The 71,519-nt window shown below is 32.9% G+C and overlaps 9 protein-coding genes and 1 pseudogene across 16 annotated transcripts; 4 read left to right on the top strand and 6 right to left on the bottom strand.

Moving 5' to 3' along the window:
- Positions 1–5,743: 5,743 nt before the first annotated feature.
- On the bottom strand, positions 5,744–7,478 carry LOC114749582 (replication termination factor 2). Its single transcript, XM_028938094.1, has 2 exons — positions 7,359–7,478; positions 5,744–7,233 (listed from the first exon to the last, which is right to left on the bottom strand). The coding sequence occupies exon 2, from the start codon at positions 7,108–7,110 to the stop codon at positions 5,959–5,961; it is 1,152 nt and encodes a 383-aa protein (XP_028793927.1). The 5' UTR covers positions 7,111–7,233; positions 7,359–7,478; the 3' UTR covers positions 5,744–5,958.
- Positions 7,479–11,028: 3,550 nt separating this feature from the next.
- Positions 11,029–15,430, top strand: LOC114749618 (NADP-dependent glyceraldehyde-3-phosphate dehydrogenase). Its single transcript, XM_028938139.1, has 9 exons — positions 11,029–11,415; positions 11,724–11,917; positions 12,039–12,167; positions 13,059–13,178; positions 13,439–13,575; positions 13,689–13,844; positions 14,245–14,623; positions 14,825–14,941; positions 15,067–15,430. The coding sequence occupies exons 1-9, from the start codon at positions 11,271–11,273 to the stop codon at positions 15,178–15,180; spliced, it is 1,491 nt and encodes a 496-aa protein (XP_028793972.1). The 5' UTR covers positions 11,029–11,270; the 3' UTR covers positions 15,181–15,430.
- A 613-nt stretch (positions 15,431–16,043) lies between these two features.
- LOC114749616 (F-box/kelch-repeat protein At3g23880-like) lies at positions 16,044–17,210 on the bottom strand. Its single transcript, XM_028938138.1, has one exon. It carries the CDS (start codon positions 17,208–17,210, stop codon positions 16,044–16,046), a length of 1,167 nt encoding a protein of 388 aa, XP_028793971.1.
- Positions 17,211–19,153: 1,943 nt separating this feature from the next.
- LOC114749617 (NADP-dependent glyceraldehyde-3-phosphate dehydrogenase-like) lies at positions 19,154–20,932 on the top strand (annotated as a pseudogene).
- Positions 20,933–21,496: 564 nt separating this feature from the next.
- LOC114749615 (F-box/kelch-repeat protein At3g06240-like) lies at positions 21,497–22,612 on the bottom strand. Its single transcript, XM_028938137.1, has one exon. It carries the CDS (start codon positions 22,610–22,612, stop codon positions 21,497–21,499), a length of 1,116 nt encoding a protein of 371 aa, XP_028793970.1.
- A 7,157-nt stretch (positions 22,613–29,769) lies between these two features.
- LOC114749614 (F-box/kelch-repeat protein At3g23880-like) lies at positions 29,770–30,957 on the bottom strand. Its single transcript, XM_028938136.1, has one exon. It carries the CDS (start codon positions 30,955–30,957, stop codon positions 29,770–29,772), a length of 1,188 nt encoding a protein of 395 aa, XP_028793969.1.
- Positions 30,958–33,498: 2,541 nt separating this feature from the next.
- On the bottom strand, positions 33,499–33,834 carry LOC114749613 (putative F-box protein At3g47150). Its single transcript, XM_028938134.1, has one exon. The coding sequence runs from the start codon at positions 33,832–33,834 to the stop codon at positions 33,499–33,501; it is 336 nt and encodes a 111-aa protein (XP_028793967.1).
- Positions 33,835–42,206: 8,372 nt separating this feature from the next.
- LOC114749624 (transcription factor bHLH66-like) lies at positions 42,207–45,388 on the top strand. The gene is made up of 7 exons (XM_028938145.1): positions 42,207–42,829; positions 42,971–43,072; positions 43,190–43,321; positions 43,668–43,733; positions 43,839–43,904; positions 44,003–44,071; positions 44,603–45,388. The coding sequence occupies exons 1-7, from the start codon at positions 42,344–42,346 to the stop codon at positions 44,996–44,998; spliced, it is 1,317 nt and encodes a 438-aa protein (XP_028793978.1). The 5' UTR covers positions 42,207–42,343; the 3' UTR covers positions 44,999–45,388.
- An 11,529-nt stretch (positions 45,389–56,917) lies between these two features.
- On the top strand, positions 56,918–64,900 carry LOC114749640 (AP2/ERF and B3 domain-containing transcription factor At1g50680-like). Of its 8 annotated transcripts, none has more exons than XM_028938178.1 (5): positions 56,918–57,904; positions 58,100–58,129; positions 58,220–58,576; positions 58,753–58,798; positions 63,558–64,900. In XM_028938178.1, the coding sequence occupies exon 5, from the start codon at positions 63,568–63,570 to the stop codon at positions 64,663–64,665; it is 1,098 nt and encodes a 365-aa protein (XP_028794011.1). In that variant the 5' UTR covers positions 56,918–57,904; positions 58,100–58,129; positions 58,220–58,576; positions 58,753–58,798; positions 63,558–63,567; the 3' UTR covers positions 64,666–64,900. The 8 variants fall into 8 exon arrangements, with proteins under 8 accessions (XP_028794011.1, XP_028794014.1, XP_028794012.1 ...); XM_028938181.1 differs by having other exon boundaries at positions 56,918–57,972; positions 58,413–58,576; XM_028938179.1 differs by having other exon boundaries at positions 56,918–57,972.
- Positions 64,901–65,652: 752 nt separating this feature from the next.
- On the bottom strand, positions 65,653–67,619 carry LOC114749639 (CBL-interacting serine/threonine-protein kinase 6). Its single transcript, XM_028938172.1, has one exon. It carries the CDS (start codon positions 67,254–67,256, stop codon positions 65,943–65,945), a length of 1,314 nt encoding a protein of 437 aa, XP_028794005.1. The 5' UTR covers positions 67,257–67,619; the 3' UTR covers positions 65,653–65,942.
- Between the last annotated feature and the right edge of the window lie 3,900 nt (positions 67,620–71,519).

Below are 71,519 nucleotides of genomic sequence, written 5' to 3'. Positions count from 1 at the left end.
CCAAAATACTTGTGTCCTACCCACATATTTTTTAAACAAAAAACTAGTTTTTTTCATTTTTAAAATGATATTTTTTTTTATAATACTACTCGATCCTTAATATAAGAGCCAATTTGACTTTTAATTTAGTCTTAAATATAAACTCGTAATCTACATTATCTCTCATTTTTATCTATTTTTTTCTAAAGTAGTTATTGTAGTAGTTGTATATGTTAAATATTATACGAAATAGTAGTTCTGACTAATATATATTATTAATAAGGATATTATAGGAAATTCAACTCATATTTGTTACAAATAACTAATTTAATAAACTTTTTAATCTATTCAAATTATCAACTAGCTTTTATATTGATAACTGAAAGTAGTAATTTGCTGGATTTCGTACCACTTTTCCATTATTTTTTATTTTGATTTTGTTATTTTGTTGTTTTTTTAATTTTTCTAAAGGAGATTTGAAATAAAATATCATAAAAAGGAGAGCTTCAAAAGATGATTATTGTTAAACTTTCTTCCTTATTAGCATGGCTTTTCTAAAATATATTCCTAACCTGAATATTCTTAATTTCATATGATCATTTGATTTTCTCTGAAGAAGAAAACCTTCTTAAAAATTTGTACAATCATTCAAGCTCATCCATATAAATGGCCAAGGGGGAGACCTTGCAAATACTTTCGTTGACATTAATAGATTGGGTAATTCTTTTTCTCGAGTACACAGATTGAAAGAAGCAAGTCTCTTTTATTCAGCAGTCCTATTGACTTTCTCTTGATTCTATTCAGAAACATAAAAGAGGAAGACATAGAACTACTGAATGAAAAAGACTTGCTTCGTTTCTCTCTCTCTCTCTGGCCATCGTCTCTTTCTATCTTTTGGTTTAAATTTCAACTTCTATCCAGATGGTGAAATTCGATGATCCAAAAACTAAATATGGTGTGATTTGGAGGAATCAAGTTGGTGTTAGGTTTTGAGATTAGCATCTTCCTTATCTTCTAACCAACCAAAAATGGTAATAAGTTATCTTGTTAATTTGGTTTTTGAAATCAGCTCAGTTTCTCTTCGTTCATGGAACGAGACTGGGAAAGGAAGCCATAGCCATGTGGTGTTAGGTTTCATTTATTAATTTCATATCCTCAAAAAAGGTCTTAGGTTGTCTTTACAATTACATTAGCCTATCAGCTTTTGGCCACAGGATATACGCGCAAAAGTACTTTGCTATACTTGTGAACCATTGTGGATGATGAATTGATGATTGAGGGACTTTGTCTAGCATTTCTTATTATTTATTTTGTTTCCTATATATATATATATATATATATATGACTCAGGGACTTTCATAAAATTGAGGTTGGAATATCCTGTAGCAAGGTCTTAGGTTCCCCCCCCCCCCCTATTGTATAGGTTCAGTCAGGTGGTTCGAAGAAACTTTTTAAGTAAAGTGTGTTTCTAATGTGTAACTGTTTTTATGCTGAGGTATGGAGTATAGGCCTCATTAGCTTATATTTTCCTCTTATGTGTTAGTGTTCATGTTGGGCGTTGATGATATATCCTTTTATATTTATTTTGTTTTCTTTCTCCATGTAAAACGTATTTTTACGTTTTATTTAGATAACATATATAATAAGCATTTTTTTATCTTGACATGAGTAGGAACTTCTTTTAATTATTTTTTATCATTGTGAGAAATAGTTTATGATTATTAATTTATTATCAACAGTGAATTACTTTTTTTTTTAATTTTCCTTCGCATCAAATTGTACCCGAATAATAGTTTTTTTAAAAAAATTATTTTAAAGTTTATATTCTTAACAATTAAATGATTTATCAAATATAATGCTCTTTATATCAGAGAACAAGTAAGCGCGAGATAAAAGAGGGAAATTAAAAAAAAAAAGAGTCATTAAAAGAACAAATTGCGATCTGGAAAATACCTTTTGGTTTCAATAATTTGATCACTTGTTTTCATGGAGGAGTGCATGTTTATGCATTAGAACTTAAACCAGACAAAACATATACAAAATTCTCATGTAAGTTTATGAGCTTACAAATCTCTATCATTTCAAAACTTTGATGAGAAATAAATACCAACTCAGTCTACTCCCATTTTTTTAAGATACAAGGGAAAAGCAGAAAACATCAACTATAGTACTTAGAAGCACACTAATAGCTTCAGATCCCAGCAGTTGTAATCTTACGCCACTGTTCAGAGCTTCTTTGGCTAGCACATTAGCTAAGTGTGTTGCCGATCTACTCCCTTATCACAGCATCATCTTCATGCATATTAATGGTGGTGGACGTTCTTGCCAGCATCGCCATATCATTGGAGTCGCATCTTTTCGTAATAGGAGCCTTGTTTCAGTCTACTCCCATTGTTTCTACAAGTGTTCTCAAATCACCTTTAAGCTTAGATTATCACATCATGTGTTTTACATCCTCGTAGTGGGACATATTTAATGTAAGCCAACACATATTTTCATTTAAGACGGTACCAGAGAATGTCAATAATACACTAAATTCAGATTCATCAAACACCTTCGTTGTTATTCTTCTTGAAATTAATATCATTTCTCTTTCAATAGTTCAAATGAATTTAATATCGTCGTCAAATTTCACCTCCGCGCCTATCTTCTTTCTAGGTTTCCTGTTTTTAGAATGAACATTTTCTTCAAACTCTAATACAAATGCTCTCATTTTTCAAACTCCAATAATTTACATTTCATTTTTATTCCCAACTAATCATCCTCAGAATCCGATAGAGGTGAAATAGGCTGTAAAAAAGGTTGATGGTTTAAATAAAGCTTATAAAGGTTTAAAATTTTCATTATATTTATTAAAACACAGTCTCGATTAAAATGTTACAAGTAATGTTCTAAATTTGGGACAAGTTGCGCCACCAATTTATAACAAATGGTGTCATCATTTTTTTGCTCTGGTTTTTAAATTTAATTTTATTCAAGATAATATAGACTTAAATATCACGTGAATTTGATTTAATGCAGTTAATATCAATGTAAAATATAAATTTCATATCGAATTGTTTGTTCTTCTATAATTAGTGATTGTACATATCATTAGTGTATTTACATATGATACAAAAATATGCAAAACAATTAGATGATAGTTTCATTATTTCATATCTTATCCGTTAATTTGATTACTAATAAAATAATATATTTTCAATATATATAGATAAAGCTCTTATATATATATTTACTTATTATCAACGGAAAAAAAATACTGTAACGCAGAAAAAAAGTTATAGTACCTTTCATGCATCGTTTTCTCCCGCATGTTTGTTGAGTTTTTATCAGTGAAATAGTGCATATGGCTATTATGCAAAATTTATATAAGAAAAATTCACATAATTTCAAGTATGGAGTATTTTTAAAAAAGATTGAACCTGTTTATTGTTGAATTATCTTAAAAATACGTTTCTGAGGTTATAAATTAAATATTCAAGGTGTGAACGATACTACCTCCTGTCCTTGTTTGACTTTTATTTTGATTCTAAATATAAGACCCAAATCTGCTTTGTCTCTTATATTTATATTTTTTTTCCAAAGCAGTCCTTCTAATGATGATAGTTCTAGCCAATATACTTGATTAGTAAGGATATTTTGGAAAAGATAACACATATTTATGACAAATAACTAACTCAACTTACTTCTTTAATATCCTCAAATTAGTCAATTAATTCTTATAATTAGAACCAGGTAGTATTACACAAGAACCTTCCTCATCTGCATCTGCACGTAATGGAAAATGTAAAAGCTACAACTTTTTATTGAAAACCTTAAAAATAGATTTTAATTTAATTTTTTACTATGGTATGAGCATTTTTCTTCCCGACAGAAAAGACGGTATCATTTTTACCGAAAGGCGCCTTCGCCACAAGAAAATAATCAGATAAGAATGACTACTAGGAAAACTAAGGACTACTTTGTTTCTTTTTTTTTTTTATTCTCAAAATAATTTTATAAAATTTTCATTTATATTACCTTTTGAAAACAAAAGCAACAAAAATTTGTTTGGATAATGATTATAAAATATTATATTTAAAAAAACACTAAACTTGTTATTTATATTAAAAAAACAAAGTTATTAATCCAAATTAGACGTAAATGTAGAAGGGAAATTTTAATCCAAGTTTACCACTACAAAAAGAAAACGCATGTTATTACTAACATAATTAGCGATCGAACTTAATTTGTGGCAAATCTCATTGCTAAAATTATTGACGAAATGAAGTTGCTAAATTTTTAACGATGAAAAAATATGTATCTAATTTCCATCACAGAACGTTTAGCAGCAGAAACACCCTATTGCTGACCTGTAACAAAATATTTGTGTCCAAGAACATGTAACGAGCAGCGGCTGTCAACAATGGCCGGTGGGAACCCAGGGGTGGCGATGGTGGCTGTCGATGGTGAAGTGACGACATGGCTGTCGAGGGGTGAGTGGCGAAAAGAAAATTTCTCCAATTCTCCAAAATGAAAGATAAAAAATGCAAAAAATAAAAACAAGAAAATATTTTTTAAAAAAATTTTAGTTTATCAAAACATATTACTGTTTCTTTCTAAACACGTAACTAAAAATAAATTACCAAACAAGTTTTTTTTAATTTTTTTTATAAAAAATGTTTTTTACGAGAAACTAAATAGGCCTAAATATTTGATATAAAAGTAATTTTAATCGCATTACTCGGCACTTGTTGAATAATCCCGGTAGCCTGTGGAAATGTTTTGGTGCAATGCATGGTGCAAATTTCAAGCATGCAGTGCTACAGGGAGCGTAAGGGGACAATAACGCAAAAAGATATATCCTCAGGCCCAAATAAAATAAGCAGAAAGAGAAGCCACGATCACTTCAAGAACACGTGTGAAATGGATTTTAGGTAATTTTTCAATTAATTTATGAAATGCTTACTAAGCATACAAAAAAGTTTTACTTCAATTTACTTAAAACATACTTATAAATGTTTATAGTGATTCCAAACGAAACCTAAAACAGCTAATCCATGAGTCTATGCCCCCCCCCCCCCCCCAAAAAAAAAAAAAAAAAACCCATGAGATTGGTTGCCTTCACCTGAGAAGATTTCCCCATTTATACTCTGCACAAGCATCATATTTCTGTTGTGAAGATGCTAATGTTTCACGGAAGCTAGCAGTGAAGATGCTAATGTCATGTTATAGTTATACTCATTATGATAACTGTATCTGTGAATTTATAAATTATTAATCTGCTGTTAAGGTAATTGAAATTTGCACTTCTCATGAATCGCCAAAAGTCCAAAACAAATGAGCTATAGCTAGCAGTTGTTGGCAATATATATTATAAAACCAACAGTTTTGCAAATTAATTAATTATTTTGCATATTCCATGTAATGGGAAATTTGTGAAAACTTCATATGCAAAAATAATACTCCTCTGGTCTCTAAATGTAAGAGATATTTTGTAGTGTAATTTCAGCTAAAAAAAATTAATATCTAAAACACAGCTAATCCATGAGATTGGCTGCCCTGCCTTCATCTAAGAATAGTTTTCCCAGCTATACACAATATTGGCACCATATTCCAAGTACAAACAAGAGTTAAATTTGTCACTCACATTTCACCAACATAGATGGTAAAGAAATCAAGCCCAAAAGAATGTAAGATGAGTATGGGTTTGATGCTATGTTCAGGAAGACATAACAGACTAAACACTACCCTAACAGTGTCCGAATAAGAAAGCATATCCATATTCTAAGAAAGTCAATGCGTCAACAACCAATAAATAATGATGAGAAGAAAAAGTAACAAGATCACAGGTTCGAAGTTAATTCTCTCAGTGAGCCATCATTCCAAAACCACGGCAATCCAATTATAATATGTTGATCAAGAACTTACAGAGCAAGTAACTTCTAAAACCACAGGCGGCTAGGTAGGTAGTACATACTTTCATGCTGCATGCAACAATCAATTTCTACCAAGAGGTAGGGATCTACAACTATATGTTTCTTTGAAATCTGACTTCTTTGAAGAAGTGAATATTGATGCATAAACTTCTTTGTTAGCATTAGGAGGGGCCATATCAGCAGCCTTAAAACGCTTGGTTGCACCATCAGCCACACCATTTAAAGCAGCATTCCCATTCACAACCTTCCCGTTTCCTTTCACTTTAGCAGAAGCTTTATCCACAACCTTAACATCCATACCATGTTTGCTCCCGCTCAGCCTCGGTTGTTCCAAACTCAAGCTGTCCTTCTCCCCATTTATCCTCGATCCATTCTTGCTCTTCTTTGCTTTCTTCTCGTTCAATTTAGCCTTCTCCTCCTCCATTCTCTCCCTCAGCACTGCTACCTCTTCCTCATTCCCATTGATCGGTATCTTATCTGTTTCTGAGAAATCCTGGTGACAAATCAAACAAGATGAGGACTTAACCTCCTTCAAAGCCTTAGCACTCAAAACATGGCCACAGTTCTTCAACGCAAAGAACTTATACTTCCCATTAAATTCAAGCCCCGAAATAGGACACTGGAAACGCGTCTCACCATTTGCAGCCTCCATTCCAGGAATTACAGAAAACTGAACTTTTATCATATCCTTCAAACCCTTAATGTGCCCAAACTCCTTAGGCAGATTCTTCTTCAGCAAAGCCTCCACCAGAGTTTCCTTGTTGAATATATTCCCTAGTTTATCGACCACACAAGGTTCCCTCAACGGCTCATTCGATATGGCACAGTTCAGCCACTTTGATAGCCTCTGTTCATTCGGGTCCACTTTATCGGGCTTCTTTTCAGCGTACATATTGAGGTAACAATCACGGGACTCTGCACCAGTTGCACCGCCATCGCCACCACCGCCACGAGACCTTGATCGCAAAATCAGGGTGGAAAAGGGAGGAATTTGAGAAACCGAAATAGGGGTATGATCGGCAAGAGGCCTGCCATTAAGAGTGAAATAGAACGACGATAGGAGTTGGGAAGAGAGCGATTTGGGGAAGAAAGAGCGTTTGAGGTGGAAAAGTGTTTGATTGGTGATGGGGGAAACAGCTACAGATCGGGAAGGAATTCCTAGTTCCGGCGATTGAACTAGGATTTGGGTGTCCCGGCAACATTTGGGATGCATCGGATCTCTAGGGTTCGTCAACCAGAGACGCAGAGTTGAATTTAGTTCGGTAATCCTGAATGGGAAACTCAGGGTTGATGATCGTCGCAAAATACTAATCCCTCACAACCAAATCAATAAAATCTGCAAACAGAAAATAGCCAGAGGCCAAAAACCAACAATTAACCTAAGAATTCACGAAAGCCTGAAGCGCAAAATCGAATTAAGAAGCTACAGCATATGAAGAATGAATCAAGCGAGATGACTACCTTAAAACAAAAATACAGAGCTTTCAACTTAGCGTCCCGCTCCTGAAGCCGAAAGCTAATGAAAGATAAGCCGATGAGGGAAGTCGCAGATTATGACAACATTGATCCCCGCCAAACTATATATCCAATCCCCGACTCGCTCTCGTGAACTCGTGAATTTTAAAATTTAATAAAAAGCTTTATTTAAAATTTAGTCCACACAAAAAATCCATGAGGAGGCCCAATGAGTAGGGGTAGCCATCGCTCCTTGTGAGCCCATATGCAATGGGCTTCATAAAACCATAAGCATAATGGCCCAGTATGTCAGCCCATACAGAGGGGAGTCAATGTTTCTAGAGTCCAAGGGTCTAAATCATTGTGACGGAAACATTTTAGTGAGAAGTTCAAGTTACTTGTACCAAATGTCCAAATCCTCATTAGAAGAGATGTCCACATTCAGTATCCGATAGTATTTCGAATAAATTACTTATGCTCTAGTGAGAAAAAAAAGAGCAGAAGGTCCAAGTTATATACATTTATGTGTGGTGCATAAAGAATTTGCAAAGCATGTGGTTGAAACTATTTCAATAGATGGCCCGCAAAATTCTTGTGGCTCTTAGTTATAAAGGTGAGACCCTTATATCATGTCACTTTCCTCATCCATCACTCATCACCACCTACCTACTTCATTTCTCTACCCACCCCCTACCCCTCTCTTTCTTCTCCTTTCTTTTCCTGTGTAACTCTGCTTCTGTCTCTATATATTACTTTGATCTTAAATACCATTACATCTGATCCTAATTATAAGATCTTATTTATAAATTACAAAGGAGATTTTATAATTAGAACTGGGATTAGTATAAGATATAATTTACAGTGCAATAATTGGATCTTAAAACCGAAGATACTATATGTCATCGTGTGAATTTGGACTTTATCTTTATTCATTTATTTTCTCTTTATTTCGTCTTTGTTATAGGTGTGAATTGTTCAAATTAAATTTAAAAATATATATTAATTTATAATTTTAAACATCAGCAAATTTAAATCTCAATTTCAATCCAACGGTTCAAACTTGTAATGTACAAATAAGTCACTTATGCATATATACATACATATATTGAGGTAATAATTCTGGTTTTACGTTTACATGAAACTTAGAATAAGTAGTATTGTTCATATTTCATGATAAGTATTGTTTCTTACAATTATAGATGCCGTATTAAACAAGTTATAGGTTTAACCTAGGATAAAGTATATGATTTATAACTTATAAAGATATATCGGGAAAATTATTATAAATTCTATCACATATGAACATATATCATGTTAAATTGATAAAGAATAATATTGATCTGTGAAGGAGCCAATAAGGTGATAAGTTGCGTTTTGCTGGTAAAAAAAAAAAAAAAAAGGTGATAAGTTGCGTTTTGTGTCACATTTTCAACTTAAGTGGGTGGCCTAATAATGATGAAGATGGTGGGATCCTCCATAATTAACATCTAAACTAATTGTGACAAGCAAATGTTTATATTGCCACTTGAAAAAAGACGTAATCTTAATCTGAATCGATAAGTAAATTATTAATTAGTAAAATGCTCTAACTTCTTAATACACACACACAAAGTTCACTTTTTTAGCACAAAATACCTAAACTCACATCGAAGAATTGAGGTTGCATAATTACCTTGCTAGACTCCAAAATCCCCGGATGCCATATTGTTATTTACTACTTTCGGTCCTAATTATAAGAGGTAGTTGACTAGTTTAAAGAGATGAAGGAAAGAAGTTAAGTTAGTTATTTGTAACAAATAAGTATTGTTTGTTCTAAAATATCCTTACTAATCAACTGTATTGGTTAGAACTACTATTATTTGAAGGATTGTTTTGAGAAAAAATACATAAATATGAGAGGTAAAGTAGATTAAAATCTTATATTTATGACCAAAATAAAATCAAATAAGGTCTTATATTAAGAACAGGAGGTAGTATTTATTAAGCTCAATAATTTAATTTTTTTTACTGATAGAGACATGGTGACATCACTCTAGCTTCTAGAAACAAACAAATAAAAAAATTGAAAAAAATTAACAATTTATAAATTGCTACCCATGTGGCATGGAGTCCTTCTGAAATACGTGGACCAAACATATATAAACATGTAATGATGCAATTTTACCTCAAACGTGTTTTTCATACACACAAACATACACATAAAAGGAGGAATTACTAAAAAGTTTCAAGTAAACTTTTAATTATCAAAATTTTAATTATAAAAAAATTCTAATGACAATGATTAATCTAAATCTATTGTTATTGCCTATTCTGAAACTTGTTACTCCCTCCATTCCTTATTATAAGAAACATTTGATGTTTATAGCATGTTTCTATATATAAGAGACACTTAAAAGTTGTCTCTACTTTTTTGTGTTGATTTCTTATTTTACCCATATTTATTATCTCCAACTCACACACTCTCTCCCTCCCACTTCTCTTTCTTTTAATAATTTAATTGTTCTCTCTTATGCTCTCTCTCTCCTTATTAATAAGGGTATTTTTGGAAAAAAATTATACTTTTTACACTTTAATTATTATTAACTAATTTTAATTGTTTTTTTTATCAACGTATTTCGGTTATTTGTCTCTTATAATGAGAAACGGAGGGAGTATTACATATTCTTCACTTACTAACAGACTTTAGGGTAATTAAATCTCTTTCTTCGAACATAATTGTAACTCTCTTTACATAAAATAGTTGATCTGAAACCTAACAGGATGTGAACTTTCATATTTCTGGCATTTATTCAAGGCCCTATCCTTCATCTACATTAGGTACTTGAACAACCGATTAATTTAGATCCAAGAAAACAGAGCACGTCATTTAAAGAGTTGATTTGTTGAACTTGTGTTTTAATCTAGCTAACGTAAGCGGTTTACTTCTGCGCCCAACACTTGTTGATAACTTTGGTGTGTTCTCCACTCTGGACTTTCTTCTTTCCATGGCAATCACTCTTCCTCTACCATCTGTGATGATAACGACTTGTATTTTCAATTTAAATTTCATTAATACATAAATATTAAATATTATGTCAGATAAGCGAGTGCAGATCTCATTGCGGACCAAAACTTGTCCAAATTTATGAGAACCACACAACGAATTAATCTACTTTTATCAGTACAATTTTGTGTCCACTTCACCACATATATCTTTAAAAACTATTCCCCTCGCATCCCTCACAATTCACATACCAATTTAATATAGAGAGAATTATAATCAAGTTTTATGAAAGGAAAAAAAATTACAAAACAAATTCTAGAAGTTATTATTTTTTACTATAAGATTTGTCATTTTAGACTGCTCAAATTGTTATTAAAACTTCTCAGTAATTATTTTTTCATGGGACTTAACTGTAATTCTGTTTTTTTAATATATGGGTGAAGAAAGAGAAGGCAATGTCTTGAAATATTCTTTTAACCGTTTTCGTCAATGAAAGGTGCCAAATGAGCTTCACTTGGACAGTTCAGCAACAGAAAAATCAACTCTTGTAGGAGGAAGACGAAAGTAATTAATTAAACATTGAACTGAGAACGTGAGATAATCAAGTTTTCAAGTGGCAATCTTTGAACCACCTAATCAGTTCTGGAGAAGACAAAACCAAACCAACGCGTGGCTCAACTTACTTTTAAACCAAACTTCCCTTCACTCTCTTCACTTACTCACCAAACCGCCACCCACAAAACCCCAAACCGTATTATACCAGACAATCCTCCTAACGTTCATCTAGTTTTTTTCTGCTTCTCACTCTTCCTCTGCATTTATATATAAATACGAGTCTAGAACTTGTTGGTGGGAGGGGAAAAAGGAGGAAAAGGGCGAAACTCTGTTCCTTTTTTTCTGGGGATCTCATTTGTGTATTTGGGTATCTCTTAAAAATGGCTGGGACTGGAGTTTTTGCAGAGATTTTTGATGGAGAAGTTTACAAGTACTATGCTGATGGAGTATGGAAGAAGTCATCTTCTGGGAAAAGCGTTCCTATTGTTAATCCCAATACCAGAAAGACTCAGTACAAAGTTCAGGGTAATTAATTTTTATCATCTTCTCTCTTCTTAACTTGATGATTTTGCCAGTGGATGTTGCTGTTACCAAATTTGTCACGTTAATAGTAAATTAGCGATATCACTGTGCTGGGTTGAAGGTTTTTACATTTTTGCCTTTTGAATTTTTGGATGAAATGGTTCTCGGAGCTGAAAATTGGCAGGATTCTACGTATAAACAATGTTTTTAAAGCTGGGATTTGTGGTATTCTGTAGCAGAGATAGTGAAAGGAAGCTTGTAAGGTTACATGAGAAAATGTCTTGTTGAATCTTTTTATGATATTGTTGTAGCTTGTACACAAGAAGAGGTCAATAAAGTGATGGATATAGCAAAATCTGCACAGAAGTCATGGGCAAAGACCCCACTATGGAAGAGAGCTGAACTTCTTCACAAGGCAGCTGCAATTCTTAAAGAACACAAAGCTCCAATTGCAGAGTGTCTTGTGAAAGAAATAGCAAAACCAGCTAAAGATTCAGTCACAGAGGTGCATATTCTTTTCTGTTTCTGGGTTGTATGCCAAAAATATATGATTGTTTAAGACTGGGAAATTGAACTGGAAGATAGCTGGTTACTGTTTACTTATTTATTTATTTTTTTTTTGGAAGGTTGTGAGATCTGGGGATCTGGTTTCTTACTGTGCTGAAGAAGGGGTGAGGATTTTGGGAGAGGGGAAGTTCTTGGTATCTGATAGTTTTCCTGGAAATGAAAGGACCAAGTATTGCCTAACATCCAAGGTATATATTTTCAGCACATTCTTTTCACTGTATGCTTTGCACTTTTAATTTCCATATATGAACCAATTGTTACAAGGGGACTGGACGGTGCTGCTAATAAGTCCCTATTTTAACCTAAATGGAAGAAGATAAAAATGGAAAAGACTATAAGTTTATATTTTTTAAAGAAAAATAGGATAGTAACTCCAAATTCTATTAATAAACCCTCATTTATGGAGGAGGAATACTATTGGTTACCCAATAAAAAAAATAAGTTGATCAACACTTACACGCGCACACGCACCTATGCAAGCATGTGTGTGTGTGTGAGACCATCCTTTTTGTTGATTTGAATCTTTTTCATTGCAGCTTATAATCAAATGTTTCTCTCCGCCATGAACCATGCTTTATAATATTCTCCATAATTAGAAAACTGAAAAAGGTCCTGTTCTTCTGATGCAGCCACGCACGATTTTATCTTGCTAATAATAGAATAATTACCTAAATGCAATAATATGATGACTGAGTGGACAATAGAATAATTACCTAAATGCAATAATTTGATGACTGAGTGGACAATAGGATCAATCTTAGTTGTAAGTTATTTTCAAGGTAAATTTCCAACATCTGGAGCCAAAGCACTTCAGACAATATGCATGTTCAGAAGTAGAACTATCTTTGCCATAAAGTACCGGAGTAAAAAATAATCTGGGATAATTTGAGGGTATTTTCTAATCACTTTTTTACCACATTATAGACACTATAACTTGAAAGTACATTCTTATGTTAGTTACTGATAGTTACAATAAATATAATTACTACCTTGCTCTGTCAACTAGTCATTTGATGTCCTTCTTTCATGTTGATATTTGTACATGATGCGAATCTAAGCAATCTCCAACTTATTTTCAGATTCCATTGGGAGTAGTTTTAGCTATTCCACCATTTAATTATCCGGTAAATCTTGCTGTCTCAAAAATTGCCCCTGCGCTGATTGCTGGAAACTCCCTTGTGCTCAAGCCTCCTACTCAGGTAACTCTTATCTAAAAATAATTCAAATTTCTTATTATCAAAATAATTTCTAAAACACGTTAAAGGAATTATGGATAAAAGGGTCCGTTATTAAGTAAATAGTATCTGCACCGACAGTTCTCACCCTGTGAAACTGGTTATATGCCTCTTCCCAATTCCATTTACATGGGAATCTCAATACAACTAATTTGAAGAGTGAAATTAACGTGGAAATTGCAAGGAAGCTGGTTTTTCTTATTCTCCTATGTTCTGCCTCTCAGGGAGCTGTTTCTTGTCTGCATATGGTGCACTGCTTTCACTTGGCTGGTTTTCCCAAAGGCTTAATCAGCTGTGTCACTGGCAAAGGCTCTGAGATTGGTGATTTCCTTACAATGCACCCAGGAGTGAACTGTATAAGGTAACAGCTTTTTCCTTTATATCTGGAGCTTTAATGGCAAATCATGTTCGCCACTTGTGTGAGATGGACCTAAGTTTTTCCATTTCTGGCTTTTTCATCCTTCTGTATTTCAGCTTCACTGGTGGAGATACCGGCATTTCAATTTCAAAGAAGGCAGGCATGATCCCTCTGCAAATGGAGTTGGGAGGAAAAGATGCCTGCATTGTACTTGAAGATGCTGACCTTGATTTAGTAGCTTCAAACATTATAAAAGGAGGCTTCTCATACAGGTAAAATGCCTTTTCACAGCCAGGCCTTTTCCAAAGACACTAAAATGCTTCTCTTAAGCTATAAAATATCTTGCTCTGGGCTACCAAGTGCACACGGTTACAGTTTCTATAATATGTTTACAAATTATATTCATCTTTCTGCCCTTTTAGATGCTTTTTTTTTTCCCCTGAAATAACTGACTAGTAAAGCGGATAATAATTTATGAGAAAACAACATTCTAAACCCAGTTTTGTATTAGATTTTAGGGAGATTAGGTATATATTAGGTTTGTCTTTCTATCTGAATAGCTTAAACCAATTTGGTAGGAATTGCCTTAAGACTATATACCTTTAATTAATCTTCTAATTAGTTCATGTGGGATTCAATACATTCTAATAATTTGATGTGATGCAATAACAGTGGTCAGAGGTGCACTGCTGTCAAGGTTGTCCTAGTGATGGAATCTGTTGCTGATGCTTTGGTGGAGAAAGTTAAGGCAAAGGTAGCAAAACTGACTGTGGGGCCACCCGAAAATAACTGTGATATCACTCCGGTGGTGACAGAGTCATCCGCGAACTACATCGAAGGTCTTGTCATGGATGCTAAAGAGAAAGGAGCAACATTCTGCCAAGAGTACAGGAGAGAAGGAAACCTTATTTGGCCTTTGCTTCTAGACAATGTCAGGCCTGACATGAGAATTGCTTGGGAGGAGCCGTTTGGACCAGTCTTGCCTGTCATTAGAATCAATTCTGTTGAAGAAGGAATCCACCATTGCAATGCTAGCAATTTTGGACTTCAGGTATAGTTAGTTAGATTTTATGATTAAAAAAAAAAAATTCTCTCATCAATTTTAAGCTCCCCAGTTAAAATGACCCTTGAGATGACCAAGAAAAGATGAGAGGTCACACTAATCACTTTCAGATGTGAAGACATTAATAAATGTTTCCTGAATATGTTTCTGTAAAGCATGAAAATAACTTGGATCCGTAAACCTGTGCAGGGTTGTGTGTTCACAAAGGATGTGAACAAAGCAATTCTGATCAGTGATGCAATGGAGACAGGAACAGTTCAGATAAACTCAGCCCCGGCCCGAGGACCCGACCATTTCCCCTTCCAGGTGAACCAATCAAATTCTCTGCAACTTCTGAACATTTCACCTGTTGTAAAAATCAAAGGTTTGACTCCTTTTGAGCAAGGAAATCAAATGAATCCAACACTGAGAATGCTTTGCTTTGCTTGCAGGGTATCAAGGACAGTGGAATTGGATCCCAAGGGATTACAAACAGCATAAACATGATGACCAAGGTCAAGACCACTGTGATTAACTTGCCCACCCCTTCTTATACCATGGGCTAGTTTATTATTATTGGTGTTGAAATAAAATATTTAAGAGGGAAAAGAATTTTATTCAGAGATTGTTTGATAGGACTTAGTTGCAAAAACTGCAGATGAGTTTAGTACTGAGTTTGGAAGCTGAGATTCAAACCAATATAAATAATGACTGTGATACTGTGTCTAGTTATTGTACTGAGATTTAGCGACAAATGCATCTCAACTATCTTGTGCCCTGTTAATATTTTAAGGAATATGAATCTTGTTCCTGTTATATTTGTTCATTATATTATATCAACAGTTCTCCATTTGAATTTTTAAACTTGGTTCTACCAAGATTTTTTATTACTTCAGGTTTAATGTGGAACGCATAGAATCTACTTCCAAGTGATGTCAAGCATCTCTCCAAGTTTTTTAGTCCTAATACAGTAGGCTATTTTGCATATTAATTGGGTAGAATTGGTGACTAGGCAAAAAAAAAAAATTGCAAGGAATATTCTATACTATAGTTCATAAGATGATTTGGATTTAAAATCTTCTTAGGGTATAAACAAAATAAGGTATTTTTAAAAATTAGAAGAGCTGAGTTTAATATTAATTAGATCCGATATTGTTAACCGAGGATAATTAAACTTTAAATGATATAAATTTAACAACATCATCAAATACCGGTATTAGTAATGTAAGACAAGGTCTGTTTAAAATTTCAAATAAGAGAAGGAAAATCCAACACCAACAAAATGCTTAAGCCTTATGATTTCTATTCAAAATAAATTGTCTGCATCCATCGTCAAAACAAAACAAAACAAAAACCATTCAATGAATTAATAAAAAAATCACAAAAAAAATTAGGAAGAGTATGAAAAAAAAATACGCATACATCTTCATCATATTTTGTTGTATATCCTCCTCCCCGCCAAAGGAACCAAACTATCCACATAGTCAAAACCATAGGCCTCTGCCATCAAAGGAACCACACTATCATGGCCAAGACCACAATTCGTTTTTGGAGCATGCATGTGTTGATTTTGAAGATTATAAGAAATTACTTCACCATCAAAGTTTTCAATAAGAATTTCATTATCCCCCCAAGATCCTAAGACGGATCTCAACTCATGAAATCGTCCAATCTCAAACTTATCAGTCCAGCTACTTTCAACACCATACTCATTCATCACCCAAATCTTAAATTCTCGGGTTCTGAAACTATGTTGAACAAAAGCAAGACTTCGATCAAGTACAAAAATATTGCCTGGTCCACGTAAAGAATCAACTGCAGGTGGCAATTGGATCATCCCAAACACCTCGTTGCTAAAATCGAAACTCAAAATAAACTCTCTTTTGATCCCATGCAAGTCATCAAAAACTAACCAATGATAAGCTCCATTCAAATAAAACGTACAATTATCATAACATAATCCAAAATCTGGGACAACAACATCTAATACCCTCCAAGAATTAGTACTAAGATTATATACTTCGACCAGACGTTTATTCTCGAAAAGAGGAAGTAAAAGTTGAACAACCTTGTAATCTTTTGTAATGGGATCAAACCCCAATCCAAACATGACAGAAGCTATGCCTTTGGGTAGAAGGCGCTGAGACGCCGCAATAAGTTTATCCTCTTTTGTTGTTGGGTTCCAAAGGATTAGGTTGCTCTTATCCAGCAGATAATTATCTCCTCCTTTTGTTGGGTACAAATAGTTGAGCAACTTATTCTCATTTTCATCTTCTTCAGTGACACTGATCACGTACAGACAGAAAATCCCATCACAGTGACCATGAAACCCCCGATACTCCTTCCGAGGGAGAGGTTCCATGTGGTGGGGCACACAATAAGGTTGGTCTTTAGAAATCAAGGATATGTAGGGCACCCGAGTGAAACTTTCCAATTGGAAGATAAGCTTCAGGCGGGGAATCTTGCTGGTAGATCTGGACCGTTCAAGATGTCTGGCAATAAAAGAAGGGTCAGCGATGAGGGCGCGCCAGGATTTGGCTACACATTTGAACCGAAGCAAGGATTTTACAGGCAGACTCACAAAAATCTCCTCCATGATATCTTTAGGGGGGTTGTGGCTCAGCATCTTCTTTTCCAGGAAAATACGTGGGGAATTAAAAGCAGGGACCTAAGCCTCAGTCCTTATCTAGAACTCAAATCTAGAAATTGAGGATCTTTTTTTTTTAATAAGCAATTGAGGATCAATTTGCTAAGTGATATTTTTGTTTTCGGTGATACAAGTGACAGATTTTATTAGGTGAGATGATTGAAAATCTATGAGATGACTTTTACGAGTTTGAATAATTAAATTTTAATTTTAAGTTAAAAGTATTTCAACGTCGATAACAGAAATACCCTATATCATTAGATAACATTAACTATTTTAAAAAAACAAAGGAAAGAAAAAGAAAAGAAAATAGTTATCAGAATATAATTTCAGGAAAACTAACCTGTCAGTTCTTAATTTCTTATAGTTTCATCGACCTTTGAATTAGGTCTTTATAGTTTTTATTATTATTATTATTAAATCCTTATTATTTACTCTGTTAATTATACCAGTCCTTCTGTTACCAAATCTGTTAGTTTGGCATCTAAGCAGACCGTCTTCCTAAATCAGCTATTGTTACCTCCCTCAGCTTCTATTTCACTCTATCCTTCTCTCAGTCTCCTTCGAAGTAAACGCGATCATCTATCTCTCACCGATCATGTTCTACTTTTTTGGGCCATAGTTTTCCGCCTCTTATTCTGCAACATCACATAAGAATCATAAAAAGAAGAAAAGGAAGCAGAGGGGCAAGAAACAAAGGTGCGATGGGCAAGGTGTCATCTGGAGCATCAACGTGAGGCATATCTGGAATCTTGAGAGAGGGAGGAGTAGGAGATTGTAATCGGTCTTCTTTGTCATCTGCTATTGAATTTTGACGTGATAGCTTTTTGTCTTGTAATGATATTTTGGCTGAAGGGACTGCTACTATGTATACTCACATTAATAGACTTTGACTCGTTCTATTGCCATCCTTTGATAAATTCCTGCTGATTCATATATGTGTGCTCGGATATGACAATCTGAGGGTAAAGTTATTTATTTCTTTTTCCCCCGAAAAGTTGTTCGACAATTATAATTGCTTCATCCTAAAGGATTTTTTCTGTGGATCAAAATTTGTTTTTTGCCACTTTCTGTAGATGAAAAATTAAACTCTTAAAAGTTTCTTCCCCTTTGCATTTCCCTTTGTTTCTTAGACAATTGCATTTACTTTGAACTGAGAGGAGAGACAGAGACAAAAGCTGAGGGAGGTGGTGGTAGCTGACTCAAGAAGACAGTCTACTCATATGCCAAACTAACGGATTTGGTAACGGAAGGACTGATATAATTAACAGAACAAATAATAAGGATGTAATAAAAAAGAAAAAAAAACTATAAAGACCTAATTTAAAATTAGACAAAACTATAAGAACTATTAGATTAGTTTTTTTTTATAATTTTATTAAAAAAAAATTTGATAGTCAATGAGCTTGTTGCCAGTGGTATATAGCCCAAAAAAATTTGCCTAGCACATGAAAGTGGGGTGTACGCCAAATAGTACTATCACCTAATGACATAAAAATTCTCATAAAAGTGAGAGCACATAGTTTTTTTTATACTTTTTTATTATTATTTATATCATAAAAATGGTTTTCTCACTTATTATATTTATAAAGGGTCAAGTTCGTAACATTTTATTCTGCTTCTAATTTTAAAAAGTTATGTATCTATCTGGTCCAAAAAAAGTTTATGTATCTACCTCTAAATTTATGTTATTAATATACATTTGTCTAACTGAAAAAAAATTGCAACAGTAAAAAAAAAGAAGCTATTCATACTCCCATGTTTATCTCATCAAGGGAGCAATATGCTTCCAACGATGATCCAACCCCTACCAAATACCAACATGGATAGACATATCCCTGACCTGGTGACGGGTCCTTAATAATAATTTAAAAAAAAAAAAAAGACATTTCGATTTCAAAGAAGGCAGACATGATCCCTGTGCAAATGGAGTTGGGAGGAAAAGATGCCTGCATTGTACCTGAAGATGCTTACCTTGATTTGGTAGCTTCAAACATTATAAAAGGAGGCTTCTCATGCAGGTAAAATGCCTTTTCATACCCAGGCCTTTTCCAAAGACACTAAAATGCTTCTCTTAAGCTATAAAATATCTTGCTCTGGGCCATCAAGGGCACAAGGTTACAGTTTCTATAAATATTTGCAAATTATATTCATCTTTCTGCCCTTTTAGATGCATGTTTTTTTTTCCTCAAATAACTAAAGCAGATAATAATTTATGAGAAAACAGCATGCTAAACCCATTTTTGTATTAGATTAGGTATATGTTGGGTTTGTCTTTCTATCTAAATAGCTTAAACCAATTTGGTAGGAATTGCCTTAAGACTATATACCTTCATTCTGGGGTGACGGCGGATCGTACCATTCGAGCCTTTTTTTCATGCTTTTTCCAGGGGTCTGGAGAAAATTGCAATCTTCTAATTAGTTGATGTGGGATTCAATATATTCTAATAAGTTGATGTGATGCAACAACAGTGATCAGAGGTGCACTGCTGTCAAGGTTGTCCCGGTGATGGAATCTGTTGCCGATGGTTGGGTGGAGAAAGTTAAGGCCAAGGTGGCAAAACTGACTGTGGGGCCACCCGAAAATAACTGTGATGTCACTCCGGTGGTGACAGAGTCATCGGCGAACTCCATCGAGGTCTAGTAATGAATGCTAAGGAGAAAGGAGCAACGTTCTGCCAAGAGTACAAGAGAGAAGGAAATCTTATTTGGCCTTTGCTTCTAGACAATGTCAGGCCTGATATGAGAATTGCCTGGGAGGAGCCCTTTGGGCCACTCTTGCCTGTCATCAAAATCAATTCTGTTGAAGAAGGAATCCACCATTGCAATGCTAGCAATTTTGGACTTCAGGTATAGTTAGTTAGATTTTATGATAAAAACTAATTCTCTCCTCAATTTTAAGCTCCTCAATTAAAATGACCCTTGACTTGACCAAAAAGAAGATCAGAAGTAACACTAATAAATGTCTCCTGAATATGTTTCTGTAAAGCATGAAAATAACTTGGATCCATAAACCTGGGCAGGGTTGTGTCTTCTCAAAGGATGTGAACAAAGCAATTCTGATCAGTGATGCAATGGAGACAGGAAAGATTCAGATAAACTCAGCCCCAGCCCGGGGACCCGACCATTTCCCCTTCCAAGTGAACCAATCAAATTCTCTGAAACTTCTGAACATATCACTGTTGGTAAAAAAAAAAAAAAAAAAATCAAAGGTTTTACTGTTTTGAGCAAGGAAATCAAATGAATCCAATACTGAGAAGAAATGCTTTGCTTTGCTTGCAGGGTATCAAGGACAGTGGAATTGGATCACAGGGGACTACAAACAGCATAAACATGATGACCAAGGTCAAGACCACTGTGATTAACTTGCCCACCCCTTCTTATACCATGGGCTAATTTATTGTTATTATTATTAGTGTTGAAATAAAATATTTAAGGGGGCAAAAAAAATATTCAGAGATTGTTTGATAGGGTCTTAGTTGGCAAAAACTGCAGATGAGTTTAGTGCTGAGTTTGGAAGCTGAGGTTCAAACCAATATAAATAATGATTGTAATAGTGTGTCTACTTATTTTACTGAGATTTAATGACAAAGGCATCTCAAATATCTTGTGCCCTTTTAATATTTTAAGGAATATGAATCTTGTTCCTGTTATATATGTTCATTATATTATATCAACTATTCTCCATTTGAATTTTAATTTTTAAACTTGGTTCCTATTTTGCATATTAATTGGGTAGAATAGTGACTAGGCAAAAAAAAAAAATGCAAGGAATAATCTGTACTATAGTTTATAAGATGATTTGGATTTAAAATCTGCTTAAGGTATAAACAGAATAAGATATTGTTAAACATTAGAAGATCTGAATTTAACATTAATTAGATCCAATATTATTAACCAAGGATAATTAAACTTTAAATGATATAAATTTAACAGCATCATCAAATACCAATGTTAATAATGTAATGCAAGGTCTGTTCAAAATTTCAAGTAAGAAAAGAAAAGGTCAACACCAATGAAATGCTTAAGCCTTACGACTTCTGTTCAAAATAAATAATTGTCTGCATCCATTGGCAACACAAAAACAATACAGTCAATGAATTAATTAAAAAAATAGAAAAAATTAGGGAGATTATGAAAATAAAATATATATCTTCATCATATTTTGTTGTGTTTCCTCCTCCCCACCAAAGGAACCAAACTATCCACATAGTCAAAACCAAAGATCTCTTCTATCAAACGAACCAAACTATCCACATAGCAAAACCGTAACTCATCTTTGGAGCATGTATATATATGTGTTGATTTTGAAGATTATAAGAAATCACTTGACCATCAAATGTGTCAATAAGAATTTCATTATCCCTCCAAGATCCTAAGATGGATCCAAACTCATCAAGTGGTCCGATCTCAAACTTTTCAGTCCAACTACTTTCAACACCATGCTCATTCATGACCCAAACCTTAGATTTTCGAGTTGCACAACTATGTATAGCAAAAGCAAGACTTTGATCAAGAACAAAAACATCGATTGGTCCATGTAAAGAATCAATCGCGGGGGGCAATTGCATCATCCTAAACACCTCTTTGCCAAAATCGAAACTCAAAATAGAGCTCCTTGTGATCCCATTCAAGCCAAAAACTAACCAATAATAAACTCCATTCAAATAAGACGTACAACCTCCAAAACATATTTCAAAATCTGGGACAAAAACATCTAGTACCCTCCAAGAATCAGTACTAAGATTATATACTTCAACTAGATGTTCTCCTCCTTCCAAAGGCCAATCTGAAACTTGAACAATCTTGTAATCTTTTGTAATGGGATCAAACCCAAATCCAAACATGTCAGAATCTATGCCTTTAGGTAGAAGGCACTGAGACACCGGAATAAGCTTATCCTCTTTAGTTGCTGGGTTCCAAAGGATTAAGTTGCCTTTATCCGGACTAGATCCCTTTTTTTTTGGGTCCCAAAATTTGCGCTTATGCTCATTATCACCTTCTTCATTGATATTGATCACGTGCAGACAAAAAATCCCATCACATTGACCATAAAAGCCCCAATACTCCTTATGAGGGAGAGGTTCTATATCATGCAGCACATAAGGTTGGTCTTTAGAAATCAAGGATATGTAGGGCACCCGAGTGAACCTATCCAATTGGAAGATAAGCTTCAGGCGGCGACTCTTGCTGATAGATCTAGACCGTTCAAGATGTTCGGCAATAAAACAAGAGTCAGTGATGAGAGCGTACCAGGATTTGGCTACACATTTAAACCGAAGCAAGGATTTTACAGGCAGCCTCACGATGATCTCGTTCATGAGATCTTCAGGAAGTTCGTGGCTTAGCATTTTCTTTTCCGGGAAAATACGTGGGGAATGAAAAGAAGGGACCTAAGCCTCAGTCCTTCAAGTTCAAAGTCTAGAAATTAAAAGAAGACCTTTGCTTTAAATGCTTTTCAATGGGAAGTAAAATGCAACAATATGTTGTGAATAAAACGAGATTATAGATGGCTTACCAAAGATGGTTCAGGCGGATCATGATTGTTAGCGATATAATTAACTCCCCCGGTCAATGTTGATAATGATTTAGGAGTATTTGAATAAAACCAAACTATAATTTTAAAAGTAATTTTATAATATTTAAAATAAATATGAGATAACATGAAAATACTTTCTTTAAGTGCTTTTTGGGCAAACTAAACACCCTGTTTAATTCCTTCTTTTGTATCGGGAAAAAATGATTTAATTTGAATAGATAAACATGAATATGAGGATTGATGAGGATCCATTTATTCGGTGAGATTATTGAAAATCACACGATAAAAATAGCTTATTTATTTCATTTTTCCAAATTTAAAAACTTAAATTGAAGGATTAATTATTCATCATTAGTTATTGATAGATTTAAATTTGATGAGACAATTCAAAACCTATCAGATAATATAAATTGATTCAAGTAATTAAATTCTTTTTTGAATTTCCTTAACTGCATCCTTTTATTTTCTTTTGTATCTTTTTACCAAATCCCTTAACCGATGGAGATAAAAATAAAATCCCGTGAATTGTGCCGAACAAATGTCAAGAATCAAGAGATCTTAATTAAGGATCAGCTTGCGGATTGATAGATTTTATTAATTGGTGAGATAATTGAAAGATGACTCTTACGATTTTAAATAACTCAATTTTAGTTTAAACTAAATTTATTTAAATGTGGTTCACAAAAAAATTATTTAAATAAGTGGATAACAGAATTAAATTTGGTCTTTTAAATTTAAAAAATATAATTTTAGTTCTTTATTCCTAAAATTATTAATAAAAAATGATGACATTGACATCTTAAATGTTGATAAATGATTGAAAAACCATATTGGAGATATATCTACCTTGTCTCAATTTTTAATTCAGTATTTATGTATTTTTCTCTTAATTAAATTATTTAATTTTATTTTGTAACTTTGTTTTATTAGCTATTTTAGACTCTATACAAGGATTAACGATATTAATAAAATAAAATTAAATATATAATTAAGAGAAAAAACACGTAGATACCAAATTAAAAATTAAGAAAAAAAAAAATATAGTTACCTCCAATATAGTTTTCCCAAGCATTCTAATATAGTTTTCCAAAACATTCTCAAATATTATCATATTAAATTTAATTTTTAAAAAAATTATGATTTTTACCCAAAAAAAAATCATCATTTAAGCCTAACAATCTTAGGGTTAAAAGACTAAAAATATAATTTTTAACATTAAGAGACCAAATTAAAGTCTAGTATAAAATTAAAAAACTAAATTATACTTTAACTAATAATTAAATTTTGGTTTGAACTAAATCAGTGAGAATTCCTAATATAAGTTATATGAAAATCACACGATAAAATAGCTTGAAATTGAATATTATATTTTAAATAACTCAATATGGATTTGAATTTTTAAGTTACTTGCACGATGTCGCATGTGTGGCATTATTTATAATTACTTTAAATAAAAAGTTTAAATAAAAAATAATTTGTGTGCTAATAATGTTAAAGCAAGAAAATGTAGACTTTGAGATTATGAAATAGTAAGTAATGAAATGTGAAACTTAATAATCTAATTTGACATTATTTCTGTAGGAAATAAATTTAATTTCATTTTATTTAAAATTCTGGTATTAAAAAAAAAATACAACTCCGATTTTGTCGCCGAAGTTAAAACTGAGAGCTCATGGCTCATGGCTTAAAGGTGAAAGTGTCTTGCGTTTACTCTTAAGCCACCAGTTCGAACATGGCAGTATCACATATAATGTGCTTCTAATTTTATATTACCCAATTCTTAATATAAGGACCAATTCAAAATTAAATTTAATTCTAGATATAAGATTTTAATATACTTCTATCATATAAGGACCTTTTTTCCACAAAAAGATTCAATTGCAGAGGGCAATATGATCATCCCAAACACCTCTTTGCTAAAATCGAAGATAAGCTTCAGCCGGCGAATCTTGCTGGTACATCTGGACCGTTCAAGATGTCTGGCGATAAAAGAAGGGTCAGTGATGAGGGCGTACCAGGATTTGGCTACACATTTGAACCGAAACAAGGATTTTACAGGCAGCCTCACAAAAATCTCCTTCATGAGATCTTTTGGAAGCCTGTGGCTCAGCATCTTCTTTTCCAGGAAAATATGTGGGGAATTAACAGAAGGGACCTAAGCCTCAGTCCTTATATAGAACTCAAATCCAGAAATTTAGGATCATTTTTTTCATGAGCAATTGAGAATCAATTTGCTAAGTCATAGATTTTCGTCTTCGGTGATATTAGTGACAGATTTTATTAGGTGAGATGATTGAAAATCTATGAGATGACTTTTACGATTTTAAGTAATTAAATTTTAATTAAAGTTAAATGTATTTAAACGTGGGTCACAGAAATATCCTATATCATTAGATAACATTAACTATTTAAAAAAAAACAAAAGAAAGAAAAGAAAAGAAAATAGGTATTGGAGATAAATAAGGTTATATATATAATTTCATTAAAAAATATGATAACTTATAGAAATGAAATGAAAATATGTACAGCTTTTAATTTGGACTGCGCTCTTGATTATTAAAAAGGATATAAGTTAAGAAAACTGAAACAACAACAACAACAAAAAGAGGAGATTTGCTGCCAAGACCATCCAATGTGCAATATTCGAAAATTTTGACGGCTAATGAACTTACTGCCAAGGATATATATGCCAAAAATAATAATAATAATGAAATGTACGCCAAATGTATTTTCACCGAATGACATAAAAATTCTCATAAAAGTGCACATATTTTGCTTTTTTTTTTATTATCTATCTCAAAAAAAAGGTTTACAAACTTATTATAGTTATAAAGGGCTGAGGTTATAACATTTTAGTCTGCTTCTAATTTTAGACAGTTATGTATCTACCTCTAAACTCATGTCATCATTATACGCTTTTTTAACTAAAAAAAGTCTTTTTATACAAAACAATTAGTTTTCTTATAGATATACTTGTAGATTGCCTACTAACAAAATCCTCACATTAGCAACAAGATTTGAACTCATGATCATATAAGTTATGAACCGACTCCTTACTAATTGGATTAACTCTTATTGGCAACTTTGTAATGGTAAAAAAAACTATCCACGCTCCTTTATTTATTTTATCAAGGGACCAACACACTTCCAATGATGACCCAACCCATACCAACTACTAGCATGGGTACACAAATCCTCAACCTAGTGAAGGGTCTTTAATCCAAAAAAGACACTAGATGCAAAGAGACAGGCTAATCTAACCCAGCTTGGCGTGACATCCTTATCTTGTGTACTTCACTCTTTCAAAGAGTTTATGTAGACTACCACCAATGTTGCTATGAAGTCTCATAAAGGTCTTCATGTTGTAATATTAATATATAGAAAAATAGTCTTTTAAAACCTTCAAGAACTCCTCCTCCATCTTTGGAAGACGCTCTCAGAGTAGCTTTACTAGGGATACACAGTCATAACTCATAAGGGCCTTGAAATGCTATGTACATACCTTCTTATTGGATAAAATGTGACAATGCTCTAGATATTCAGTGAATTTAAAAGACCTACACCTTCCATGCTATTTCTGGAAAAGTCCATGCTGTTGGCTTTAAAGAGATCAATCGTGGCAGTAACATGCAAATCTGTTAACAAGTCAAAACCTTTGAAATTTCATTGATATGACCTATATTTGGGGGATTTTTAAAGGATGGGAGATGGCCATTTTTATATGTCACTATGATCCCCAACTGGATAAGCTTCACGCTATTTACATTTAACTTAAACCCTACATTTGTACAGCTGTCTCCATAGTATGCCCTTGAAAATTCAGTATCCAGGGCCATGTAGGGAAAGTGAGGTGGCGATTTCAAAGGTAAGATTAGCATCCCAGACATCTACTATCTCCATGTTGTTTATGGAGAGAATTGACATCGCAGTAACTCAATTTGTATGTAATTGATTTCATTACATGTCACATATAAATTAATGTTAATGTCTTAGAAAAAAGTGATTAGAAAATACCTTCTTCATCTTTTATTATAACATTTAAATAATCAATCAAATTGTGTTCTGATACCAAGAATTTTTCTTTTTGTAGGATCTTCACATCTTCTTTAGCACTGGAAGAAATCAGATTCTTAGATCTCAAACCCATCACTTGATTTCGTTTTCCTTTTCAAACTATCCTCATTTTCATATATGGAAGTTGGAAGTATCATAACTTTCATAAATTATGTTGTTTTCCCTAATATCAAACTTAGTTTGAATCAAGAAAATTTTAAAGGCATGTTTCTCTTGTAAATAAAAACAATACATATGTAACTACTACCAAGAGGTCTATTTTCATCCCCGATTTTTAAAAACCAGAAGAAAAAGGGCCTTAGGACAAAACAAACAAGTAGAGAGCTTAGACTCATCTATTACACAAAACAAACTAATATGAGCTTTGATGCTCGTCTCTTTCTTGTAACAGACGAGTATGGCTCATACTCTATTTTAATCTTTTTGGACTTAGGAATTATTCTTCCTCTATAATATGTACATCTAAGTGCTTTTTGAGTAAGAAATCTGAATTTGAAATTGATGAGTAAAGAAAAATTGGATTATTTGAATAAATTATGCTACCTCTAGTTCTGACATGGCAGTTAAATAACTAAGTTGTAGAAAATGAAAAAAAAAAAAATAGTTTAATTAATTATATGTTAAAAATTGACCAAAAAAAAGTTAAATTATCAAATAGGATATTGATTTTAATTTTTTAAGATTGCTCTTGCAATTTCATTTTTTAAAATTTTTTTTAAAGATGTAAATCATGATTTTAAATATGAGTAAATTTAATTTTTTAATTTTTAAATAAAATTTAATGATTTAATCACCTTTCTTTAATTCTATTTGAGATTCCTCTTATTAGAGACAATTTTATTCGAAACATTGTCGAGCACTAAATTTAAGCACATCTCCTAATGGGGATTCAAATATTGATTTGTTATGTTATAAGAGATTAACTCCTCTTACTAGACCCAACATTCATTGGTAGTAACTGTAACATGATTTACTGTTAATAGTTCAATGGGCAACCAACCAATATGTTGTTGATTGAGATGGTGAGCAGTTTCATTCTCTAAGGAGGAAAACATAAGTTCAAATCTTAAAAGGGTTTTAACCTTAATGTTTTTGACTGGATATAAATTAGTTTCAAATCCAAAATAACTTAAGGATACTCTGACTTATAAACAAACAAGTTTCATGGGTGTGAGTGCACTTTGTACTCTACAAGGTAGGTTACTAGGTCCTTCGAGTGCTTCATTTGCTAGAGAGCTTCGTTCTAAGCATCCCAACAATTCCTTTGTGCTGCATAACTCAATCACAATTTTTGTTACTAACAATAACACTATAACGAATGACAATTTTTTTTAAAAACAAAAACAACAACAACAAAGTCACTTACACTTGTTGCTCATCAAATATTTCATGTACACTGTCATTTCTTTTGCATGCTATATACACATGCCTGCTTTTCTCATTATACTGAAATAGGTTTGCAAGTTCCACATCATCAACAAGACCTAGTAGGGTCTTCTCATCAAAAGTCACAATATATTTTATCTCGCCATTATTACTATCAATGCCGCTAATCCATGATGTTATCATTACTCTCATTTCTTCAAGTGTCATCCCCTCTCTTATGGCGTTTAATCTTACTCTTCCTCCATTATATTGAATTTAACCTTCAACATTCTTCACAAATTACCCATCTACATGAAAAAAACAAAATAGTTCTTTTGCAACTGTTGATCTAGAAAGAGACGTTATTTTTAATACCAACCTGCAATGAATAAATTAATTTAATTAGTATTTTGATTAGATTTAATTGAAATTTTTTTAAAACTAATATGATTAACACATGACTAAAAATGGTTGATAGGTTAACTAAAAACTAATGGATAAAGAATATGAATATGTATATGATTATTCAACAATTTCCACATACAGCGTTTTATATTGTTGAATGTGAGAGTATATCAAAAAGATATAGAACATTGCTCAACGAATCTCTTTTGAATCATGTAATCAACACAAACATATTGATAATCTAATTAGATTTGAAGTTGGTCATGAAGAAAAGCTTCTATTAGGTTTGGAGATTCACGATAGTTTACACAAACGTAGATGATCATATGCTATTATATATTATCTCAAGGATTATTATGCTTTCAACTTTAAATCAAAACAATGGCACAAACTGAAACATGAATAAGATATTGGTTCATACTATAGGAATGGCATATCAAAGATGATTCTTCTTTTGCTTGTTGTGCCAATTCTCCTTCCACTAGAAGTATCACTGGCAACCCTCTTCTCAAGAAAAAAAAAGAAAAGAATGAATTGATCAATCGTTACATGATTTGAGAAATCATAAATTTAATATTAATAGATATGGAAGAATTCTATAAATCTTTAATTCATTATCATGTATTTTTTATCTTGATTTTTAATTGTTTTTCATTAAAAAAATTTTAATTAAATCTGAAATCAGGCCTACACCTACATTCAATTTTCCTTTTTTTATTACAAAGGGACATTCTGGTCTTTTAGTAACATTTGAAAATCCCTAATTAGGCTTCTTAACCTAATTAGGAATTTGTTAAAAGTATCGACCTAAATTGGAATTGTATTATTTCAAATGGATTTAATTGGGATTTTCCCTATTATTAACCAAGGATAATTAAACTTTAAATGATATAAATTTAACAGCATCATCAAATACCAATGTTAATAATGTAATGCAAGGTCTGTTCAAAATTTCAAGTAAGAAAAGAAAAGGTCAACACCAATGAAATTCTTAAGCCTTACGATTTCTGTTCAAAATAAATAATTGTCTGCATCCATTGGCAACACAAAAACAATACAGTCAATGAATTAATTAAAAAAATAGAACAAATTAGGGAGATTATGAAAATAAAATATATATCTTCATCATATTTTGTTGTGTTTCCTCCCCCCCACCAAAGGAACCAAACTATCCACATAGTCAAAACCAAAGATCTCTTCTATCAAAGGAACCAAACTATCCACATGGCCAAAATCATAACTCATTTTTGGAGCATTTATGTGTTGATTTTGAAGATTATAGGAAATCATTTGACCACCAAATGTGTCAATAAGAATTTCATTATCCCTCCAAGATCCTAAGATGGATTGAAACTCATCAAGTGGTCCGATCTCAAACTTTTCAGTCCAACTACTTTCAACACCATGCTCATTCGTGACCCAAACCTTAGATTTTCGAGTTGCATAACTATGTTTAACAAAAGCAAGACTTTGATCAAGTACAAAAACATCGCTTGGTCCATGTAAAGAATCAATCGCGAGGGGCAATTGCATCATCCTAAACACCTCTTTGCCAAAATCGAAACTCAAAATAGAGCTCCTGGTGATCCCATTCAAGCCAAAAACTAACCAATAATAAACTCCATTCAAATAAGACGTACAACCTCCAAAACATACTTCAAAATCTGGGACAACAACATCTAGTACCCTCCAAGAATCAGTACTAAGATTATATACTTCAACTAGACGTACTCCTCCTTCCAAAGGCCAATCTGAAACTTGAACAATCTTGTAATCTTTTGTAATGGGATCAAACCCAAATCCAAACATGACAGAAGCTATGCTTTTAGGTAGAAGGCACTGAGACACCGGAATAAGCTTATCCTCTTTTGTTGCTGGATTCCAAAGGATTAAGTTGCCTTTATCCGGATTATATCCTTTGTTTTTGGGGTCCCAAAATTTGCGCTTATGCTCATTATCACCTTCTTCATTGATATTGATCACGTGCAGACAAAAAATCCCATCACATTGACCATAAAAGCCCCAATACTCCTTATGAGGGAGAGGTTCTATATCATGCAGCACATAAGGTTGGTCTTTAGAAATCAAGGATATGTAGGGCACCCGAGTGAAACTATCCAATTGGAAGATAAGCTTCAGGCGGCGACTCTTGCTGATAGATCTAGACCGTTCAAGATGTTCGGCAATAAAACAAGAGTCAGTGATGAGAGCGTACCAGGATTTGGCTACACATTTAAACCGAAGCAAGGATTTTACAGGCAGCCTCACAATGATCTCGTTCATGAGATCTTCAGGAAGTTCGTGGCTCAGCATTTTCTTTTCCGGGAAAATACGTGGGGAATGAAAAGAAGGGACCTAAGCCTTAGTCCTTAAAGTCTAGAAATTAAAAGAAGACGTTTGCTTTAAATGCTTTTCAATGGGAAGTAAAATGCAACAGATATGTTGTGAATAAAACGAGATTATAGATGGCTTACCAAAGATGGTTCAGGCGGATCATGATTGTTAATGATATAATTAACTCCCCCGGTCAATGTTGATAGTGATTTAGGAGTATTTGAATAAAACCAAACTATAATTTTAAAAGTAATTTTATAATATTTAAAATAAATATGAGATAACATGAAAATACTTTCTTTAAGTGTTTTTTGGGCAAACTAAACACCCTGTTTAATTTCTTCTTTTGTATCGGGAAAAAAACGAATTAATTTGAATAGATAAACATGAATATGAGGATTTATGAGGATCCATTTATTCGGTGAGATTATTGAAAATCACACGATAAAAATAGCTTATTTATTTCATTTTTCCAAATTTAAAAACTTAAATTGAAGGATTAATTATTCATCATTAGTTATTGATAGATTTAAATTTGATGAGACAATTCAAAACCTATCAGATAATATAAATTGATTCAAGTAATTAAATTCTTTTTTGAATTTCCTTAACTGCATCCTTTTATTTTCTTTTGTATCTTTTTACCAAATCCCTTAACCGATGGAGATAAAAATAAAATCCCGTGAATTGTGCCGAACAAAATGTCAAGAATCAAGAGATCTTAATTAAGGATCAGCTTGCTGATTGATAGATTTTATTAATTGGTGAGATAATTGAAAGATGACTCTTACGATTTTAAATAACTCAATTTTAGTTTAAACTAAATTTATTTAAATGTGGTTCACAAAAAAATTATTTAAATAAGTGGATAACGGAATTAAATTTGATCTTTTAAATTTAAAAAATATAATTTTAGTTCTTTATTCCTAGAATTATTAACAAAAAATGATAACATTGACATCTTAAATATTGATAAATTATTGAAAAACCATATTGGAGGTATATCTACCTTGTCTCAATTTTTAATTCAGTAGTTGTGTATTTTTCTCTTAATTAAATCATTTAATTTTTTTTAGCAACATTTAGCTCTTGTAACTTTTTTCTATTAGCTTTTTAAGACTCTATACAAGGCTTAACGATATTAATAAAGAAAAATTAAATATATAATTAAGAGAAAAAACACATAGGTACCAAATTAAAAATTAATCAAAAAAAGTATAGTTACCTCCAATATAGTTTTCCCAAACATTCTAATATAGTTTTCCAAAACATTCTCAAATATTATCATATTAAATTTAATTTTTAAAAAAATTATGATTTTTACAAAAAAAAAAAAATCATCATTTAAGCCTAACAATCTTAAGGTTAAAAGACTAAAAATATAATTTTTAACATTAAAAGACCAAATTAAAGTTTAATATAAAATTAAAAAACTAGATTATACTTTAACTAATAATTAAATTTTGGTTTGAACTAAATCAGTGAGAGTTCCTAATATAAGTTATATGAAAATCACACGATAAAATAGCTTGAACATTATATTTTAAATAAGTCAATATGGATTTGAATTTTTAAGTTACTTGCACGATGTCGCATGTGTGGCATTATTTATAATTTCTTTAAATAAAAAGTTTAAATAAAAAATAATTTGTGTGATAATAATGTTAAAGCAAGAAAATGTAGATTTTGAGATTATGAAATAGTAAGTAATGAAATGTGAAACTTAATAATCTAATTTGACATTATTTCTGTAGGAAATAAATTTAATTTCATTTTATTTAAAATTCTGGTATTAAAAAAAAAAATACAACTCCGATTTTGTCGCCGAAGTTAAAACTGAGAGCTCATGGCTCATGGCTTAAAGGTGGAAGTGTCTTGCGTTTACTCTTAAGCCACCAGTTCGAACATGGCAGCATCACATATAATGTGCTTCTAATTTTATATCACCCAATCGTTAATATAAGGACCAATTCAAAATTAAATTTAATCTTAAATATAAGATTTTAATATACTTTATCTCTCTTGTACTACCTCTGGTCCTAATTATAAGAACTAATTGACTAATGTGAGGAGATTAAGAAAATAAGTTAAGTTAATTATTTGTAATGAATAGGTGTTGTCTTTCCTAAAATATTCTTACTAATCAAGTGTACCGGTTAGAATTATTATTATTGGAATGACTTTCTGGGAAAAAATGTATAAATATGAGATATAAAGTGGATTGGGATCTTATATTTAGGACTAAAATAAAAGTCAAATGAAATCTTATATTAAAGACCGGAGGTAGTATTAAGGATGGCAGGTAGTATCATGAGTTGGATTTAAAATCTGCTTAAGCAAGACTCTCACCATCACCAATGCCTGTGTTGATTTGAAGATTATAAGAAATCGATCCATCACCATCACCAAGTTCTTCAATAAGAATCTCACCATCCCTCCGAGGCCCTAATATGAAGGCAAACTCAAAAAGTGGTTCGATCTCAAATGTGTTAGTCCAACTACTCTCATCAACATACACATTCATCGCCCAAATCTTATATTTTTTTTAGTATTATGATCATATTCAGCAACAGCAAGACTCTCCTCAAGTACAAAAACTTTGTTTCCACAAAAAGATCCAATTGCAGAGGGCAATATGATCATCCCAAACACCTCTTTGCTAAAATCGAAGATAAGCTTCAGGCGGCGAATCTTGCTGGTAGATCTGGACCGTTCAAGATGTCTGGCAATAAGAGAAGGGTCAGTGATGAGGGCGTACCAGGATTTGGCTTCACATTTGAACCGAAACAAGGATTTTACAGGCAGCCTCACAAAAATCTCCTCCATGAGATCTTTTGGAAGCTTGTGGCTCAGCATCTTCTTTTCCAGGAAAATATGTGGGGAATTAAAAGAAGGGACCTAAGCCTCAGTCCTTATATAGAACTCAAATCCAGAAATTTAGGATCATTTTTTTCATAAGCAATTGAGAATCAATTTGCTAAGTGACAGATTTTCGTCTTCGGTGATATTATTTTATTAGGTGAGATGATTGAAAATCTATGAGATGACTTTTACGAATTACGATCTTAAGTAATTAAAGTTAAATGTATTTAAACGTGGGTAACAGAAATATCCTATATCATTAGATAACATTAAATATTAAAAAAAACAAAAGAAAGAAAAGAAAAGAAAATAGGTATGGGAGATAAATAAGGTTATATATATAATTTCATTAAAAATTATGATAACTTATAGAAATGAAATGAAATTATGTACAGCTTTTAATTGGGACTGGTCTCTTGATTAGTAAAAAGGATATAACTTAAGAAAACTGAAACAACATTAAAAAAAAAAAAAAGAGGAGATTCTGCTGCCAAGACCATCCAATGTGCAATATTGGAAAATTTTGATGGCTAATGAACTTACTGCCAAAGATATATATGCCCAAAAAAAAATTTCCCATTGATGTGAAAGTGGGGTGTACGCCAAATAGTATTTTCACTTAATGACATAAAAATTCTCATAAAAGTGAGAGCACATGGTTTTATTTTGCTTTTTTTTATCATCTATCTCATAAAAAAGGTTTACACACGTATTATATTTATAAAGGGCCGAGGTCATAACATTTTACTCTGCTCCTAATTTTAAACAGTTATGTATCTACCTCTAAACTCATGTCATCATTATACACTTTTCTAACTAAAAAAAGTTTTTTTTATACAAAACAATTAGTTTTCTTACATAAATACTTATAGATTGTCTACTAACAAAGTCCTCACATTAGCAGCAAGATTCGAACTCATGACCATATCAGTTATGAATCGATTCCTTATTAATTGGATCAACTCTTATTAGCAACTTTGTAATGGTAAACAAAACTATCCACGCTCCTTTATTTATTTTATCAAGGGACCAGCACACTTCCAATGATGACCCAACCCATACAAATACTATACTAGCATGGGTAAACAAATCCTCAACTTAGTGAAGGGTCTTTAATCCAAAAAAGACATTGGATGTAAAGAGACAGGCTATTTAACCCAGCTTGGCGTGACATCCCTATCCTATGTACTCTCACTCTTTCAGAGAGTTTATAGAGAGAATTGATATTGCAGCGACTCAATTTTTATGTAATTGATTTCATTACATGCCATATATAAATTAATGTTAATGTCTCAGAGAAAAGTGATTAGAAAATACCTTTTTCATCTTGTATTATAACATCTAAACAATCAATCAAATTGTGTTCTGATACCAAGAATTTTTCCTTTTGTAGGATCTTCACATCTTCTTTAGCACAGGAAGAAATCGGATTCTTAGATCTCAAACCATCACTTGATTTCCTTTTCAAACTATTCTCATTTTCATATATGGAAGTTGGAAGTATCATAACTTTCATAAATTATGTTGTTTTCCCTAATATCAAACTTATTTTGAATCAAGAATTTTAAAGGCGTGTTTCTCTTGTAAATAAAAACAATACATATGTAACTACTGTCAAAATGTCTATTTTCATCCCCAGTTTTTAAAAACCATAAGAAAAAGGGCCTTAGGACAAAACAAACAAGTAGAGAGCTTATATTCATCTATTACACAAAACAAACTAATATAAGCTTTGATGCTTGTCTCTTTCTTGTAACAAACGAGTATGGCTCATACTCTATTTTAATCTTTTTGGACTTAGGAATTATTCTTCCTGTATAATATGTGCGTCTGAGTGCTTTTTGAGTGAGAAATCTAAATTTGAAATTGATGAGTAAAGGAAAATTGGATTAGTTGAGTAAATTATACTACCTCTAATTCTGACATGGCAGTTAAATAACTAAGTTGTAGAAAATGAAAAAAAATTAGTTTAATTAAGTATCGTTTTAAAAATTGACAAAAAAAGTTAAGTTATTTGTTAAAGGAGAAAACTTACCTCCGGTTCTTTAGGTCCTGGTTATCTAGTTCTCCAATGAGTAAGTGCCACTTGGATATTTTTTTACACATTAGCACTAACAGTGTGGGCAGGTTTCTAACATCTCTATTTGCGATTTTTCCACCTAACCCTAAGATAGCTGCATCAACAATCTTGAAGAGCGAATATGGGGGGTGACTATGAATGAGAGAATAGGAATTGGTGGCCAAGTATTGTGACTCGAGCTCATGGCGGTGCAATTGGCAAAGGAAGAACAAATAACAAAAAACCAAGCAAATAGGACAAAAGCATGTAAAAGCCAAAAGTCATTCATTCGAGAAGAGAAAGAAAGATGTAAACAATTTATTCACCAGCCATGTGTTACTGTACGAAGTGATAGCTCGCACAAGATATATGCCAAAACTGTAAAGGGTGATGCTTGCACAAGACGCTCTACAATTGACAGTGCGATTGTTAGTGCAATGACAAAATCGCAAATGGATATGCCAGAAAGAAAAGTATTTTAAAAAACAAAAGAAAGAAAAGAAAAGAAAATAGTTATTAGAGATAAATAAGGTTATATAATTTCATTAAAAAAGTTGACAGTGAGTGAACTTATTGCTAGTGGTATATAGGCCAAAAAAAATTTGCCTAGTATATGAAAGTTGGGTGTACGCCAAATAGTATTATCACCTAATGACATAAAAATTTTCATAAAAGTGAAAGCACATAGTTTTTTTTCTTTTTTTATTATTTATATCATAAAAAAGGTTTACGCACTTATTATATTTATAAAGGGCTGAGTTCGTAAGATTTTATTCTGCTTCTAAGTTTAAACAATTATGTATTTACTTGATAAAAAAAAAAAAGAGTCATGTATACACCTCTAAATTCATATTATTAATATACACTTGTCTAACTAAAAAAAATTGTAACAGTAAAATAAAAAAGCTATTCATACTTCTATATTTATTTCATCAAGGGAGCAGTATACATCTTCCAACAATGACCCAACTTATGCCAAATACTAGTATGGGTAGACAAATCCTTGATGTGGTGAAGGTCCTCGATTTTTTTTTAAAAAAGACATTAGATGTAAGGAGGCAGGCTATCTCACCCAGCCTAGAGCGACTTCCCTATCTTATGTACTCTCACTCTTTAAGTGAGTTTCTACAGACCGCCACCAATATTGCTGCAGAGTCTCATAAAGGTCTTCACATTGTAATATATAAGAAAATAGTCTTTTAAAGCCTTCAAAAACTCCTCCTTCGTCTCTGGAAGATGCCCTCGAAGTAGCTTCACTAGGAATGCACAGTTGTAAGCGCCTTGAAATACTATGTAGCATCCCTTCTTATTTGATATAATGTGACAATGCTTTAGGTACTCAATAAATTTTGAAGAACCTATGCCTTTCATGTTATTTCTAAAGAAGTCTATACTGTTGGTTTTCAAGAGATCAATGGTGGCAATAACATGCAAATTTGTTGACAAGTCAAAACCTTGGAAATTTCATTGCCATGCCCTATACTTGGTGGGTTTCCAAAAGGAGGGGAAATGACCATTTTTATATGTCAATATGATATGCAATTGGATAAGCTTCACACCATCTACATTTTTAACTTAAAGCTTGCATATATTGGTTTGTCTTCATAATATGCCCCTAGAAACTCAGTATCCAAGGACATCTAGGGAAAGCAAGATAACGATCTCAGAGGTAAGGTTGGCATCCCAAACATCCACTATCTCCATGTTGTTTACAGAGAGAATTGATATTGCAGCGACTCAACTTGCGTGTAACAAATTTCACTAATAATGAAATAAAATGATGAACTGCATGCCATATATAGATTAGTATCTAATGTCTAAAAAGCAAAGTGATCAGAAAATATTTCCTCCATCACTTATTATAACATCCAATAATTAATTGTGTTCTGATACCAAAAATTTTCCATTTGCATCTTCTTTAACACACGGTAAGAAATCTAATTTTTAAATCTCAAATCTGTCACTTGGTTTCTTTTTTAAACTCTCTATGTGTTCATATGTGAAAGTTGGAAGTATCACAACTTTCATAAAATATGTTTGTTTTCCTTGGTATCAAACTTATTTTGAATTAAGAAAATTTTAAAGGCGTACTGTTTTTGTAAATAAAAACAATGCATATATAACTACAATAAAAAGGTCTATTTTTGTCTCCCAATTTTTGTTTGTTTTAAAAAACTAAAAGAAAAACAGCCTTAATACTTGTTTGTTAAAACAAAACAGACAAGCAGAGAGCTTATACTTATCTATTACCAAAACAGACAAGTATGAGCTCTGATACTCATCTCTTTAATTTTTTATAACAGACAAATATGGTTGATATTCTAATTTAATGTTTTTAAACTTAAGAATCGTTCTTGTATAATGTGTGTGTGTTTTTTTTTTTGAGTGAGAAATCCCAATTTGTAATTGATGAGCAAAAAAAAATTGGACTAGTTGAATAAATGATACTACCTCTAGTTCTGATGTGGAAGTTAGATACTTGTAAAAATTAAAAAAATTAGTTTAATTAATTATATGTTAAAGATTGACAAAAACAAGTTAATTTATTTGTTAAAAATGTGTTGATTCTTTTAAAATATATTTTTAACTATTTGTAATTGAAACTTCATTGTATGAAAACTACTTTACGCCAATTAAGTTAATTGATGTTTTATATGCATGAGCAAAATAAACCACCTAACTAGCTCATCTATTTTATGCCGGGAAAGAGCAGCAATCAAATGAGATGTTCAATATTGATTCAAACGCTTATTTTGTTTAATGAAGCTTGCATCTTGCTTCCACATTTGTTTCTAGTCATATTTCTTCATACCTATCTATTCATCTTATTAAATTTTCTACGAGTGATTTGAACAGTGAGACTATGAATTTAGGGTGATTTAAAGTAACTAAACTTTAATTAAGATGTATTGGATGACATTGTTGGTGTTGGGTTGTGTTGGTCGAAAGCTGGTTTTCCTTTTGGATGACATCGTTCGTGTTAATTAAAACTTAAAAAAGTGGTACAATAAATATTTTTGAGAATTTTAGCTTTCAATAAGATGAAAATGCAATTCGATATTTAGCAACCGGACAAAATGGGATGAATTCTTGTTTCTTGGGATTCCATTGTTGGAATATTATTTGACCTTAAAATTAAAAATGCTTGGATGCAAAAATCAACAACTTTAGATTAATATGGAAGTAGAATTGGTGCGTACGTGACAATAACTCCTAGATCTATTCTTAAAGTGGGTTTGAGTGTTGACTATATTTATGTGTTATATTAAAATTTCATTAAGCAAAACAAAACATATTTATTTTCCGGTTAATATAATTTTTAATTCATTAAGTTTGTACTCATTTTGGTTTTGCTCCTTTAAGTTTCAAATAATAGATTTTGGTTTCTCAAGAGCAAAATAGTCTAAGTTTTTATTGAAGTGTAGAGACTAATGGTTTAAATAAAAAGAAACTTAAAAGACTGAAAACTATGATTTGAAAGTTAAAGAACCAGAACTAAAACAAAGACATACTCGAGAAATAAAATTATATTAATCCTATTCCTTCAGTCTTAATATTGTTGGCCTTATCCAACGAAAAATGCCGGCTCAATAAATTTAAATAGGGATAATGCAATTAAGTACTAAAAAAAATACTTCAAATTTTAATTCTTTAATGTAAACATTTTTATATTTTAAACTTTAATTATTTAAAGAATTAGATATATGATAAAATATTAAAAATGCTAAAATATTACAAATTTAAAAATTTATAAAAATAATTATATCAAATGATTAAAGTTTAGAACATAATTTATCCACATTTAATTATAGAGTCATAATTTAAGTTTGTCCAGTTTAAACAAGAGAGTAACGATGTCAAAATTAAATGGCTAAAAACATATTTTTTAAAAAGGATAATACAAATTTTAGTCCCATAAATTTGTTTTCATTTTGGTTTTGATCCCTCAAATTTTGAGCCATAAGTTTTGGTCCTTCAAATTTCTTTTCATTTATAACATTGGTCCTTATAATCTAATAAAAACTTGGACCATTTTGCCCTTTGAAATACTAAAACCTATGGTTTGGAACTTGAAGGATTAAAACCAAAATAAAGACAAACTTAAAAAATCAAATATTATATTAATCCTTTGTAAAATTAAAAATTGATATAAATTTTGAGAATTATACGTGTAAAATAAAAATAATAATAATAATAGAAAAATGAAGAAGAGTTTGAATTATTTGGGGAATATTGCCACATTGTGGATGCCCACTAATGATTGTGATACAGAAAATCGCGGGAGATCATCAACAGAATATGAATAATGGGTCCATTAAATTCGCGGAAATTAAGGAATTCAATCATCTATAATATCACTATTTAATATTTAGATTAAGAAATTAGAACTAATTTTGGTAATGCCATAATGATATTAAGTATTACTTATTCCCATTGTTATAATCATTTTTTTTTGGCCTAACCAAGTAACAATCAAGTCAAAACTCGCTACAATTATGATGTTTTAATTAAAGATAATATTACTATATATTTGTCACATTTTAAGCAAGATAACGGATAATTCTTTTCTCAATAAATGTCTTTTAAGTTTCAGTCCGTAACCACAAAAAAAACTATACAAGATTATGATGAGATGAACTAATTAATAAGAGTCACCCAATTAGATAATTATAAAAGCATAGCATTAGAATACAATTCGAGTACCGACCATATTATCAAGCTAGCGAACCAATCTTCTGGCCAATCCAATCAAGAGTTTTGGCAATGAACAAGTCAACCGGGTTAAGTTTTATATATTTTATTCTTAAATTAAACCTAGAATTGCATTGATTTGAGTTTAAAAATTAAAAAAAAAATCAGTCCATCGTATATTTGAATGACTTGATATTGTTGGATTATATGTAATTTATACACAATACATAAGTTAATATATTTTTATTTAAATAATATTTTAAGTATGGTCACTTCACTCCAATTTAAAGTAATAACTCAATATCTTGATTTAGAGTGCATTCACAATCCAATTTTCAGTAACATAGAAGCCAACTTGAATATATTTTTAGCTATTTTCTTAATGACGCACGTAAATGCATGTGAGTGTAGTGGATACACATGCCACGAGTCTACATGTAACCACAAAAAAATAAAATAAAATAAAAAATTTGCAATGGAATAATGGAACGTTCTGCAAATGAAGATTGATAGTAAGTAAAGGGGACCTCTAATTAGTTTCTATATAGTTTTGGTCTCAACCAATCAACCTACATTTGTTTTTCAATTCCTTGACTCAGATGTGTTAGATTTATTGTCCCTTTCCTACTCATCATGTGGTAGTGACTGAGCCTTCATAAAATTTTGCCTCTTTCTCTTTTTGACTAAAATAGAAGACATCTTATATGGAAACCATAAAATTCAACATGTTATTATTTACAAGATATGCTTTTATAATGAAATTTTATTTCATAATTTTAACAAGAAGTTTAAAAATATATAGTGAGCAAAACTAGAAGATTAACGCTTATCCCGAACGTTACTTAGACTTGGTAGTGTTTGGATTAACTCATTTTAAATAACTTTGCAGTGTAAGAAAAATTTATGTAAAACTGTGTTTGATGTAAACCTATCAAACAAGCAAAAATTACCAAATTCCCTTTCCAATTATATGGAAAAACCAGGTTTAATTTCTTGAATTTTTCCTATTAATAAATTACTTCTCTACTTATCATGGAAGCGCGAGATTTAACTCATTATAAGGATTTTTAATGAATCAAATAGTAATAATAATTTCATTACTTACTTCGTTCTACTTATACTCTTACGGTCTTTAATATAAGACTCATTTAACTAATTTGATTAGATTAAAAAAGTTAGGTAAGTTAGTTAATTATAAGAAATGTGGTACATTTTTCCTAAAACACCATAATCGTCTTTCTTAATATCTCTTCTCTCTTTTCTACTTGATTATGGTTAATGGAGTATTCATAGAAGTAATTTAGAGAAAATTGATAAATATGATAAATAAATCTTATATTTAGGGCTAAAACCAACTCAATAATTGGGTTCTATATTAAAGACCGGAAGAGTATATAAATATATTTATTTTTTATTTTAAAAAAGAAATAAATTTAAAGTTGAATTTCCCGAGCCTACCCACTCCAACTATGTTATCCTGAAATGTTTCATGTGAAAAAGGATTTTGAAACCATGATGACTTATTTTATTAGAGCTTCTATAAAATAAAATAAAAGTCATGTTCTGGTGGTTTGGTTTGCTATATAACGCTGAAAACGGAAATCGGAGGAAGAGGATAGTAGGAGGCAGTTTCTGTGCAACAAACGTTCTCTTCTTGTTTCTCGTTTCGACTCTCTTCGTCGTCCTCCCCACTCTGTAAGCTCCGTACGGTTTATTTTGTTCAGACCTCAAGAGCTACTTCTGTAAATCCACATGATTATGCAGCCCAGTAGCAGCGAAATGCAACAGGGAATCAACTCTTCCTCCTCCTCCTCCATGAATTCTTCTCAAATTCCCCTTCATGACCAGATCCAACAACCTGACCTTCATGACGATTTTCTCGACCAAATGCTCTCCAACCTTCCTTCTTGCTCCTGGCCTGACCTCAACCCGAAGCCCTTCTGGGACCACCAGCTCAATCCCTCCGATGACAACCACAATAATGCCACGTTCCCCTACGAAGACAAGTTTCGCAACCTCCAGATCCCTTCCGCCTCCACTCCGCCTCCTAAGTCCGCCGCCGCCGAGGCCGTCGCCTTGATGCTTCAGCGCCAGCTTCTCATGTCCAGAGGTGTTGCCGGTGGAGGCGCCGCCGACTCTGGCCTGCTCCAGATGCCCTTGTCTCTCGGCGGAGGAGGAAACTTCGAGCCTTCCCGTAACGACGTGGTTGACGGTTCCTCCTTCAAATCTCACGTTCCGGTGAGTTTCATGCTGGTACATCAAGTTTTTTTTTTTTTTTTGCTGGATATATCAAAGCTTGAGAATTAAGTAGCTCGGGTTCGGATGCTATGTAGTGTGATTTTCTCCGATTTTTTTTTTTTTTGCACATAATTTTCACAGGCCGGCGACGGTAACGTCCAATCTCTGTACAACGGATTCGCCGGATCTATGCACGACGCTCATCAAGCTTCCAACCAAACTCAACATTTCCATCATCCTCAGGTTCCATCTCTAAAAATATATTTTATTTATTTACTTCGTACGCAATCTTTTCTGGTTGTTAAATTCGACTTCCAGATTCTTGTTTCTTTCTTAAATATTTGTTAATTTCAATAACAGGGGCAGAATTATGGACCTTCAGGAGCGCCAGCGGCGAACCAGGCCCCGCAGAACGGAGCTCCGGCGCAGCCAAAGCAGAGGGTTAGGGCGAGGAGGGGTCAAGCGACGGACCCACACAGCATCGCTGAGAGGGTACTTAATTACTGTAACTCTGTTTCTCTGACCTCATTAATTGAACTGTTTGGCTGCCGAGAAAAATCCACCCAACCACCTCATGTGTCATTTTCCGCGTAATACGCCTAGTAAACCGTTCGTCATTTTCTTTTCTGTTTCCCCCTTTCTAGGAATCAAACAAACTTAAAACGTTGGTTCTCAAGAAAATTTATCAATCCGAAGATAGACAGTGACTTGGGATTTAGCGTCATAGTTGGTAGAACCAAGTACTAGTACTCATTATGATGAAGCAAGCAAGAAATAGTGTGTAATGCTGGGTTTTTGTCAATTTTCTGAATATGAGATATTGTGTTTGTGGTGGCAGTTACGAAGGGAGAGAATCGCAGAGAGAATGAAGGCCCTGCAGGAACTGGTTCCCAATGCCAACAAGGTGAGTTTCCAACCTTATCTCTCTCTCCCTATTATTCCGTGCCTCACTGGAAACAAAGAAAAATGAATCATCATTTTGGGAAATGTGTGTGGAATGAAATGACAGACAGATAAGGCTTCAATGCTGGACGAGATAATAGATTATGTCAAGTTCTTGCAGCTCCAAGTGAAGGTATGCGAGCCTTAGCTTATTTTTTCTCTGCTGCAAGTTGGTGTGTCATCATCATTTGGGCATTATTCTGATCGTGGGATGAAAATTAAAATGAACAGGTTCTGAGCATGAGCAGATTGGGCGGTGCTGCCGCTGTTGCTCCTCTTGTTGCTGATATATCCTCTGAGGTACCCATAATTCATTTCTGTAAAAGAAAATGGAACTACTTGCATACTTATCTTTTTAATGCTAAACTATGGTAATTGATTCCAATATTGAATTTGTTGGTGCCATTAGATGATTAAATAATAGAGAATAAGTTGAAGATGTGCATCATAGAGGGGAGGCATCATTTTGTCAATATTGTCGGACTCACGACTCTCTCTTAACCCAACCACCTTCTTCTCTCTCTGTCTCTCTCCCCGCCCTTCGCACTTGGCCTTTCCCTTATCAATTCTTCAATTATCAATCAACATAAAACGACAATTTAAAAAGCAGCACGCGTGCCCACTTTCTCAGATTCCTCTTTCTGTCTATCTTTCTCTCTCTCTCCGGAGACACCTTTCACACCCTAACACAAATCATTTTTTTTCTTTCCTTCTCTTTTCTAGTTTCCTTTTCCCAGCTCTCTTTCCCTTTACCTTCTCTTTCCGTCTTCTCCGTCTGATAATATAATAATAACTATATCATCATGGGATGATTTGACTTGTCTCTTTCAGGGAGGAGGTGACTGCATCCAAGCCACCGCCGCACGCAACAACTCCAACTCCAACGGCAACCAAACGGCGTCGTCCTCCAACGACACCTTGGCCATGACGGAGCACCAGGTGGCCAAGCTCATGGAGGAAGACATGGGCTCCGCCATGCAGTATCTTCAGGGGAAAGGTCTCTGCCTCATGCCCATCTCCCTCGCTACGGCCATCTCCACCGCCACCTGTCCCTCGCGGAACCCCTTGGCCCCGGCCGCCGCCGCCAACCAGCACCCGGGCTTGGCGTCCAACGGCAACGGAGGGGAAGGGCCGTCTTCTCCCAGCATGTCAGTGTTGACCGTCCAATCCGCCACCGCAGTTAACGACGGCGCCGTTAAAGACGCCGCCTCCGTTTCGAAGCCGTGAAGGATGTTCAATGATGCCTTCCGTTCGCTGACTTTGGCTCAAAGGCAAGGCCAGAAAGCACCAAAAGATAAGAAAATGACGTGGATTCTCTTTTGAAGAATGTGGGCCCCAATCTGAAGTCTACGGAAATAAGACGTCACTCAGCGCGTGAGGAGACCTCAGACGACGCCGTATTTGCGTAGACTTTGGCATATGCTAACTTTTAGACCAGCCAATCGCATCTCTCCAACACTACTGTCTCTGTCTATTAATATTTTTTCCCTTATGTTTCTGGCTATGGCTTTTGGTTCGCTGATTTTTTTTTCCTAGTCGTAGTATTTTAAAATTACAAGTGGGGCTGTGTACAATCTATTGATTTCATGATGATTATGAAACCATTAATTAATTAAAGGCAAAGTAAGTAGGAATTGATAATGAGGAAATAATTAGGGGTGTTGGATGCCCTTTATCCTAATTTTTCTTTTGGGGTGTTCGGGTAAAAAGAAAAAGCTGGGAAAAAGCCGATGGCTTGGTGATGCGGGAAGGAGCAGTTTGGAATTATGGCAGTTGGAAAGTTAAAATGCCCCCAAAAAAAGGGCTGGTTGATTAGGTATGAGTCAACGGCCAGTGCTGATAGCTTAGCTCCTTGCATCAAAATATAGCAATGCCATTTGGCTAGACTACTTTTCATGTTTTTTAATTTTAGGATTTTTCATTAATCCCTTTCTTTTGGGGGGGGGGATGGCACTTGTTGTGTTCATCAAATGGATTCCCGCCCTACAACAAATCTCAATAATTTAATTACAAGTGTAATTAAATTCGCAATCCGACGACCTCATTAGTTAGCTCCGCATCATTATAAATTATTAGTTTTCAAGGAGTTTTGAAATCCTATAATGTTCAAAAGTTTTATAGTATCCGAGGTAGTATTAACGTATTACTCCTCCGGTCCTGAATATAAGACCCTTATATTAGTATAAGTATAAGAGTCTTATATTTAGGATCAGAGGAGTATGATCTCTCTATGAAGATCAGTGAAACCCTAGGCTTGTTTCTACATGGTTAAAGACGCATACTATGTGAAATATGACTAAATTTATATGAATTTGACAAGATATGGTAAGTACTTTTTTCATTTTTCTTGTCCCTCACTCGTTGTCTATCTTATATTTTTCTTTAATTTTATAGGGTACGAAAAGCATTGCAATAATTTAATGATTCTAACTGCTAAATGCTAGGAGTAATGTATTGTTCAGTTGTGGCTAATAGATTTGGTGGATTTGTTATAATCTAAGACAAAACGTTAAGTCGAATAAGGGGGACCACTTATTTTAGCATTTTATACTTTTTTTTAACCGAAAGCAAAATGACATTTTTAATGTAGGCAGAATAAGAAACCAGCGAGGGAGTAATAATTTAAGAAGTCAACTCTGAAGATGCTAATAATTAATAGTCCGTCCACAACGTGAAGTGATTTCTGTCATTTCATTTTAATTAATGATGTGCAGGGGAATTAGGTACAATAGATTAGAGTTTTGGGTTGTTGTGTTGTTGTTTTACTGTTCATGACACATGCGAGAGATTCTTCTATCTTCTTCTTGGATCAATATATAATATATATATATATATTCTTTTCCACTACTGATGACTAATTAAGGGAGTGTTTAGATAAGAACAAAATTATGGTTTCAAAAGTATTTTTACCGTATACGAAATAAATATGTAGATGAGTTTATTTCGATTTACGAAAAAGTGTGTCTGAAAAGTGCTTTTGGAGTTACCCAAACATCCCCTGAGTCTAGCATGTACTAATCAATTCGTACTGTATGAGTCTGAACTAGGATTTGAAACTCTAGCTGGCGATCAACCTGCCTGGGTTAATTGTAATGGGCCTACATATAATCACAACTTGAGTAATTAATCTTGTTTTATTTCAGGCCAACATTTTGCCATATGCATCTCTAAGTAATTTAATTTGCTCCTATTTCTTTTTTTTTTCCGTGTCATTTTTAATAATCTAGCAGTCTCTTATCCAAATTGCTCTGCTTTTAGTTGCATGGACTTTTCCCACTCAACATTATGTGTGAAATAATCACGAGCTCACTGAATCAATTATGTCTCTGAATCATATTATTTTATTTTGTTTATTGCTATTGGGATCTGATTAGGTTAAAAGATAAAGCTTTGGATACTGTTCCCTTTCAAATATGTAAATGACTTTATTTCGATTTACAGAAAAGTATGTCTGAAAAGTGTTACACAAAACACCCCTAAGTCTAGCATGTACTAATCAATTCGTACTGTATGTGTCTAAACTAGGACTTGAAACTCTAGCTGGCGATCAACCTGCCTGGGTTAATCGTAATGGGCCTACATATAATCACAACTTGAGTAATTAATCTTGTTTTATTTCAGGCCAACATTTTGCCATATGCATCTCTAAGTAATTTAATTTGCTCCTATTTCTTTTTTTTTTCCGTGTGATTTTTAATAATCTAGCAGTCTCTTATCCAAATTACTTTGCTTTTAGTTGCATGGGGTTTTTCCCCTCAACATTATGTGTGAAATAATGACGAGCTCACTGAATCAATTATGTCTCTGAATCATATTATTTTATTTGTTTATTGCTATTGGGATCTGATTAGGTTAAAAGATAAAGCTTTGGACATTGTTCCCTTTCAAAACTCAATTATTAGGATTTATTTTTCGCATGTGATTATTAAATATATAAAGTTAGGTGAAGAAACACAGCCCAATATATCGCGTGGAGCTAGACCTTTTTCTTTTCTGTAATAAAACTTTGGGGAAGAGTTGGGTTCAGTCACGATCTAAGGACAGGAAAACTAACCCTTAACTCTCTTATGTCCAGTTAATTTAAGGTGGCAGGTCTTAACTTCAAATATGCCTCCTTTTCTAAGTAAGTTGGGCTCAAATGAAAATATTTAATTCTATTAACTGTATGATTTATTTACTCTTAGAAGAATTTATCAGGATATTAAACATGTAAAAGTAGTATCAGTTCAAACCATAAAAAATCTCAAGAACTCCTAAATTGAGCATCTAAATAATTATCGACCTTTACCAACTTTTATTATATAATTAGAAAATTAGCTATTCAGTACTTCCTTCAGTCTTAAATATGAAAACTAATTGAGGATTTTTTTTATTCTAAATGTTAGATCTCAATCTATTTTTCTTTAAAAATCATAAAATTTTTTTAAAAACTATTCCTATTAAATGTACATATTAAATGAGAATTTTCATCAACAGACGTTTTTCAATACCAATAAATGAAGGCAATATTTTAAGAAAATCAACACGCAAATTTTACAAATAATATAAATTAATTTTTTTTTGTTAAACTCAAGTATTCTTCTATTAAAAACAATTCTATCTGAGGTACTGTACTAAATGTGAACATCAAATCCTAATAAGGTTCACCATATTGTGAAAGACTAATTTCTTTCACTAGACATAACCAATATAGGTATAAATTAATTATTTAACTCTTATATTTAAAATCAGAAAAATATATTAGAAGAGAATAATGTGGTAGATCAAATACAAACAAACTGCTGGTTGAGATGGTAAGTAATCTCATCCTATAAAGAAAAGAATATAAGCTTGAATCTCAAAACACGTAATTGTTGAGAGATTTTTAACCTTAACGTTCCTATCAGAATAGAAATTAGTTTTAAATCTAAAATTACTTAAGAAACTCTCAGTTTATACCAAAAAAAAAAAGGTGGCAGATCGAACTAGGCGCAAGCTTTTATCTACAAGGACAGGCTTTAATTAGATAACATGGGCTTACCACATTTCAGATTCTGTAGTGTTAAATGGATAGACTATTTGCGGCCCATTATCCACACTAATCTCTCTCTCCCCCCAAACTAAAAAACACACTAAAACGAAGTTTTGTTTTGTTTTCCAATTGAAAGTGGGAGGGTAAAATGTGAAAATTGACCAATCAAGGGATCTTCCAAGTTCCTTTAATAGATGTTTTCAGAGCTAGTGACCTTATATCTTGGTGACATTTGAGTTCCTATGTGAATGAGAAAAACCTAAGTTAAATTTTACTTTCTAATCTTAGCGACTACCTCTTTAGTTAATAAAAAAAGTGATATATATATATATATAGAGAGAGAGAGAGAGAGAGGGAGGAGGTGAATAATCTAACTTATGAACATCAAGTTTAAGAGTGTGTGCTGGGAGAACTAAACTAAAGCCACGAACCATGGACAACATAGAAATTAAAAAAAAACCTAAGCAAGGGTTACTGAAAAATGCGGGGCAAAGCATGAAAAGTGCCAGGGCCCTGCCATAGGACCTCCCTCTTCTTCCCCCTTATTATTTCTTTTTTTTTTAATAAACTCAATTCTTTTTTTTTTTTTGACCAGGGAATAAACTCAATTCATGTTAGTGTGTGTGCACATCTTTTTTTTTTTTTTTAGACCAGGGACTGAAGGAAAAACCACCTAACGCCTGTGATACTCAACCAGCATGCACATCTTTAATTAAATGCAACATATATGCTATATAGTGTACTAGAGAGTACAGGGTGCTAATTTGGGTAATTGAATGAGAGAAAAGATGGAAGCTTCCACGCCCACTTGTCCAGCGGAGCTTGCTTCTCCGGTTGCTCTAGGTGACCCCCGCCCCTCAACGGCGACACTTTCCCCAGCACACGCCCTGCCACTGCTTAACACTTCCATTAGTTATTACTGTATCATTTTAATAAATTCACCCTTGCTTGTTTAGGCAAAATTAGGAGAAATTATAATGAAGTCTCAACAAAAAAAAAATTATTACCAATAAGTTCTAATGGTAGGTATATAATTATTATTTACTATTATAAAACTTGTTATTATTTACTGTTTTATTATCATTAAATTTTTTTAATAATTATGTTTTTTATTTGGGTTTTATAACAATTCTTTTCGAAATAAATCCCACCTATTCATATTTTCTAAAGCTTCTATTCTTAATTTTAAATATAAGACCCTTATATACACTACAAAAAAAATATTATATTTAGGACCAAAGAAATAGGTATACGTGAAAATCAACCAATTAAGCCTCTCTTAAATATCTCTCTCTCTATGTATGCCTAAGTGAATGAGAGAGAGGGTTGATGCGATAAAACTTGAAAAGAAGAAACCATACATAGTGGAGCAGCACTAGGTAGGATGATGCAGCTGCAGCCACAAGTCATGAAACATGTCTGCCACTGTGTATTTTATGAATATGTCAACGTCCCAACCTAATTAGTGGTCCTCCACATCGATGTCTTTGATTCTTCATTTATAATTATCACGTATTATTAGGTTTAGTTTCAATATTATCATGTTTGATAATAAACTTTTTCAATCAAATTTTTGTAACATTCAGCCTCTTATTATATCCTTATTTAAGGGTGTAATTAAACTCGTCTGAGTAAATAAAACTTATTTATTTATAGCTTGTTTTTTTTAGAAAACTAAAAAAAATTAATAGGCAAAACTCAAAAGCACATTTTTTATCGACTAACTTTATAAAATACTTCTACTTAATCTCTTGATTAAAAAAAATATATTTTTAGTTATCTAATTCTGATACTACTAGTTTTAAGGGGTAATTTTTATAACCATCATTATTATTTTGAAATTCAACGTTAGTATTTCTTTTATAACATTATGATTAAGAGACTTAAAAAAAAGCTTTATAAAGTTAAGAAATAAAGTGAAATCATTAAAAATAAATTTTTATAAGGGAAAAAATATGTAAAGATTAACATATAAAAAGTATATGTGGGCCAACGCATACAAACATGAAAGGGTGTATGATGTTGTGGGATACAACTTAATAGTTTTTTTATTACCAGGGGTTGGGTCTAGTGGAATGGGTTAGTTCCTCACAATATGACAAATCAAGGTTCGAATCTCACTGGGAGAGGTATTTATAGTTAGTGCCTGACAGTGTCTTAAATATGATTACTTCTAATAAAAAGATACCTATATTTTAGTAAAAACTTAACAGTTTTTTTATATTTGACTTTTGATTTAGAGGATGGAAAGGCGGATTCCTCAACGTAACAATTCACTGTTTGATTATTGAGTGGATGGGACTATGTGACTGAGAGGAATGGATCACCAATAAGCAAAAGCAGCCACTTTAATGTCTGAACTCCTCCTCATTCCCATGCACTTCCACCTCGCTTGCTTTTTTGACCATTTATTTCCTATATTTTATACAAATACTAATTCTCTTTCAAAATCATAAAAACTATCAGAAAATTGAAGAAAAATCTCCCATTAAAAAAAATTATCGTAAAGAAGAATATAGATCGGAGTAACATTATATATAAAATTTGCAGAATTATACTTTTTTATTTATAAAATTTTATCATTAGAGTATTTTTACCCGATTTATCTAAGACTGTGTAATTTATCTTTAATTATATGAAAAGTAAAAATATTTATATATACCTAAAATATTTGCATATAATTTAAAAAGAGTTATGTGCGCTCAAAATTTGTGTTCCTGATTGTATCAGGGCAATGGATTTTCTAAAAGGACGTTTTTATTAAAAAAAAATTCCCCTATTTCATTAATTATTCTAAACTCTTTTAAGAATTAATTTTACATAAATGCATGTTTGGTTTACATCAAGAGTACTTTTAAAAAGTATTTTTACATAAACCAAGACAAAAAATTTTTTACATATTTATTTTGTAAATCATAAAGTCACTTTCAAAATTATGATTTAATTTTCAACTAAACACTTATATCATCCAATAATTTTACAGAACTCATATTATCATTGCTTTCTGTGAATATTTGTATTTGCTAGCTCAAAAGGATACCTGCCTTTACTCATCCTGTATTCTAGCTCAAAAAAAAAAAAAAAAAAAGATCTACAAATATAAATATCACAAGTACCAGTGTATTTTAGGCCAATAAATATTAGTTTATATGATGTAAGGTACATTAATTGTTTCAAAATTTTGTTATGGAAAATTGTTTCAATTTACTCGATGCGATAATGAACTCTGAAAATGGGCCTGTAGACTGAAGATTTATATAGAATTTAAAATTATCTGCACTACTAAACTAATCAAAATAAATAACAGTAGACTAGATTATTATTTTATATGGTTAAATTTTATTGGGTGTCTACTACTATTAAGTTTGTAAACTAAACATTAATATGGTGAAGTGGCAAAAAAATTAATATGGAAAGTGCTGATAAATACCTATGTGTCTCTGAAAGATACTTTTTAATTTAAAAGGAAAATAAAATATAAATCTCATATCTCCGCAAAAGAATAAAATAAGATAAATATTATTGAGTAATTATAAAATATCATATAAAAATATTTCGTTTGCAGTAATGCATTTATTATGATTCAATTTCTATGGACTTTTTCTTTGACTTTTGCCAAGTTAATCACAAGGGCTAAGTAAATTATTTTACTAATTATGGAGATAATGCCCTAATCATGCATTAAGTAGTGACCCAGAGATTAATTATTGTAATTAGGAAAAGTCAAGTGCGTGCACTGAACTCTAAAGCTCACACATAGTGGCCGTTGAATATCAAAACATCAATAATCACCCTCCCTCCCAAGTCCCAGTTAAATTATTGTGCTTTATACTTTAATTGTTACCTCGATTACTTTAAACAAATAATAATCCGTTATATAGTATTAGCTCTATCCATATCTCTGTAATTAAAAAGTACCTGGCTCTATTTATAAGGCTGAGAAATAATAAAACATTTTTATCTTAATTATAAAGAAAGTCATCAATGTTATCACTGGCTTTTCTTTCTACTCTTCAATAAATATAATGTTGGTACGTATTATTTAATTTTTAAAATGTATATTTAATAATATGAGGAAACTTGTAAACTTATTAAAATTTTAGATATGGTTAATAAAATTTAAGATGTTTCTTAAATTCAGTAAAATATATTAAAAGTAATTTATGAACAAAATGTTAATAACATTAAGGGTGTGTTTGGTATAGGGGATTTGCAAGGGAGGGGAGGGAGGGGAAAGGACTTTAATCATTTCTCCTTGTTTGGTAACACAGATTTTAGGAGGGGAGAGGAAATTTTTTAAAAAATTTCCTTTCCTCCTCAACCTTCCCTCTAAAATTAGAAAGATTTGGAGGGAAATGACAATATTTTGTCATGTTGTGATCATTATGCTCATATATTGTCATGTTGTAACCATTATGCCCGTATCTTAAATAAAATAAGGGTAAAATTGTCCATGTTAAAATATTTTTTCCTCTTCTCCCTTTATGAAGCAAACAAGATAATATTAAAACTCCTCTCTTCCCCTTCCTTTTATAGATGCAAATAAAGTAATATTAAAATCCCTTCTCTCCCCTTCTTTTCTCGTTGAGCCAAAGAGACCCTAATCCTTCCCCCGTTTTTTTTTTTATTTGGTTCCCCTTGCGCAGGTGGCTTATTGTTTTTGGTTGACGGTTTGTTTGCAATAATCAGCAATATATGTGCTCTACTCCCTGTGGTAATTAATACATATAATCTAATTAACTGTTTTGAGTAAATTAAAAATATTGGTTAAGTTATTTAGTATGATAATTTTTTCTAAAAGATCCTAAATATGTTTCTTAATTCACTCCCTCCTTATTCTTTTTAATTGTTACTGAGAGAATACCAAATGTGTTAATTTGGAAAACATTAATTGGCATGTGAGGTAAATCTTATATATTAAAGTGGTTCCCAATTAGATTCTATATTGAGGACTAAAGAGATATAATATTACCTTCAGTCCTAATTATAATATACCGTTTGTAATCTACAAATAACGTCTTATAATTAAGAAAAAAAATAGTATCTAGTTGACTAATTTTAATATATTAATAAAACTAATTAATTAAGTTATTTATAATAAATTAATGTGTCTTTTTAAAAATATATTTACTAATTATTACGTCAAGTTTCTCAATCATTTATGAACATGTGTACCAATTTCCCCAACACTTTCGTACGATAATCCCTCTCAACCTAGATCCCACCACCCCAAAAACATGGCAGTTGACCCCTATTATGGGAACAGTGGCCTCTGTCACTAAATTAGTGCAAGTTCGTTTCATATGGAATATCAAATGAAAAGTCATGCAATTAATAACTTCCAAATAATATAATTTATTAAAAGAATTTAGAAGAAATTAAGAAAAAAAATCCCTAATTAAAAAATTAATTGGGGGATGGAATATGGAAGGGTACCTTCTATGTTTTTTTATACATAGATACTACCCATACTCTAAGTTTTACATGCCACTCACAAATTAAATTTTAAATATGAATTTTGCCCAGTTTTCCCAAAATTTTACATTTACAAGAAACAGCAACTTTTTATTTGGTGAATTTATTAAAATTTTCCTTATATCCACATTAAGAAAGAATCTCTTTATATTTACCATTCACTTACTCATTTAGGCATTCATTTTCTATAAATAAAGTGCTTGTGAAAAATAAATTATATTTTCATATATTTATTATTTTTAATAATTTTAGCAAAATTTTAAATTATGTAATTCATTTATTTATATCTTTTGAAAAATTAGGAAAGCAGGTTGCATCCCGTGGCAGGGCGTCAAAGATCATTAGTGAAATGATTGACTTTAAAAATACAAATAAATGCTTTTATCCATATTTAATAATATTGGTACATATCAGGAGTAAATTTTGCTTGAGTTTTGGTGCTCCAAAGGACAAATGTGGGCCCCCCACCAACATTATGCCCGTCGTCTCCTCTTCTTCTTGCCGGCCCCACGCTGCCTGCTCTCTTTCCCCAAACCTTCATATCAATTCAAGATGAGGATGAAATGTTCACTTTTAAATTTTGTTATTTAAATACTCCCTCCGTTTCTTATTATAAGAGACAAATAACCGAAGTACTTTGATCAAAAAAACAGTTAAAATTAGTTAAGAACAATTAATGTGCAAAAAGTATTATTTTTTTTTCAAAAATGCCCTCATTAATAAGGAGAGAGAGCATGAGGGAGAACAATTAAATTATTAAAAGAAAAAGAAGTGGGAGGGAGGGAGAGTGTGAGTTGGAGATAATAAATATGGGTAAAATAGTAAATCAACACAAAAAAGTAGAGACAACTTGTAAGTGTCTCTTATATATAGGAACATGCCATAAGCATCAAATGTCTCTTATAATAAGGAACGGAGGGAGTATCATTATATATTTGTTGAAAAATATATATGAAAAAATCACAAAAAAACTGTAAAACTTGAAAAGTTACAAATAGGTGGACAACGTTACTATGAGTTTTGACAATAATGATATAGGTTCTTACAACAATTTTGTGAACGAATCCTTATTTGTAATTTTTCATATTTCATGATTTTTTCAATATATATTTAATTCGGTTCTCAACTTCAAGTTATTTTGTAAATTTATTGTCAATTTTTATGAGTTGGTTTTACTAAAAAAATTGATAAATATTAATTTTTATATTTATTAGGCCAAAATTTTCAATTATATATCACCATCTATCTTATTTTTATTCAATGCTACTAAATATTAATTTTTTTCAGAAGGATCAAAATGTATTAATAGTAAAATAAAACACACAAATTAAATGCTAATAATTTAAAAATAAAATAAATATATATAATTAAAAATTTTAATATAATAAATAAAAAAATTTGACATAAGCATAGAGCAATTTAATATTACTGTAAAGAAAGTGAATTTTCTGTACGGAAAAATTTCTGTGAATAATGCTCCCTTCCAAAGCCACCCATCCCCGCCCTGCTACTTGAGCCAATCGAACGCCTCCTATTTAATTTCCACCAATCATATCTGCCCCTCGAATCGGGATCCTATGCGACGAGACGCAAGTCCCCATCAGGTCCCCACTTAAAGTCAAGGGTTCAGATACATTAGCCATCTAATAAAACGAAGCGCATCAGTATAATTTCATAGGGAAAATCATAAAAAAAGACCGTTAAAATAAAAAAAACTACAAACATAGACATATTAGTATGTGTTTTGACAACAATGAGTTTTGACAATAATTTTTTAAACAGGTCTTTGTATGCAATTTTTCAATTTTAACAGTCTTTTTTTTTTCCAATTTCACAATCTAATTGATACAAATATAAAAAAAAAACACCATGAAACCCCCTGTGTAAATTTTTGCCTGCCAGGAACCGGGTAAATTCTTTTGACAAAGTGCGTGTTTATTTATAAAAAGATTGGTTAAAAATATCTGTTTAAAAATCTTATTAAATAGTTGGTAGCGAAGAAGTCGAGACCTAACAAAAGAAGTAAACCTGAAGTGTCGCGAAAGACTGTTTAAATTTAAGCGAGTGCAATTAATTGTTAATGGGTACAACTCTTTTTTAAATATATATATTTTTGATAAAAGATTAATTTTGTCCAAAATCGTATAAAAAATTATATAAAAAGACTGGCTAATCATACTTGTTATTTATTATATTTTTAACTGTATGTAAGGGATTTTTTGTTTTAAAGATTTTTGTACGATAAGTTATGCAGAATTGACGGAGTGGTACGCCTATTAAAACTGACGCACGCCGGGGTCTTTTTACCAATAAAAATTTTCAAAAATTACTTTAAACCAGATTTCCTTATTGGTGTTTTTTGCTTCTTGTTTCCTAAAAATGCTTTAATTTGGAAGGCTGGCAGCTTTACTGAAAAAATGTACGACCGTTGGTGTTATCCATAACTATCTTCAGTGTGCCACGTGTCTCCACAGGTCCGGCGCTAGGATCTGCCCTGCGCACCGAATCCAGATCCCTGACAGTCGCACTTACAAATCAGTATAATTATTATTGCTACTAATCTTCGTTCCTCTACCTTTTTTAATTAAAAAAATAATTATTCATTTTTCCTCCGCCCGTGGCCGTCTTCTCTCACAGTATCTGTTGGCGTACTATTTTGTCCTCTCTGTCCTTGCTCTCTTCTCGCGAACCTTACCACGTTACTGTTTAAAGCAGCCCCATTTTCACTCACCCCATGACCTAATAATCATCCCTGCTTCTTCTTCCTCCTCCTCCATGTGATAAACTACTCTTTAGGGTGGCTGCAGAATAACACGGTCCCCTCTTGCCTATATATAGCTGTAGTGTGCGTGTATGAAGGCAAAAACAAATAGAAGAATGAAAGGTGTTTGTAGTTATGCCTCAGAGAAATAAAAAACAATAAAATCTGTGTGTGTGTGAGAGAGAGAGAGGGGGGGATAGATATGAGAGTACTGTGTAGTGAATGTGAATATAAGTGCTGAAGAAAGCTGGATCTGACTTTGATCAGAGCGAGAGTATGAAAATGAGAACCATTTGTGGGTGGTGGATCAGAAGAGGCACGCGAACACAGAGAGAGATTAATGACAGAAGAGAGTGAGCACTCTGCTGGAAATTGTATGAGTTCATACACTTGCAGTTGGGTGCTCACTTTTCTTTCTGTCATATTCTCGTTTTTCCTTCTCGTGTGTTCCTTCTTCTCCCAGAAAACCATCCTTTTTCATGTCTTCCTTTTCACTTCTGGGGCTCTCCTGGAGAGAGATCCACTTCCATCTTCTGGTACTAGAGCCATCACCTTTGACTCTCTCTCAACCAGATTGCTTCCTTGTGCTCATCTATCTTTCTCCGAGCCTCCTTTCAGTTAGGAACGTTACAGAGAAAGCACCGTGAATGATAATAATATAATATAGCGCTTGAAATGACATCTCTATAGCAGGTCTAGCTAGGCCCCTCGTAAATCCAATCCCCACCCGCTTAAATTCCTTTATCTCGATCTCCTATAACCTACTAGTCCTAGTGTCTAATCCGATCTGATTTCTGAGAGACCAAAGAAGAAGCGATAATTAGCACTGGACTACGTGCTGTCTCTCTCTCTCTCTCTCTCTTTTTCAAAGTTTGAGTTCCTGGAGGTAAGAGCGAGCGTGTGCAGACTTCTCTTTCTCTGTATCTGTTTATGATCTGATCCTTATCTTTTTATGTAATTAATCTTTTTTCCCTTGTCTCCCTATAAATTAATTAATACCTGAAGGTGCTAAATTTTTTTGTCATTTTTTTTATATTGTTTTGCGTGACTTTTGATGGTACTCTCTCCTTCCGGGAAGTAGAAACAGAAGACCCGAAAGAAATTCTTGAAGGTACGCTCGCTGACTGTTCATATTTTAACGGAAAGCTGAGTTTTTCATCAAACCCTTATTTTCATTTCCTCTTACTCACCATGCAAACAGTTAAAAGAACCTTGTTTTGCCCATCTGAAAAGCTTGAATCTTCCTGGCCTTATTGTGATCTCCTTCTCTCCTTATATTCGAAAACTTCGAGAAAGGAGCGAAAGAGGGGAAATTTGTATGAAGAACATAAGACAACAGGGAAAAAAATCGAAGCTTGGATAATGCAGATTTAATGATTTTTCTCGTAGAACAGTGGGATTTCTGATTTCCGTAGAGTTTGGAGGAAAAAGGAAAGTCTTGGGAACGTGGATCAAGCAGCTAAATATGGGAAGATTTTGTTCTTTCCCTTTCTGGGGTGGAATGCATTTATTAACTGCCTTAATTGAAGGATTCACAGATGCGATCTTCCTTTTACAGGTTAGATCATTTTCAGTAAACAGATTCGAAGAGATTTTCTTCAAAAATTTTCCTTTAAATTCTTACATTGAGAGCAAATATTCCGCTCTCTCTCCGCCTTAATTTCTTCGTCTGATTACAGCAAGTAATTGGACCTCTCTTTATATATTTTTATCACTGAACCTGTTTTGCGTTAGGAAGCAGAAACTTGCCTCACCCACTTCCTGCAGTATAATTGCTCAGGTAAAGTTTCTCATAAATAGCACTTTTATATATTTTTATTTTTGTTTTAATCATCTGTTTGATAACTTGATTTATTATACTAAATCAGTTCACTTTTAAGGATTTTGTTGTTAATTTAGCGTTTTAATCGGTGTTGTAATGATACTTCTGGTTCCGTACTTGCTTTTCATGCAGTTTTTGATGCCATTGGGATTTCAATAGAGGCTCCAGAGGTCCCATAATTTATACTCTTTTACTGATATCAGTCCATGGTTTATATTTTTAGAACAAAGAATATAACTTTGAGCTTTTTAATGATACAGTCCAAACAAAAGCCAAATTCTCCCCGTTCCAAGAGTTGTCCCTTTGCCTTCACATGTATGCGTCTGTGTATTATTCTTTTTGGGAATAACTTTTCATTAACTAATACTGAATTTGATAACTTATCTGATTAAATATACTTCCCAAAAATATCGATCTTGTGACCCAAATGATGATTGGTGTTTTTCTTTTCTTTCTTTTTTGAAAATACTAAGAATTTTTGGTGTAACACCATCTTAAAATTGGCAGGCCAACATCCATGTTGGTAGGCCGCACACAGAAACTTTGAGACATTTAATCTGACCATTTTGAGTGGTATGTGATATTATTATATGCAAGGATATTCTATCCTCAAATTTTTTAATTTTTCATAATTTTTGCAAAACACCAAATACAAATTTATGGCAATAATTTTCAAATGCGAAAACAAACACAAGAATGTCATATACCTATAACCTTGCTATGTATCTTATAAAAATTTTAAGACATGCATGTACTTATTTGTGTTACTTTCCTGTATTTGATAATTTGTGGTGATTACTTACAACATTGTTCCCAAAATTTTGGGTGCTACGAAATATCGTCCAAAAATTATTAGTGATCTCATATGTAGCTTCCCTAGTTCTATAATGTACTACTTATAAAATTTCTATGGTAACTTCCAAATGTCATAATAAAAATGAAAAAACAAGTACCTATACTATATATCTTGCACGAACATGACGCGCATGAATCAAATAGGTTCCCCTAGTGTTAGTGTTAGTGTGTGTGTGTGTGTTTTTTTTTTCACAGATGTGAAGCACTTGACCAATATTACAATTTTTATTTGGATTGATTTATATTTGATTATTAATGGTAGTGTTATCCTAAAATAAGCACATGGAATTACCACCTATATATTAAAAGTCCCCAATTCATCCTATGCCATGTTAACACTGCGTTAGCCTTCAATGGCCCCAGCAGTACCTTGTCATAGGGCCGGAGTAAACCCTGAAAGGGACTCCAAGACTTGAACAGGTCTTTTGGGACGAAAGCACGGTAGCTAGGGAAAATCCCTCATAAATTCCACAAATTTTATATGACCCAGAAATCATCACATAAAATTCAAAAAGGTTCTTATAAATCTAATGTAGATTTGTGACACAGGGTAAGAATACAAAGCACACTGACTTTGGTGCCTGAAGAACCATGGAAATTGTTTAGCTATGTAACACCAGTGTGTGCTGCAATATAATTCAGTGGAAGAACGTCATGATTGCAAACTGAAACTAATGTACTTAAATAATGTCAAAAGGTGATCGTTAGTATAAAATGTATGTAGCGATCTGCTGATTATACATCATCTTTAAATTAATCTGGAAGATCAGGAATATTATCCATGTTTACTTAAAGGTTTAGTAGATTAGGTGTTTTTAAGTATTTTTTTCAGCATTAAAATGAGTTGTGTATTTGTAAGCATCATTGTCCACGCAAGTCTTTCCATTTGCCTGTTGAGAAATTGGAAATATGGTGAGGGATTCCATTTCTATCTCATTGTGTGACTAATTATTACAGGTAGTGGGATCATAGTGGGTAGCTTCCTCTCATGACAGTAAAAAGGATAATGTCATTGAACGGTTTGTTGTGGTGTTAGGGCATGGATTTTGATTGCACAAGCCGCCTTGTACTGTGTATGTCGGTCTGGAGACATGATAGTGATGGTTGTGGCCTATTGTCGAGATAATGTTACTGTTTATTTTTTATTTATCGATTTATGATAAATGTAAACTCCTCTATCCTTTTTAAATTTTTCATTCATAGGTATCCAACATAAGATGTCTTTCTAACAAGTAAAATAGCTGCCAAATTACATTTATTTAGCATATATAGAAATGTGAAAAATTGATCCAAACCCCCTTTGATGATACAGTAAATATGTTGCTGTGCTTATTAATTTGGTGCGTCTGGCTTTACTTTTTCTCTTCAAATTTTTATGTCTATTAACTCTTCACTTCTTAGGGTGTTTTTATCTCTTCTTTGCCTATGCACCAGTGTCTCCTCTTCTTGTTCCTTTATTATTTTCTCTCCTTTTCCCATCAGAAATGGTTGGCTTAAAGCATTCTTTTTAACTTTTTGATCCCTTTTCTTATGTTCATATGATAACTTAAGACTACCTTTATTTATGAAAGAAGAGCATATAAAAATAAATTTGTATAAAGAACATCTGATTTCTTTGTTATAAAGAAGAAAGAAGACTGAGTAAGTGGGTCCCATGAAACAAGTTACAATGAGATAATTAGCAATTAATGAGGTGATAGTGGAAGTTTTTACAATAAAAATATATGCTGTGGTGATGCTGCACCGTTTGTGAATTTTACATATGAGATATTCTGAGTTTCGTTTCCACTAAAACATGGGGACCCATCTATGATCAACTTCAGTTAATATAGAAAATTAATGGTTAATGGGGGACTGTTAATGCGCTGTTTTTTACTTCCTACTTTACTTGGAACATATGGACTCAGACTGTGCTTCTTTAAGATCGCATTTTAGGATTGAAAGGCAGAAATAACAAAGCTTGATTTAGATCTTCTGTGTGGAAGCAAGTTCATAATGAATGCATGGAATTTGTTTTTTGGATTAGTGGAAGCCTATCCTTCGGTTTTCTTTGCATAAACGAGTTATAGAGGTAACTCTTACTGGTTTGAGTCTAGTTGCTTTAGCCTTCTGTAGGATATTTGTTTAAAAATAATCTCATTGTTATTATTGGAATGATTGGTATAACAAGTAAAATATCATGGCGAGCTATCGCCCTTTGGGTCTAATATATAATGGTACTTCTGCCCTCCCTTGGGTTTAACTGAACGAGAAACAAAACATTCAATGTAAAGAACTCTCAACATTTAACTGCGCAGTTTGATCTCATGTTATGCGAAGAACCATTCATTTTAAAAGTTCAATGTTAAGAGAAGACTCACATCACAAAGCAGTAAAGAATATATGGTTTCAAAGCTAAACTGGTTGAAATAAGCCCTTAATTAAGACATGTCATACTAATCATTACCGTTTGTGCGTCCTTACCAAAGGCGTAAAAACCAAACCAAGAAGCTAAGTACCAATTAGTCATGTCAGTGTGGTGAGCTGTTGTCACATCTTTAACTAAACTGGCTTCTTTCTCGGTCTAAAAATTTGAATAATAACCATCACAAAGCCGTAACTTGACAGCAGTTAACTACGGGCTTGAAATTTAGCTATTGTTTGCGTTCTTCACTCATTTATGGTATCTTAGGAATACAATCAACTTTATCAGCTGTGTGCTCCAATTTTTTTTTTTTCAAGGGAGCATGATGAAATGACACCAGGTTGATCTGATTACATCATTCAAGTTGACATGTAGTTTGAAAATATAGGTCATAGTTAAATTCTGCATTAGCTTTTGCTGGGTTTTAATCTCAATCTAATATACATGGAATTTGCTGCTTAAGCTAAATGACTGACTCTTTAACTTCTTTATCTCCCAGCTTTTTCTTGGATGTTCTCAAGAAATAAGTTAGTAAAGAGTTGCTGAAATTGGTACTTCTATTTGGTTGTCCCTTGAGTCGCCCTCTTAGTTATCTGATATTTTACCCAGACTTAGCAAGTTGCAAAATATCCATTTTAATTGTAAGGCAGTCTGATTCATTTTTCTTTCCTTTGTTATGAATTCTGTCTTTGGTAATGATCTGAAGTTGGGTGTTCAATATGCTTCACAGTTATCCATTTTCACATATGGTTTCTTATTGCTTGGTGATTTTCTTGAATGCTTGATATTTTGAACTTGTCAGAATATCAATAGTGTAACATGACTTTCCCTGCCATTATCACAGGACTATATAGTGCCCCATCCCCCCCCCCCCCAGTTGCATTAGGGGCTTGGAAAGTATTCTGTTCTTTTTTCCATTTTTTTTTTTTTTTGCATGACTTGCTTGTGGTTATCAAGCAAGGATCTTCTGGATTTCTCTACTATCAGATTACCAATATTATAATTTCAGATTGACAAATAGTCAGCCAGAAACTGGCTTTATAAGCTTTGACCTTGGTATGTTTGACGCATTTAGTTTTCTGCTAGGACTAGATCTGACAGATTATTGGATATGTGCTCCCTGTCCCTTTCTAGCCATCTGAATGCGGCTAGGTTTTCTTTTTCTTCTTAAAATTAATTTCTATTCAGTTATTTACATTCACCTTTCGGTTCAAAGTTACATACTCTGAAGCCTTCTATATAGCACTTCACACAACTGAGAAGTTAAGCTGTCTTGTCTTGGTATCAAAGTGTCTATGATTGCCCTTTGAAATAGATTGAGGATGCTAATAAATTTTGTACACGTCATGCGGGATTCCAATATGAATATATTGCTGAAAAGTTCAGGATGCATACACTCACATGAATATACAATCAAATTTACAAAATGAAAAAAATTTCACTTGAATGGTTTTGCAGCAGAATTGGGATGGAAGAGAACATATCAAGCAAGGAATCAAGTGGTGTGGACAATGTGAGCACAGAAGGTTTGGATTCAAACGGCAATTGTTATCCCGCCTATCCAAACAAACATTTAGGACATTGCAGCAAGGAATCCGATAATAAATTCAAGGGCATTATGCCTCCGCAGATTGGGAGCTGGGGTTCTCAGGTATATGCTAATGGCCATCAGATTTGGCTTGGGACCTTCACGTCTGAAAAGAAACCAGAGATGGCTTATGACAGTGTGACTATCCAACTTTGCTGTGGTGATTCTCACCAGAATTTTCCTCAGACTAATGTCATTGTTAAGGAGCCAAACTTCCAGAACCAATACTTCCGAGAAGCTGCACCTGAGATGATAAGAGGTGGTTCATGCCAACCAAGATTCCGAGGACTTGATGGGGATAATTGTGGAAACACTGAATCAGGTACTTGTGGTCTCAACCATTTTGCAATGCAGAAAAGAGGTTGCTTCTCATGTAAGCTACTTTTCCGAAAGATGCTGACACCAAGCGATGTGGGTAGGTTGAATAGAATTGTAATCCCCAAGAAATACGCCACCACATGTTTCTCTGATATCTCTAGAAAAATGGAAGAAGATGCAAAATCCAGTGAGCTTGCCGATGTGCAGGTAGATTTCTTTGACAGAATGATGAGGTCTTGGAAGTTCCGGTACTGCTATTGGAAGAGCAGCCAGAGTTATGTGTTCACAAGGGGTTGGAGCAGGTTTGTGAAGGACAAGCAGTTGAAGGTTAATGAAGTTGTTGCCTTTTACTTGTGTGAAGTCCAAGGGGAAGGAAAAATAGTGAACAAGTTCTTCATGATTGACCCTGTGAGAGGTGAAGACTCTTCTGGTAGTAGCAGCGGCTCAGTGATTGAAGTTGCTGATCACAATTTTTGGTTGAATCAACCTGAAATGTTCTCCTCAGTATTTGAAAGTGCTTCTTATCACCATGTTGAGTTGACGAAACCTGAACTGTGCTCTGATGTTGAGAAGAGGCTTGGAAAGCAAGTGGTGGATGCTGACCCACCGAGCAATGTTGAGAGGAAAGGTTTTAGACTCTTTGGGGTCCAAATCGACTGAAGCAGGTCTTCTGGTATTATGACGTACGATATATTACTATAAAGTTAGGGTTAGTAATCTCTTTCCCTAATCTGATAATATATTTATAAGCATGCCTCATACTTAGTTTTTGTGATATGGGGTTTGGCATTTCTTCTTATTAGAGCATTCATAGCGTCGCTCAGGTACTTGGCAAACCGTTAGAATGATGTAATTATGGATTATTAGTTAATCTAACTTATAATTTGCTAAATTATCAACCAAATCACCAAAAAAGAACACACACTCGCACACATATTGCTTGAGCTTTAAATTTTTTTCATATTTATGGCAAAGTTTTCCATGTAAAAAGGGGCTGTTGGGGGGGGGGGGTGTAAATAACAGGAATGCAATAATGACCAAACTACCACTCTCCCCACCCAACAATTAAAATAAAGTTACTTATTACCTCCCATTTTAATTTTATGGAAACTTTATGAGGAGCAAATTTAAATAAATAAAAACCGGATTGAGGATAGGATAAGCTCTAACCTAATATCCATACGTATTTTGTATGTTTGTTTATGGGTGGCTTTTGTTTCTGTTTGTATGCTTTTTTATTTCTTTTATCTCTCAAGCCTATCCACACACAGCTTATCTCAAGCATTCCAGATTTCGCACTCACCTCCAATTTCTCTGTTTTGGGATTTCTTTTTTTGATCTGGAGCGCTGTCTTTTTTTTAAATTAAAGAAGATATATAAAAGATGGAAAAGGACAAATATATAATGAAACAAACTAGTTACGCCGTCATTAATTTGATTTTCCTCACCATAAGCAAGAAAAGTTGTCCAGCTACCAACAACCCATTATGCGTCTTTTTCTTTTTAGATGAAAGGGAGGGTATAATATTTTAATTTTAGATCTTAATCTAATCAAGTTTTTCTTTGTTATTAAGAGGAAGCTTTGCAGAGAGAATTAAACACTAATTCTGGCAAAAAAAGCACTAATTAAGAAACTAAACGAGGATTCAGTGGCAAAAGCCAAATATTAATTGATGAATCATCAACACAGCAAAAGTCGTTGATTCATTTTTGTTTCTTTCTTTCCAATTTTCATGGGGATTCCCCACATGCCCTTTCGGAATGAAATCACACAACACAAAGGGCTATAATTAAATAAGAGAAATAATTAACCAAAACAGAAAATATTTAAACATTTAATCCCCGCTAATTGCTTCTTGGGCTTCTTTTAAATCAGAAGATCACAATAATTACCTTCGCTAAAACGACGATCACTGACTCCTAAAACGACAATTCTACTATGAGTTTATTTGGGTCGGGCTATCGGACGGTGATGTCCACGCAATGTCTTTCAGTGCGGGTCGGAGCTCCTTGCTGCAGAACTGGTTGTACTCCAAGGTATCGCCGTTATCCTTCTTCACCTCCACCACCGCCAGCGACGCTGTCAAGGCGTATATCTCCGCCGCGATTGCCAGCCTCCCTTTTCGTCCACACTCCTGTCTCTGCAGCCTCACCATGTTGTCGCCCTTCTTCACGTTGAATCTCTCTGCCCTCGCCACCTCCTCTAGCCGTGATATCACGCTGCTCGCCGGCCTGGCCGTCGCGAACCTCATCTCCTCTTTCTCTTCTCTCTTATCAGAGAAAAGTGGCGACAAGTCGAACCCTTCCGATAGGGATATCAAATGGAACGCGTTCATTGTTGCAGGCTGATTCTGCTTCCATTTCTCGAAATTATCCTCGCATTCCAGTTCGATTTCCTTCCCTTTTTTTGTCCTCAAGCTCTTCGGAATCGATTTCTTGAAGAACGATGAGTCCATGATTTTTGAAATCGTAATTCGAGTGTTGGGGTTCGGGTCGAGGAGTTTCGTAATGAGTCGTCGAGCTTCCGATGAAAACCACGGCGGGCATTTGAAGTCGCCTCTGTAAATCTTTTTGTACATGGAAACCAAATTGTCGCCCTGAAAGGGTAAGAATCCGGCGAGAAGGACGTATAAGATGACCCCGCAAGACCAAATATCCGACTTGGCGCCGTCGTAGCCTTTTTTACTGATTATCTCCGGAGACACATACGCCGGGGTACCACAGGTAGTATGCAACAAACCATCCTGCCGTAAGTGCTCGGAGAAAGTGCTGAGACCAAAATCTGTGACTTTGAGATTTCCATGCTCGTCGAGGAGCAGATTCTCCGGCTTGAGGTCGCGGTGGTAGACGCCGCGGCTATGGCAGAAATCGACGGCGGAGATCAATTGCTGGAAATAGACTCTGGCCACGTCTTCTTTCAACCGACCTCGAGCGATTTTATTGAAGAGCTCGCCACCTCGAACGAGCTCCATGGCGATGTAAATCTTGGATTTGCTGGCCATGACTTCGTAAAGCTCGACAATGTTGGGATGCTTCACCATTTTCATCACTGAGATTTCTCTCTTGATCTGTTCCATCATTCCCACTTTTATCACCTTCTCTTTCGACACGACCTTCATCGCCACGCTCTTCCCCGTCTGTAAGTTCCGAGCATGATACACCTTCGCGAATGTTCCGTGACCCAGAAGCCGACCCAGCTCGTACTTTCCATGGAGCAGAGCCGAGTGACAGTCTTTGCCTTGTTCAGCCATTTTTACAAACAGAAAAAGAAAAATCCACGACAAAGGGGGAACAACAAAAAGGTAAAATCTGAAATGGGTATATTTACAAGAAAACGGAGATCTGCGTCAGATTCACCCGTCTTCGACGTGTTTCCGGTGGCAATTCCGGCCGCCGATACGGCACTCGGTGGCGGTGAAGCTTATGTCAGTGTTCCTCAACGCAGGACCTCTCATCTTTCCGCATTCCCTGAGGGAAACGACAAAGATGATAACTTTTTCAGAGCTGTTTATCGCTACTAATAGCTAATATTACACAATAACTACAATATTCTTAAGCAGGAGCGGTTATGAGAATTCTTTTGGCTGGGCTCTGAATTGAGTGAATTCTTTGTTCAGCGCCCCAGGCTTCCATTTTTGTAGCGGAGTTTCTCTTTAGAATTACAAATGTGCCCCTGGAATGCGGTCGCCTCGGATCGATGTAATCGGTCATGGGAGAGACTAACCAATGGATGGATGGCACGTGGTGTGAAATTACCGGGGCACGGGGTGGTGATTGGGTCCTGACACGTGTCCGCATCAGCTGGGAATGGTTCGGTCAATAACGACGTGAATATGGAGAAGCGTAAGTCTCTGGAGTAGTATTTATTTATTTAGCTCAATAATTTGTATTTTGTTCGGTGTTCCTATTTTCTTTAGAGAAAAAAGTTAAATAAAAGAAAACGAAAAAAAAGTCCGTCAAATATTTTATCAGTTAGTAAGTAGTGATTTATTGTCACTTATTAGTGCTATAATCTTTAAGACAATGCATATTATTGATATGGATACTTCTCTAGATTAATTTTTAAAATTAATTGTATTTAAAACTATAAGTCGTATCTGCACAAACCAAAGGAGAAAATTGGATCAAATATTAAATAGGGACAATTTTAAAAATTATGATTAATATCTTACTTAATACTAACTAAGGAGACCATTCCTTTCTTTTTCATGTTAATTTTTAATGGCCTATTAGTTTGTAAATTTCAAAAGTAAGAAATTAATTCATGAAAATTTCTAATTTTTGCATGGCTTACAATAGATTAATGAAACTGAAATTTCAAAAAAAAAATAATTCATTAATTTTTAAATTAAAGTGATTAAACTATTAGTTAAAAATTAAAAGTATATATAGAACTTACAAAAAATAATAAAAATAAGACAAAGACAAAAACTGTAAGGGTAATGTCCTTAAAAAAAATATAAGAGAAAATAAGAAATCACAATTTCAACAAAATTAAATATATACATTATTTTCCGTTTTACAATATGTAATTTTAATTTTTTCGGTTATTTTAAATTTATAAAAGTGAAATTATGTTAGAAGTAAATACATAATAAGTTGAAATATGCACGTAAAATTAGAGGACTAATTAATCAGAAACAACAGGAAACAAAAAAGTGAAACTCGAATGAATGTATAGTGATTAGAGCATTATATAAGGAACCAGACATGTCAGTATCTATGGCAGCTTTCAAAGGCTGAAGAAATCTCACGCCGCACAACAACAAAAATAATGACGGTCCCCAAATATTATTATTATATTTTATAAATGATATTTTGAGAATATTTTTACTAGACTTGCATAAATCATATTTTAAGGATATTATTATTAGATTTTTATGATTCATTTTTTAACTAAATTTATTTCATACATAAGATGTGAGAAATGAATGACCAACTAATTGCGGAAATAGTAATTTTTTTAATACTATTATTTAAAAACACTAATATTTTTTCAAAAAAAATTACTATCGCAAATTGTAATAATAAAATCTCGTTTATATATAATTAGGACCGGAGAAAGTAATTGTTTAATAATTATAGCCTCCTACTACTGGCAAAATAAAGATTATAAATTCATACCCTCCTATTATTTGTCGGTTGGCAGACTTTTATTTTTCAATTTTTTAATATAATGGATTATTAATAATTTTTCACCCAAACTGAAAAATCTTCCTCGGACGCATGACCGAGGGCAGAACCGTTTTGCAGTATAATCGGTGACTGGGGGCGTTCTTGTCATCTTGTTATGTCGGGACTGCCGACTTTTCGGCAAATTATTTTCCCCCTAATTTATTTTTTTTTACAATTTTTTATTTTTTCAAAAGGAAAACAAGGGTGCTAATTCGCTAATCCAATGGTTCACATATTCAAGGAAAAGCCATCTCTCTCGGCCTCTTTCATTTCTCTGTGCTTTAGCTAGGCATTTTTTCCAAAAAAAAATCTAAAATATGTGATGAAAATAATATTAAATATTCTCTCTTGTTCCTGACATCAAATCTGCTTAATTAATTGGAGTAGAGTATAAAAATCAAATAAATTAGTTAGTTATAAAAAATAATATGATTACATATAAAATAATCTTTTTTTTGGCGAAATAAAATAATCTTGTATACTATTAAATTGTATACTGCTCTTCTGATCTTTAATATAAAACTTATTTAACCAATTTGATTGAATTAAAAAAGTTGGATAAGTTAGTTAATTATAAGAAATATGACATGTTTTTTCTAAAATATCATAATTATTTTTCTTAATATTCTCTCTCCTTCTTCTACTTGATTATGATTAAGAGAGTATCCATAGGTATACTTTGAGAAAAATTAATAAATCTTATATTTAAAACCAAAATTAACTCAACAATTACTTCTTATATTAAAGACTGGAAGAGTACTAATTTATAAGTTTTATAAATTAGTTTGAAAATTTATATTAGAATATGAGAAAGTATCAAGTTTGATTAATTTATAAATATACTCATAATGCAATTATGAAGGAAGATGAAATATTTAAAAATATTTAGACGCTCCTTGATCTCTAGTGATTGGCACTGGAAAGGCGTTTTCTAGTTCAGGCCATACTCTCTGTGTGATGTAACCAATATATACAATTTATACGTAATTATTTAAACAGGTCCCACATGTGTGCATGTTCATATTTCTTCTTCTACATTCTCTTCTCTGCATCGTTGTTCTGGTCGGTCTTGTTTATTATTTTTTCTCATCTGATATTGTTCATATGCTCTTATAATTTCATATATTTAATTCTTTAATATTATTCAATCTTATTTGTTGGGTGTTTCCGTGCTTTCCTGTCCGTAGGTTCGTAGGTGATGACCTCAAACACGCACGTCCTTACAACTTAAGTCCTATATATGGGAAGGCTTTAAATCACAATTAATCACCATTCTTAACGATAATAATTAATTATATTATAATTTTTAAATCTCATTGATTAGCTTTGATCCTATTGCTCGTGTCTAAAACAACTTTTATGACTCACATGACCTCTTACCAATAATAATTAATTATCATGCAGTCATTTGTAATTTATAAAAATGACTAAAGGAAGTAATATTATGACACTGCATTATTATATGATAGTGGTGTCATGTACGCTATTCAAGATGAAGATACCGGCAAAGAAGTAGGGAGAATTATCATGAGGTCTCAAAGAAATAATTTAATTACTAAAAAGTTTCAATGATATATAATTAGGCAGCATGAACCGGTTGTCATTTTTTACTCTAAAACTTATTATTTTGTACTCCTCAGTTTTTAATAGACTTTAAAGTAATTAAATATCTTCCTTAGAACTAGATAGCAATTCCCCAAAGAAGTGTTAAATTTTGCTTATATTATTTTATGTTTATACACACGCAACAATTCTTGTTGCATGTTATTATAGAAAAACAACGTTTCAAAACTGTAGCAAAAAATAGACCCAAAAACTATTGCCTTGCACAATACGTAATGCTGAGAAATATGCAATTGAAAAATGTTTTCATAGATAAAAATATTTTAAAACTACTGTCGTTATAAAGTAAATATGTTGTGGTGGCATCTAGCAATTCTTATCAACTAAATCAACTCTCACCGTTGTAATTTAGGTATATTATTGATATATTCATCCAATTCTTAATATAAAAACTACTCTTCTAGTCCTATTTATAGGACAGAAAGAGAATATATTTTTTGATCCTATTTATAGGATATTGAGAGAAATTTTTTGTATGTATATGTATAATTTTACCTTTTATTTATTAGTGTATTGACTTTATTTACATGAAGTATAATATATATTAAATAATGATAAAGTTAGAAATTTATTGAGTTTTAAATGAGATCAGAGTTAATGAAGTTTAAGATTTTTCTTGATTTGTGTGAAATATGTTAGAAGTAGCTTATAAATAAGACCAGAAGAGTATTTAATTAATTTGGACAAATTATTTAACTTTAACAAATGTGCGACAT

This window comes from Neltuma alba, unplaced genomic scaffold (genome assembly GCF_004799145.2).
Source record: "Neltuma alba isolate B1F8T4 unplaced genomic scaffold, ASM479914v2 tig00006103_pilon, whole genome shotgun sequence".
NCBI classification, from domain to species: domain Eukaryota; kingdom Viridiplantae; phylum Streptophyta; class Magnoliopsida; order Fabales; family Fabaceae; genus Neltuma; species Neltuma alba.
This window is presented reverse-complemented; position numbering and strand designations above follow the sequence as displayed.

Coding starts and splice junctions, on each gene's coding strand:
- LOC114749582 (XM_028938094.1), bottom strand. CDS start 7,110: ATGCATCCCAAATGTTGCCGGGACACCCAAATCCTAGTTCAATCGCCG.
- LOC114749616 (XM_028938138.1), bottom strand. CDS start 17,210: ATGGAGGAGATTTTTGTGAGTCTGCCTGTAAAATCCTTGCTTCGGTTC.
- LOC114749614 (XM_028938136.1), bottom strand. CDS start 30,957: ATGCTGAGCCACGAACTTCCTGAAGATCTCATGAACGAGATCATTGTG.
- LOC114749640 (XM_028938178.1), top strand. CDS start 63,568: ATGGAAGAGAACATATCAAGCAAGGAATCAAGTGGTGTGGACAATGTG.
- LOC114749639 (XM_028938172.1), bottom strand. CDS start 67,256: ATGGCTGAACAAGGCAAAGACTGTCACTCGGCTCTGCTCCATGGAAAG.
- LOC114749624 (XM_028938145.1), top strand. CDS start 42,344: ATGATTATGCAGCCCAGTAGCAGCGAAATGCAACAGGGAATCAACTCT. Junction 42,830..42,970: donor CCTTCAAATCTCACGTTCCG/GTGAGTTTCATG, acceptor TAATTTTCACAG/GCCGGCGACGGTAACGTCCA. Junction 43,322..43,667: donor CACACAGCATCGCTGAGAGG/GTACTTAATTAC, acceptor TTGTGGTGGCAG/TTACGAAGGGAGAGAATCGC.
- LOC114749613 (XM_028938134.1), bottom strand. CDS start 33,834: ATGCTGAGCCACAAGCTTCCAAAAGATCTCATGGAGGAGATTTTTGTG.
- LOC114749615 (XM_028938137.1), bottom strand. CDS start 22,612: ATGCTAAGCCACGAACTTCCTGAAGATCTCATGAACGAGATCATCGTG.
- LOC114749618 (XM_028938139.1), top strand. CDS start 11,271: ATGGCTGGGACTGGAGTTTTTGCAGAGATTTTTGATGGAGAAGTTTAC. Junction 12,168..13,058: donor AGTATTGCCTAACATCCAAG/GTATATATTTTC, acceptor ACTTATTTTCAG/ATTCCATTGGGAGTAGTTTT. Junction 13,845..14,244: donor AAAGGAGGCTTCTCATACAG/GTAAAATGCCTT, acceptor ATGCAATAACAG/TGGTCAGAGGTGCACTGCTG.